At 36.1% G+C, this 67500-nt stretch overlaps 3 protein-coding genes across 7 annotated transcripts in view; 2 read left to right on the forward strand and 1 right to left on the reverse strand.

Annotated features, from left to right (window-relative positions):
- The window catches only part of tcof1 (treacle ribosome biogenesis factor 1), an 11399-nt gene extending 744 nt beyond the window's left edge, over positions 1-10655 (forward strand). Inside the window, exons 2-9 of one of the 4 annotated variants that reach the window (XM_081382285.1) lie at positions 29-90; positions 181-215; positions 1094-1183; positions 1567-1628; positions 1716-1878; positions 3231-4958; positions 5059-5138; positions 9944-10655. In XM_081382285.1, coding sequence (XP_081238411.1) covers positions 29-90; positions 181-215; positions 1094-1183; positions 1567-1628; positions 1716-1878; positions 3231-4958; positions 5059-5138; positions 9944-10018 — 2295 coding nt within the window. In that variant the 3' untranslated portion in view covers positions 10019-10655. The remainder of the gene's footprint in view (positions 1-28; positions 91-180; positions 216-1093; positions 1184-1566; positions 1629-1715; positions 1879-3230; positions 4959-5058; positions 5139-9943) is intronic. The other 3 variants (XM_081382287.1, XM_081382288.1, XM_081382286.1) reach the window with 3 other exon arrangements.
- Positions 10656-14480: 3825 nt separating this feature from the next.
- f8 (coagulation factor VIII, procoagulant component) lies at positions 14481-45595 on the forward strand. Of its 2 annotated transcripts, XM_081382567.1 has the most exons (25): positions 14481-14698; positions 15689-15786; positions 15872-15994; positions 17193-17405; positions 19614-19787; positions 21407-21631; positions 22792-23047; positions 23122-23302; positions 25380-25467; positions 25836-26053; positions 27206-27356; positions 27467-27676; positions 29047-30121; positions 30467-30632; positions 31502-31732; positions 32553-32781; positions 33221-33403; positions 33891-34007; positions 34128-34199; positions 35283-35368; positions 36100-36255; positions 38756-38900; positions 40469-40617; positions 41860-42042; positions 44720-45595. In XM_081382567.1, the coding sequence occupies exons 1-25, from the start codon at positions 14550-14552 to the stop codon at positions 44873-44875; spliced, it is 5034 nt and encodes a 1677-aa protein (XP_081238693.1). In that variant the 5' UTR covers positions 14481-14549; the 3' UTR covers positions 44876-45595. The 2 variants fall into 2 exon arrangements, with proteins under 2 accessions (XP_081238693.1, XP_081238694.1); XM_081382568.1 differs by lacking the exon at positions 41860-42042 and having other exon boundaries at positions 40469-40510; positions 44753-45582.
- Positions 45596-57395: 11800 nt separating this feature from the next.
- Positions 57396-67500, reverse strand: part of slc16a2 (solute carrier family 16 member 2) — a 41047-nt gene continuing 30942 nt past the window's right edge. The window contains exons 4-7 of the mRNA XM_081382417.1: positions 65040-65183; positions 64212-64440; positions 60120-60361; positions 57396-58666 (exon numbers count right to left, since the gene is read on the reverse strand). Of these exons, the coding sequence (XP_081238543.1) occupies positions 60141-60361; positions 64212-64440; positions 65040-65183 (594 nt within the window). The 3' untranslated portion in view covers positions 57396-58666; positions 60120-60140. The remainder of the gene's footprint in view (positions 58667-60119; positions 60362-64211; positions 64441-65039; positions 65184-67500) is intronic.

Below are 67500 nucleotides of genomic sequence, written 5' to 3' on the forward strand. Positions count from 1 at the left end.
GAATGCGTGTGTTAACTGTGTCTGTCAGTTGCAGGTTGAAACTGAAGAAGTGAAAGTGTCTTTGAGTGAGATCTTTCAGAAGTGGGCAAGGTAACACAGTTCATGCATGTCTCATATTATGGGCTCTATTGAAAAGCATTTAAACTAATTTATAATTTTTCCCCATCATGATGTTTTCAGCTCAGATGATGGAGATGTTCCACCGGTGCCTTCTGGTATGTACATCAGCAGCTTCACTATCTAGTGTTTGTTCGTCAGAAGGTTCATAGGGACACTGTGTGTTGTGCATCAGGGATTTTGAACAGGGGAGTGCTGGGGGTCTGTGGGAAAGTTGAGAGAAAAGCAGTGTAAAAAATGTAGAAATTAATAAATAAAAATGATTAAACTACCGTACAAAATAAATTTGATTAAAACAATTATTTAAGAAATATTACATCAATGCATTTTATTAAAATAACATATAAATAAATAAAAATTGATTAAATTAAATTAATACATTTGATTAAATTAACACTAAATTAATAAATAAAACTTTATTTAAATAAATACAAATCAAAGTAGTGTAAAATGTAAAAGATAAATTAAAAACATAAGGTAACTAAACTTAAATAAACAATAAATGAATAGTTGATTAAAATAATTTGATAAAAAAAAGAAATAGCATATATATATATATATATATATATATATATATATACACACACACACAATTATAAATAAAAATGCATCCTACAGTACTACAGTAAGTGGAAAAAATGCAATGTAATCGATATTTTACACATGATATTACATTTTCACAGTATTATTTGGGTCTATACAAGAAAATAAATTGTAAAGCTGCCTTTTTTATATTTTAAGATGGATTGGGGGGGGGGGGGTGTCCTGTGGATGATCATGTTTGGTGGTCCATGGGAAAGATTGAAAATCCCTGTCGATCATGAATGTTTGACAGCCTGTTTTGAAGGCAATCAAGCATGTTTACCACCATTTACTGATTTCTTCTGACTATCCTGCCTTCTAGATATTAGCATAAGCACTGATAATTCACAAGGGGTCACTAATATTGAGTAACCTAAAGTCCTCGCATCCGCAGGTGTTGAAACTCCTGAGCTCCAGAGTCCAGCAAAAAGACAGAAAGGTTCTTCAACTGGAACCAAGTCTAAGATCACAGCTCCCTCTGCTGGTAAACGAGCCGTCGCTTTTAATATCATCTTCATATTGTGTAACTTGTGTTTTATCTGACAGCTGTAAACATAATCTGACTACATTTTTCTGAATGTCATAATTATTTATTAACAAACAAGTATTCATGACTTCAATGAGCTCATTGTTTCTGCATTCAATTATTACATTGTTTAAATTAATTATTTTTTTGCTAACTGTGATTTTGTATATGTACATTTCTGAAATACATAACTTAGACAGTCACCTCTGATAACAGACTCTAAATTGTAATGTGGCATTTTCTGTAAAGCTGCTTTGAAATGATGTGTGTTTTGAAAAGCGCTATACAAATAAATGTGAATTGAATTGAACTATAGTTTGTTTCTGTGTGTGTGTGTACAGGACTTAATCCCAAAAAACCTGTCGGCAACATTAAAACTTCAGGAACAGCGGGAAAATCAACGGTATTTAATTTAAACATGACCGAAATGTTTTATTCATTCACCAAACATAAGTCTCCTGAAATATTCATCATTGACTCCACTGCACAGAAACAGAAGAAAAGTGAAACTGGGACTAAACCGAGGAAAAGAAAAAACTCCAGCTCAGAAGATGTTTTGGTTCCTCCATCGGCCGCTGATCCGGGGAATGAATCCGACTCGGACTCCAGTTTAGATGTGGATAAGTGGAGGAAACTGCTTTCTGAATTTTCAGGTGAGAAAAAACTAAATAATAGAAAGCATTGGAAGGCTTCAGTTTATAATGCCTTGTCCTGCCGATGGATGAATCTCACAAACCCCAAAATCAACATGTGAATTGTTTCATCTTATATATACTTTGCATAAAGACAATTGAGCTCTTTTTCATAAAAAGTAAGATTTTCTTAATGTCTTCTGCTCACCAAGGCTGATCAAAAATAACAGTAATATTGTGAAATATTAATACTATTTTTAATGCCGGTTTTCTATGTGAATATATAGTAAAGTGAATCTTCAGCATCATTACTTGAGTCTTCAGTGTCACATGATCCTTCAGAAATCATTCCAATATGATGATTTGCTGCTCGAGAAACATTTATTATTATTATTATCAATGTTGACAATATTTGTGGAAATTGATTAATTTTATTTCTCAGGATTCTATGATGAATATACAAAATTCAAAAGAAAACCATTTATTCGAAAATATAATCTTTTGTAACATTATAAAGAGGTCAGTTATGTGATATTTTATTTATTTATTTTTTATTTTATTTATTTTTTTGGCCAAAGAGATCAGAAATAGTCATTTTTCATGAATGGTTTTACAAAACCTTGAGTTCTATAACTTTTTGTTGGCATGGTCTGATTATGATCTGGTCAAACGTTCGTGAAAATCGGAGCAACAGCCTAAGAGGAGTTCGAAAATATACTTTTTTCCCAAAATTCAAAATTGCGGAAAACGATTCATGATGAGAATGACGTCATTGGGTTCAATCGAATCGTCTCGAGGCAATGAGGAAAAAGGAATTTTGTTTCTAGCCTTTATGGTTCAAAAGTTCAAAAAGCATATACATGAGTGCATCTTTGGACAGTTGGTGGCGCTAGAGGGATTGAGTTACAGACTCCAAATTTGCTATGATGACAGTTCTGACTGTCCTCTATCTTTGTGCCAAATTTCATAACTTTCCTGCAAGCGGTTCTATGGGCTGCCAATAGGACTTCCACAGCAGAAACGGAAAAATAATAAGAACGCCAACGGATAAAATAGTTTTTTTTTTTTTTCATACTTTTCCTATTTTATTTACTTTAATAAATGTTATTCCTTTTTGATCATTATCCAACGTGTTGTCTCCTTTGTCGCAGCTTGTGAGCCGGCCGTGACACTACAAACATAATAATCACTGCGATAATATTCCAATCATAGACACTTAAACATTTGTCTATTTAAATCCAAACAGCAACTTTCTTGTTTTTCTGGCTGGGCGGTGTATTTCCCATTCATTTGTGATGTGAGGGTGAAATGTGCTGTGTTTTCATAAGATTCAAACCGGAATATAATCATAAAAGTTTGTCTTTTGTTACCAGACGTCGACAGAGAGAAAATGGACGTTCTTTCAATTTTGGACGAATCTTTTGGGAAGGTCCCAGAAAGGAGCAGGGCGAGAAGGAAGCCGAGAACAAAAAAACAAAAAGAGGAAAGCCAAGCCAAGAAGGGAAAGTCCGATACGCCAGCAAATGAAGCGACGGACAAATCCGAGGACATTTCTGTAACAACCGATGCATCCAAGACTAGTTCAGAAAAGACGAAAGACGAGGATGCTGAAGTTTCTAAAGTCAAGAAAAAGACTAGAAATAAGAAAAATAGTAGCATCTCAGCATCTCTTGATGTGGTTGAGACCACCAAAAAAACTAAATCTAAAACTACACAGGATGAGGCCGATAAAGCGGAAGAACATCATGAAACTAACGGACCTTTGAAAGGAACTAAAGAGGTTGGTGTATCAGATTCAGAAGCCATTAGGACTCCTAAAAAAGTTCATTTTGAACCATGTAATAGTTTTTCACAGCAGGTTGGGGAAAATGCTCGTAAAGATAATGGTACCTCAGAAACCAGCAGCGCTGACACTCCATCGAAAAAGACAAAAAAAAAGAAAGGCCTTTCTGAGGCCAGTGATGTTGAAACTGACAACAGTCCCTCAAATGTTCAAGAAGTTAAGAAAGCTGCTGTGGAAACTCACTGTGAAGAAACCAGCCTTACGACGGACCAATCAGAGACAAAGAAAGTGAAAAACAAGAAGTCTAAAAGTGCTGCGGAGCCCGTTCCCAATGAAACGCCTTCTAAGAAGGGTAAAGCCAAGAAAACTGAAGTTCCTTCTGAGATTGACCAAGAAACACCTGAATCCGTTAACCCCGATTCTTCATCTAAAAAATCCAAATGTAAGACCAGTGAAAGCCTTTCAGAAACAATTGAGTCTGAAAAGTCATCTAAAAAAGCCAAAAGTAAGGCCATTGAAAGTATTTCAGAAACAATTGAGTCTGAAACGCCATCAAAAAAAGCCAAAAGTAAGGCCATTGAAAGTATTTCAGAAACAATTGAGTCTGAAACGCCATCAAAAAAAGCCAAAAGTAAGGCCATTGAAAGCCTTTCAGAAACAATTGAGTCTGAAACGCCATCAAAAAAAGTCAAACTTAAGACCAGTGAAAGCCTTTCAGAAACAATTGAGTCTGAAACACCATCTAAAAAAGTCAAACGTAAGACCATTGAAAGCATTTCAGAAACGCTTGAGCCTGAAACGCCTTCTAAAAAAGTCAAACGTAAGACCAGTGAAAGCCTTCCAGAAACAATTGAGTCTGAAACACCATCTAAAAAGGCTAAAGCCGTGAAAGAACCTGGTGAGGTCGACACTAGCAATAAAAAGCCCAAAACGGTCCCGTCGGATGCTGATCTCCTTCAGCTCGACTCTGCAAACAGCTCTTTGAAAAAAAAGAAAAGCAAGATGGCTGCTGATGGCGTGGAGATCCAGCATGACGTTCCTTCAGGAACGCCTTTGAAAAGTCGTCGATCTCAAAACGACGTTGCCAATGGTTTGGGAAATGAGGAAACCTCCAGTCAAGAGCTAAACACTCTGTCAAAAAAAAAAAAAAAACACAAAATGGAGGAAGCTTGTGACATTCCCGCTGCGCCAGAGGCCAAGAAAGACAAAGTCAAGAGCAAAAACAAGAAGGGTGAAAATGCAGATGCTCTTCAACCTCCTCCACCACCAGAGGAAGAAGAAGAAGAAGAAGAAGCTGCAATGAGCCTGAAGAAAAAAAGTGAGTCATTTAAAATATGCATGTGTTGACATGGCTTTTTTTTTACGGCATCCTTCAATTTCTTCTCCAATGTTCCCTCTCACGCTGAAATGATGTACAGAGAAGAAGAAGAGAGGAGAGGAAGCAGAGGGAATCGTCCCTGTATCTGCTCCAGTTGAGGAGCTGGTCGTGCACAAAAAGGTAAAACTGCTGGATTGATGGTTGGTTTTGTAAATTGCGTGTTCAGTATGATGCTGTTTTTAAAGAAAATGCTGTTCTTCCACAACAAAAACTAACAGAAAATACCTATAAAGCCTACCGTATCATATTTGAAAATCCTGTTGAACACAATCTACTACATGCCTTCTGTCATCTGATTGATCGGGTTTTTTTAAAGTCTTTTAGTGTAATTCTAAAAATGTCCTCCTTTAGCTTGTGATACATGTCTTTTTGTAAGTAAATGCAAGAATTACTTTTTTTATGTGCTGTTATATATTTGCCTCCCACAATTAAAACTACTTAGCACTTAAAGGATTATTTCCCCTCAAAATGAAAATTTCCTGATAATTTACTCACCCCAATGCCATCCAAGATGCTCATGTCTTTCTTTCTTCAGTGGAAAATAAATTAAGTTTTTTGAGGAAAACATTTCAGGATTTTTCTCCACACAATGGACTTCAATGGCAACCAAGATGTTGAAGTCCAAATCAATGCCGTTTCAAAGGGCTCTGAAGTGCTTTAAAGGGCTCTGCATGATCCCAGTCGAGAAATAAGGGTCTTATTTCGCGAAAAGATCGGTCATTTTCTAAAAATAAAATAAAAATGTATATACTTTTTAACCACAATTGTTCGTCTTGTGCTGGTCTGTGACGTGCCACGTATTGCGTCATCACTTTGGAAAGGTCACGAAAATTTTTTTTTAATAATAATAATATATTTTGAAGTTGGAAGAGAAAATGAGATGGTATTTTTCACCCTTCCCTACCTTTTTGAACCTACCTTTTCGCGATCGTTTCGCTAGATGAGACACTATTTCCTCAGCTGGGATCATGCAGAGCCCTTTAAAGCACTTCAGAGCCCTTTGAAACGGCACTGATTTGGACTTCAACATCTTGGTTGCCATTGAAGTCCATTGTGTGGAGAAAAATCCTGAAATGTTTTCCTCAAAAAACTTAATTTCTTTTCCACTGAAGAAAGAAAGACATGAACATCTTGGATGGCATTGGGGTGAGTAAATTATCAGGAAATTTTCATTTTGAGGTGAACTAATCCTTTAAAGAGATACTTTGCCGATTAGCACTTAGCTTTGTCTCAGTAGAAACCCGGTAGTATTTTCGAGTGACTGTGCTTCCCTCCCTCATGTCCCCCTGAGACGAAAGATTTCTGTATTGTGTGTCTGGAAAAAAAACTCAAATGACGCAAAAATCATCATTTAGCTCATCTGAGGCTCGTTTATCCAGAGGCGAGAGACTCCAGCCAGTAGGAGGAGCTCGTCCCGCATGTCTTCAACCCGCCCATAGGGGGATCTCACGATAAAACACCGTCTTTTCAGTGGAGGCCGACTAGTAGCCTAGCTGTATCATTTCTCCCGATACTGCCCTCTGTAACCGGTAGGCGTGGCTTGGGCGTGTCCTCGCAGGGCAGCGAAGCAAGTGCATTCTGGGAGTTGTAGTCTTTCATCCACATGAGCCAAAACTACATTTTCTGGCTTTTCTCAGTCTAGAAGGCACCAACTTCTAAAATAATTTCACATTTCTACTACATAAATGACCCAATTTAAATACACATTCATCTTCCCAGTGGTGAAATATCCCTTTAAGTATCATCTTACTAAAACACATCATTGGAAATATAACAATTGATATTTATATGCATTTTAGTTTTTTAGTTTTTTAAGTAGTCTGCTATACTGTTATGAAGATCTACAAGCATCAGAATTTATTCTTACTTTTTGAAATATCACTTTAAAGGGGGGGTGAAACACTCAGTCAATCAGTCAATCTCACGTTAATCTTGAGTACCTATAGAGTAGTATTGCATCCTTCATATCTCCAAAAAGTCTTTAGTTTTATTATATTTATAAAAGAAAGATAGGCTGTACCGAGTCTTTCCGGAAAAAAACGAGCGGCTGGAGGCGGGCCGTGTGGGCGGAGCTAAAGCTGTGCTTACGCGCCGAAAGCTAACAACACACAGACATTTGAAGCAGTTTTACTCACTGCCTGCGGTTCCAACGCACGACCGTGAACCTTTATCGTTGGGACTGCTCCATCCTAAAGCATTAGACGATCTGCAAAAGCGGCGTCGAACTGGGCCTTGTTTATAAAACAATCATCGTCGAAATGCAGGGAACAAACAAGAACACTTGCACAACTCCGTTGATGCTCTGGAAAAACAAACTCCATCCACTGGTCCCTTAACGCTGGGTTCTTTGGGAATCTGTGCAGGATTGTCTTGCCCTGGCAACCAAAAACACACTTCTTTGGTGACATTGACTTCCCTAAAGCCGAGCACAGCGCTTTGATGGGCATACTGCTTTCGCTCTCTTGCTCTGGTCTACGGGTGCGCGTGCGCCCTTCCGGGAGAAGTGCCCTTAGGACCCGTATAAGGAAATTCCGCTCCATCTGACGTCACACATGCCCATACTCGAAAAAAACTTTCCGAAACTTGTGACAAACCGGAAGGAGTATTTTTGGCACAGAAATACTCCTTGAAACGTACAATTTAATTTTTTAAACTTTGTCCATGTTTAGCATGGGAATCCAACTCTTTAACAGTGTAAAAAACTCAGTATGCATGAAATAGCATTTCACCCCCCCCCCCCTTTAAGGAAGGAATAGTTAAAACCGTAAAGGAGGATAATTAATTCCAGACTACACAATTAACTTTCACAGCATCGGGAAAACAGTTCCTGGAATGAATTCAAAGCATCATTATAGATTCCATTTGGAATTCGGGAATTCGTTTCGTAACACTGGAGATGCTAATAAATTCCAGGCGTGCATGTACATGTACATGTGATTTCCCTTTTGACAGTTGTATAAACCAACATATGGTAAGTCTGGGCTTACCCGGGAAAACGAAAGCAAAATGAAAGCAATTAATCCTTGCCCAGCCTTAAGTGTAATATCAATGAAACATTCACAGAAAGTCATTTGTGTCAACGCATATTGAAACATTCAAATGTGAAGTGTGTGAACGCATATTGCTGATTATTATTGCCTTTCATTTCATGACATGTTTGTGGTCAGATTCATTCGCAGATCCTTTATATTGGATACGACTGTCCTAAAAGTTTCGCATCTACAGCACACATTACACGCATGCATAAATGCGGATATGATCTACATGTCTAAAGTAGCCTATATAGAAAGCATAAACCAGTCTTATAAACTCCTTGATTTCGCTTAACAACTTAAAATGTAATCTGCATGCACAATAAACTATACTAAAACTCATTTACATCTCTCGACAGAAAGATTTCTGCAGTTTTTAATCAAATGTTATTAAATAACAGTAGTCATAAGCATATTTCCAGTACGTCCCATCAGAGCAATCGCTCATAGACGGCTGGTTGAACTGGTTCTTTCTGAGTCGGATGTGATACTTCGGCTGTGCGTTTTGCGTCATCAACCCCGAACTAAAGTTCGATTAGTGAACCAGCTCCTATACTTCCTATAAACCGACTCACAAGAACGATTCGTTCAAGAACCGAACATCACTAGATCACATGACTCGGGCTGCATCAAGTCCTCTCCTCTTTTGTTTTCTCAGCAATGCTTAGCTGACCTTTAAAGATGGTGCGGAAAGCAAAAGCTTGTATTATCATGTATTATCAGATTATAACGTCTACCTTGGGTTGTTTCAGCAAGTGAATGCAGATATCGGATATGGGTCACTTTTAAAACATGCAAAAGCTGGTCGTCATACTAGCAAACTAAACAATCGCAAATACTTTAGATATACAGTCAGATCTACAGTATATTAGTCAGATTATTCTTTTTTTGAATGGAACAATTTGGAACCTTTAGACAAAATCTAAACAAAAGTGTGTTTTTATAAAGTTTCATATTTGATACATCAGGCTTTTATGTCTCATATGTCGTCAAAAAAATCAGATATGTGACCATGGACCACAAAACCAGTCACATGGGTAAATTTTTCAAAATTGAGGTTTATACATAATCTGAAAGCTGAATAAATAAGCTTTCTATTGATGTGTGGTTTGTTATGATAGGACAATATTTGGTCGAGATACGACTATTTTAAGATCTGGAATCTGAGGGTGCAAAAAAATCGAAACATTGAGAAAATCTCCTTTAAAGTTGTTCATTTATGTTGGCGATTGTGCAGCATTCACTCACAGAAATACATGTTTTATATATTTACGGTAGGAAACTTAAAAAATATCTCCATGGAACATGATCTTTACTGAATATCCTGATGATTTTTGGCATAAAAGAAAAATCGATAATTTTGACCCGTACAATGTATTGTTGGCTATTGCCACAGATATACCCGTGCGACTCGAGACTGGTGACGTGATCCAGGGTCACATATAGTTAAAGAAATTGGGATTTGGCCGTGAAAATTCACCCTTTATCCACATAAATATCAGCATCTGCACTAAACTCAGTTTGTGCCTCTGAATAAAATTGAGCTGTTTTTCCTCGACGAGTTTGAGCTCCATATTCTCACTATATCATATGAGACATAAAAGCCTGATGTATCAAATATGAATCTAAATAAAACACACATAAACACACTTTTGTTTAGATTTTGTCTAAAGGTTCCAAAAATGTTCCATTTAAAATAAATAAAAATCGGACTAATAAACTGTATATCTGACTGTATATCTAAAGTATTTGCTATTATTATTTAATATGTCAGGCTTTACAGGGTTAATTATGCCTCTGCTATGATTCTGTAATTGACATTCTGTAATAAAACTCCCTCAGATTGATTGAGTTCTGTGAGTAAATGACTTTTACCCCTCTTTTATTGTCCAGAAAAAGAAGAAAGAGAAAGCGCTCATGGACTCAACCGCACATAATGTTGAAGACATCAGTTCTCAGTGTCACTGAGGAGAAACTTCTGACATAACGACTTGATCTCAATGCACGCTCCGTCCCGACTGTGAGGATCGTGTGTGTTCATGTGTGTGTGCAAGTCAGTGTTTGTATGTTTTATATTTTTATGGAGGTGAATTTTGAGAAATATTTAGGATTCTCTTTTTGTTGTTTTTCTATTTTTGCTAACTGGACTTTGTGATGAAGAAGAATTTTATGTCTTTTGTATTCTTTTAAATGTGTTTTTAAAAAACAAATCATGAGAGCCATGAAAAAAAACTAATCATGCTGTTTTATTTTCATTTTGGTCATGTGACAAGTTGTTGTCATTCTTTTTTTTTTTTTAAAGGTACATTTAAAAAGTAATAAGTACAATTGTTTAGGATGAACCAATACATTCTATAAATGTCATTTTGTGTTGATATTTGTGACCATTATTAGGGGAAAAAATTTATTTGTCTTATTATTATTTTTTTGTGGTTCAAAATACAGATGATTTTATTTATATTTGTCTCTCCTCATTCTTCACACTGACAGATGTACATATGTATTCATATTTCCTATTTAAAGTTTAGCTGGGACATATCGAAAGGTTTTTTAAGAGACATATTTTCTCCTTTTTACCCAGAAAATAAAGTCATTTTCAAATGTGTATTTCTGCTAAATGTTAATTATATAAATTATTAGTTCTTTAGAATATGAATGAACGTAACTGTCACCGTCCTAAGTTTACTTAACTATATTACAATTACATCCTAATCTTATTATGACAAACTATATATCATTGGAAAGGTCTAAGACTCCTAAATAGATATTTTAAGACTGTTTTTTTGTTACAAATTATGTAGGAACAGAGATAGATGAATTTATGACAATAGTGCACCTCAAAAAATCTACATCATAACAGGAGCTCTGACCTTTGTCACAAAAAGTCGACACACACACTTTTAGTAATTGAAACTTTGGTTTTCATGCTACAAGTTCATAATAAAACATATAATCTAGCATTTGTCAATACAAAATTAAAAAATATCTTCTAAAAAGTATAATATATATATATATGTATTATCCTCTAAAATATAATATAATCTTTTTTTTACGTCATATTTTATTAGTTAGCATAAATTAGGTATCATTTGAAAGCTTACGAACTCATCCTGTGAAACTGTTTTGAAATTGGATGTTGCTTTACCATAGAAACGGTACTCTAAATTCTTTTATCTGGCTCCTCCCCTTTTGGGCGTCGTCATGTTTCATCATTTATGATCAAAACCTTTTCTAATCTTGACAAAACACATATTGTCAGAAAGGTCCAAGTCTCAAGGTTCCATATTTTGTGACAGAAGTGATATTTGGACAGAAATGTATTAATTTGTTACGGCAGAATGCATACGATTAAATTCAATGGAATGTATATCACCCGGTGGCTATTTGTGGTATTATGCCTAAACAAAATCTCATAGGAACTTCAATTTTTGTGATATCAACTTCAAATTTGGAACACAACTTGGTTAGATATATGGCTTTGATTTTATAGTAATTTTATAGTAAATTTTTTTTGGAAAATATATATTTTATATAAAAGAATAAATATTAAGTACAGTATGTTTGATTTACTGTAAATTTAAACTTCCATAACTTTTTCATACTTTCATTTTTTGAAGTGCTTTCACTTCAGCAATAATCTGCTGAGTGTTTTCTTTAAACTTTAGGTCTATAATCCAAAGCATCCTTGAATTGCAACCATTTAAGGTTGAATAGTGCATTTTAATGTCTATTCTAAAAAAGGGGGGTGACAGAAATAGACGGGAAAAGTGGGGGTAAATAGACATGGACTAAAATCCACAAACCTCACATTTTAAATTGAGAATTTTAAGGCATGAACCTTTTTTTTTCATGCACTGGTAAATTTTGAGATTTTGGGCTATTTTGCTTCTCTAAAACATCTGAAATATACATTAAAGTTTATTTTATTACACTTTTCTATTTGCATTTTGCATCTGTAGATTTCACTGTCAATTACAATACATATCTTTGAAGGCTTTTCCCCATCAGAAATGTCCACTTCTGTCCATCAAACCTTCCTGTTTTTATCCTATCTATATTCTAAAGTTTTTTTGTTTTGTTTTTGTTTACTGTAGGGTTTGTATATATATATATAGCCTATATTCTGATTTATGGAGTGATAAAAGAGAAATGTCCAAAATCCCTTCTGTAAAATCTCTTAATAATTTCCAGCTTTCTGTTCAGGAAACATATACAAATTAGTGCATATTTAATTGTAGAATGCTTCATTTAAAACAAAACATTACAGAAAATGTGTAATACAAAACAACTGTCAAGGTGTACTGTGATTAACCAACTGGGAAAGTATGGTGATATATGTTAGTTAAATCCTTTTGTCTTTTCTTGCCTTAATATGCATTAGTTTTTAGGTGGATTTTCCCAATTTACTGTCATGACAAACCCCCAGTTTCACAGACCAGGCTTAAACCTATCCCAGACTAAAATACATGTTTGAGATCATTTTTACTAAAAAAGCAACTTTAACTGACATATCTAAAAATATGTCATTGCCATTGTTTTGTCTCAAGATGCACACCAGTATTATTATTATATATATATTTTTTATAACAGCTACTTAAAAGTCCTGAATTGAACTAAGGCCTAATCCTGGCTGAATCTAAGCCCTCTCTGTGAAACCACAGTGGCCAGTTGCATAAACTGTTAAGACTAGTCTTACAAGTTAGTCATCCAATTTTATTCTTTAAAACTGTTAATAACTTTTTTAAGTCAGTAACATAAAAACGTAGATTGGTCTAATTTGACAACGAACAGTAAGACTGATTACTCGTAAATAAACACTGATCATACTAGTTCTTAAGACATAGTCTTAACATAATGGTTATGTTTATGCAACTGGCCCAAGGCCTATATGTTTTTCAAGATTAAAATCGCGCACCGACGAGGATGGGATTCGAACCCACGCGTGCAGAGCACAATGGATTAGCAGTCCATCGCCTTAACCACTCGGCCACCTCGTCACAGCTGGCGCAATCCTCCTGAACAGGTGGACCTGGAGATTTCAAAAATAACCTCAACTCGGTTTATTGTTACAAGATAAATTGTAAAACAGAGGATTCTGTTCTATCTACGGGTTGATCAGGTGAGTGAGGACGTCCAATCACATTCACGTTTCTGTATCTGTGTGCTCGCTCCCGTCCCGTTACTGCAATGTCCACTAGGGGGCGCCGTAACCTTCTTTGCAAATAGTCCCTGTTCTGTATAATGTTCAATGTCAGGGAAAAAGTGTTAAAATAGAGAGAGATTGATAACGAAAGTCAGAAGAGGGAAATATGTCATATTTACCGTCAATCTCACACCCGCTGTATTAGAACCACACTCACAGCAGCGTTTACAAGTTTTCTTGTAATTAGTGTTATAAATGTACATAAACTTTTTTTAAATGAAAATATAAAAAACGTTGTATGATTACTGGTGCTGATGACCGTTAAAACCATAGGTTAAAAGAAGAATCGCGTTAATCCAGTCTGTGAAAAAGGTCCCATAATATCATTCCGCGATATCGTTTTGTGTGACGCGGTCAGCACTTGAGAAATAATATCTCTCCGCGCTTCCAGTTCCTCAGGTGATGCGTGCCACGGTTTAATTGACTGTCTGACACCAGTTAGCTCAGATCAAAAGAGGAAAATATCACAGAATGTGTTGTATGACGTGAAAAGTAATGAGAAATTATTTACCAATTAAATTAAAATAAAACCCAACGAAAGTTCTTTCAGAACTGGAGGAAAAGTAGTTCTTCAACACTGATTAAGTCATAAAGAGAACGGAATAGAAACTATTATTCACAAAAAGTATATAACCTATTAGTACTGTTTAGTCAGATGTTTTCTTTCTACAAAGCTTTACTTTACTATGGTTGTCATAGTTTATGCCACATAGGTCTAGCCTATAAGAAAACACATTCAATTTATGTGTCAATACCTAAAACAATTACTTTCAGAAACTTTCCTTGGAAAAACTTGATAATCAGCCACAACTAAGACTTCCATATTCTGTGGTTTCTGTAATAGTTTCATTCAATTTAAAATAGATATTTCATAATATCTGTATTTTCCAATGTTGGAGTTATTTTTAGCCAAAAAGCATGGATTTGTGGTTTTGTAAATGTGGGTTTCAGATAAAAACAAAATATTGTTGGTCCTGGGCGAAGAAAAATGAAGAACCTCTGCTTTAAAATTGTTTCCAGTGATAATGTAACTAAATATGAAGTAAATATGAAGACTATTTTGTAGTGCTATTTCTGCTTTTCATGCGGTAAAAATAGGAATTTACAAAACCCTACACACCGCAATCCATCATCCTTTCTTTCTCTTCTTACATCATTCTTCCTATGACTCAAAGCCTCATCATTACTCAGTCTCTCTCTTTCTAAGCTCCTCCCTAAACACTTCTCAGTTATATGAGTCCTGACAGCATCCCAGCATCACATTCAGTCAGCGTGTGTCTAACTTGAGCTCCAGTGATGAAGGTCGTGCCGTTCCTCCTCTTCCTCACAGCGTGTCTGAAGTCTTCCAGTGTCCTGGCGAAGACTCTAGACTTCTTCATCGCAGCAGTGGAAACCAAGTGGGAATATGTGTTTACAGACACAACAGATCCTTCTGCAAACCAGAGGTGGGCACTTTTACTATCATCATGCACACATAACAAATACATGCACTAGTTTGATCATAAACCATGCATCTTTTATGAACATTTTTACACAGTGTTCTCAAAAACACAACAGAGAGTGAACTGGAATGTGACCATAAAGCATAATGTCAGTATAATAAGGAAACAGCTTTGAAGAAAGAGTTTTATCTTTTCATTAGTTGACATGGACTCAGTCCAGAAACATTCAAAGGCAAAAAACTTTGAGGACTGTCCAAAATTCAATTACGCTCCCAGTTAAACAGAGCATAACCAAAAGTGAACAAAGTCTCTAATTATAAGTTAATAGCTTGATTGATCGTTTGAAGCCTACTTTTTATTTTTTATTTGATATATTCTAGTAGTGATTTTCAATCTATGAATAGTGCATGCGGTCTGAACAAACATCTTTGATTTGGTGTTTTTAGAACAGAGTGTGATAACAGTTCATTAGTGTGAAACCGCAGCGGATCATTCGCTGAATATGCATATCTCTTGCAATAGATAATCCTTTATGAGGCATAGAACATTCTGTTACTAGAAGTCAACACTGGAATATCAAAAGACCATATCTGGTATAATTACATTAGTTAAGCTTAGTTTATTCATTTATTTGAAAAGGGACCATGTACAATTTTTAACATAAATGTTTCCATTTCATGCATTTTGTACCAGATTTACCCAAAGGCTGATTTTCATCCATATTCCCTTCACGGGTCATCACTAACATAAATGATAAAATAACACAAACGGTTCCTACGTACGATAAAACATGCATGCATGCACACACACACACACACATATTCTTGTACATCTATCTTTATGAGGACTTTCATTGACTCAATGCAATCTCTAGCCGCTTACTCTAACCTTACCCATCACATCTAAGTGCCTAACCCTAACCCCTGTGTTGTATTGCATTGTATTGTGTTGTATTGTATAGATGGGTAGTTACAGTTTATTCATTTTTAACAGGAAATTTGCATCTGGTGTGCAGAAATACACCAAGGCTGTATATACAGAATACACCGATTCCACTTTTACAACACCAAAGTCAAAACCTCCATGGGCTGGTCAGTATAAACCCTTGCTTCTCATGAAAAACATTAAGATGTTTTGAATTAACTTGGACAGAATGTTAATTTATTTCTGTTCCAGGTATTCAAGGCCCGACCATCAGGACAGTGGTGAACGACAGGGTTGTGGTGCACTTCAAAAACTTCGCCTCACAGTCTTTCAGCATTTCTCCCATCGGCGTTCCGTACTGGAAACAATCGGAAGGTAAATCTGAATGAATGTGCTGCGGATTCGCATTCATCTTCTTGGAATTCAGTAGACATTTGCAGACACTTTTATCCAGAGCGACTTACAATTGAGGAATACAACAAGTGATTCATCTTAAAGAGGGAATAAACGTGAGAAGTGCTAGTGCTAGCCATCGTAAGAAGCTAGAACAGGGACAAATTAAAGGGATACTTCACTGATTAGCTTTGTATCGGTAGAAACCCGGTAGTATTCTCAAGTGACTGTGCTTCCCTCCCTCATGTGCCCCTGAGACGAGAGATTTCTGTATTGTGTGTCTGGAAAAAAACTCAGATGACGCAAAAATCGTCATTTAGCTCATCAGAGGCTCGTTTATCCAGAGGCGAGAGACTCCAGCCAGTAGGAGGAGCTCGTTCCACATGTGATCAACCCGCCCATAGGGGGATCTCACGATAAAACGCCGTCTTTTCAGTTTCGAGTCGACTAGTAGCCTAGCTGTGTCATTTCTCCCGATACTGCCTTCTGTAACCGGTAGGCGTGGCTTGGGCGTGTCCTCGTAGGGCAGTGAAGCAAGTGCATTCTGGGAGTTGTAGTCTTTCATCCACATGAGCCAAAACTACATTTTCAGGCTTTTCTCAGTCTAGAAGGCACCAACTTCTATAATAATTTCACATTTCTACTACATAAATGACCCAATTTAAAGACACATTCATCTTTCCAGCGGGGAAAAATCCCTTTCAGTATCATCTTACTAAAACATATTATTGGAGATATAGTGAGAATTGATATTTATATGCATTTTTTTTTGTTTTTTAAGTAGTCTGCTATACTGTTATGAAGATCTACAAGCATCAGAATTTATTCTTACTTTTTGAAATATCCCTTTAAGGAAGGAGTAGTTAAAAAGCATAAAGGAGGATAATTAATTCCAGACTGCACAATTAACTTTCACAGCATCGGGAAAACAGTGCCTGGAATGAATTCAAAGCATCATTATAGATTCCATTTGGAATTCTGGAATTTGTTTTGTAACACTGGAGATGCTAATAAATTCCAGGAGTGCTTAAAGAACATGTGATTTCCCTTTTGACAGTTGCATAAATATGGTAAGTCTGGGCTTACCCAGGAAAATGAAAGCAAAATGAAAGCAATATCCTGGCCGGTTTAAAAACCCATAGCGTGTCAAGATAAACCTCAACATCCTTCTGCTTTTCAGGCGCGGGGTACGAGGACTCCAGTTCTGTTCAGGAGAGAGCGGATGATGCAGTGCCTCCTGGCGGATACTATAAGTACGTTTGGGACATTTCCCCCAACTCCGGACCAACCACATCAGACCCGGAGTGCCTCACCTACATCTACTCCTCGCAGGTCGACATCGTGCGAGACTTCAACAGCGGACTCGTCGGGGCTCTGCTGATCTGTAAAACAGGTGCGACTATGTTCTGTTTGTGTGTGTCAAACATATCAATTTAGAAGTATAATATCAGTTTAAAGCTCCAGTATGCGACTTTGGTATTTGACCACAAGAGGGCGCAGTTTCAACAATAACAAAGGCGAAGCTTGATGACGCTATGAAGGAGGTGACGATGGGAGATGTCGTTTTTTTTTAATGCGTTTTCACCATCTAGCGATGTATCTAAATGGAATTAATGAATCATGATCACGGATGAGGTAATTTATTCGTTTTTGTATTACCTGTATGTCTGATCGTATTATTTTATTTCATCATAATTAATGAACTGCAAGGAACGTGAAATGTTATGCTATATTATCCCGTTACAACATACAGCTATTTGTCAAATGATTTGTTTGGTTAATGTTGTCCAGTTTTACGTTTTTATGGTTAATGCCGTGTTGTGTAACGTGTTCAAACCAATATCTAAAAGTAAATTTGAACGAACATTTGCAAGTAATGACTAAATATATTTTTTTAACATCATATCCGATTGTATTTAATTGTACTGCCATAAGCTCGGTCACCACACGTGATAAAAAGCCTTACCAAAGTACAAAGAGCAATATAACTTTGTTTATAAGTGCTTTTATTGACAGTTGCATGTCTTACCTGTCTATCAATACACTCGCGAGACCAGAGTCTCGGTCAAGTCCAAGATTGACGCGCAGCTCTCTCCATCTCGAAAACGCCTGCCGATATTTATCTGGGTTTTATTCCTCCGTTTGTCACACAGTCTGAGTGTATCCGAATATGGACACTTTCGTTTTGTTGGCACTTCCATACTCGCCAAACAGTTCGTGATCCATAACAGCTATAACCATACAGTCTATGGCTATAACGCTTTAACCACCACTTCCGCATTTGACCATGCGATATTCCGGTGTGTTGGGTCATATTTTTTATTTTATTCTTTTTTTATTCTTTGTCAGACGTCTTTATTGTTTATTGTGATAAGAAAAAAAAACCTCAATAAAGTTGTTGTAAAAAAAAAAAAAAAAAAAAAAAAATCCGGTGTGGTGGAATATCCTATCACATGGTCCACACCGGAAAAAAGGGATATTGCGTCACTGAGGCGCGACATTTCTTTTCCGGGACGGCCAGTTATTTAAAATCGGAATTTCTCTGAAATAAAAAATCTTTGGAGACTTTTGAGATATTGTGAGTACACAACTGGAGGAAATATATCACACTGTGCAAGTTATTTTTGGAAATTTTATTACAAAATTCCTACATATTGGAGCTTTAAATGCTTTTTTTTAAACAGGTGTGACTCTGTTCCTTCAATTCAATTGAATTCACATTTATTTATATAGCGCTTTTCACAATGGCATCGTTTCATCGTTTCAAAGCAGCTTTACAGAAAATGCATGAGTCCATATTACAATTTAGAGAACGATCTGTTATCAGAGGTGACTGTCTAATTATGTATTTCAGAAATGTACATATACAAAATCACAGTTAGCTTAAAATGTATTAATTTAAACAATGTAATAATTAAAGGCTGAAACAATGAGCTCATTGAAGTCATGAATATTTGTTTGTTAACAAATGATTATGACGTTCTCTGTTGAGATGTGTCAAACATATCTATTTTTTTAATAGTAAAATATCAGTTTAAAGGGGTCCAATTATGCTTTTTTACATGTTCAGCTTTCTTTAGTGTGAAAAAGCTCTGCAAAGTCACTCCAAAGTTTCTGAACTCCCTGAAACGCCTCCATTGTAGTCTTGAGTTTCTTCCGGGAACGAACACGTCACAATATTCCTCATTTAAATAATTAATGCGCAGAATAAAGGGGCGGGGCCTGGTTGAGTTAGTTAGTAGTGTGTTAAACTGGTGGTTATGGTAAAGGGCGGGACATTTCCCAAACACACTCGAAGCGCTCGACCAATCACAACACACTGATCCAGCCGACCAATCAGAGCACAGTGTGCTTTTCAGAAGGAGGGGCTTCATAGAGACAGGAAGTAAACAGAGCGTTACTGACAGACTGGGAAGAGAGGAGCCGCAACAATGGAGAATATGAGGAGAATAATCAACATTCAAGCAGGAAAACCTGTTCTAGAATAGCACAAAAACAACATGGCATAATAAAAATACATAAAAATAAAAGGGCATAATAGGTCCTCTTTAACCACTGAGGATTTGGACAGGACATGTCCTGTAACATTTGACTCTTTCAGAGGCTCTGACGGAGGAGAGACAGCGGAAGGCAAAAGAGTTTATTTTGTTTCTCGCTGTCTTCGATGAGAGTAAGAGCTGGTACCAGGAAGTGGGCAGAGCAGACAAACTGAAGAAAACACCCAGTCCAACCCAGTACCACACCATCAATGGATACATCAACTCTACATTACCAGGTGACAAATTACTTCTTACACTACTGGTCAAAAGTTTGGAATAATTAAGATTTTTTTTAAATGTTTTTGAATGAAGACTGTATTTATTCAAATAAAAAAACAAAATTTGTGAAATATATTTAAATGTTCCATGTGAATATGTAGTAAATTGTATTTATTCCTGTGATCAAAGCTGAATTTTCAGCATCATTACTCCAGTCTTCAGTGTCACATGATCCTTCAGCAATGTCGAAAACAGTTGTGTTCAGCGGTTTTGAATTGAAAAAATTGTGAGGTAAATAGAAAATTTTTTTAAACGAAATTAAATAATTGTATTCACCAAAAAGATGCATTCAGTTGATCAAAAGTGACAGTAGAGTAGATTTTTATAATGTTACAAAATATTTCTTTTGAACTTTCTATACATCAAAGAATGCTGAAAAAGTGCAGTATCCATAAAAACCGTAAGCAACAAAAACAGTTTACAATATCTGTAATAATAAGAACCATTATTAATAAATGAGCATCAATAAATGAGCACTATATTAGAGTGATTTCTGAAGGATCATGTGACACTGAAGACTGGAGTAATGATGCTGAAAATTCAGCTTTGATCACAGGAATATTAAAGTTTACTATAAATTCACATAGAAAACATTTCTTTTCATTTTTATGCATTCTTATTTTTGTTACTGGGGTGAACAAATTCTTAACAGGATAGATAATATTTAACTGTTTTGAGTTGACATGTTATACTTTAGAGGTCGACCGATTCATCGGTTTTGCCGATCAAAAATCAACACCGATAGTTTTTCCGGTGCTTTCTCAACAATATGTTCATGCAGCCGACAGAAACAAACAAATCAGAAACGCATTCGATTTCAGTTCTTTTTTTATCACTACAATACATATTATTTTGATTAGATAATCATCAAGTGCCCATAATATATAAGCAAATAAAGTGAAAGACTATACATGTAATATACGTCTACATTTATGTAATTGTAATGCTCTGGCCTTTGCAGATATTTAAATATGGCCATCTTTAAGCATGACTCTTTGGATTTATATGAAATGGTAAAAAATTTACAATAAGAATCCATTAACTAAGGTTAATAAATGTTGTAGAAGTATTATTCGTTTGTTAATTTTAACATTTAGTTATACATTTGAAATTCAAGGTACAATTGTATTGCTCAAATATTAATACATGCAGTAAAAACGTATATTGTATATTGCATAATGCATATAGTTCATGAAAGCTATAATACATCCTCATTAACAAATGGGATTTGCAAAGTGTTACCTATATGAAAATGTACATAGGTTTCTAGGTTATAGCTAAAGAGACACAAATTTGACCTGTAATATTTTAATGTTTAAATTATTTTCTGTAGAACTTCTCATTTTAATATATTCATATTAATATATTTAGCACATTTCAGTTCAGCACTGTTTTACTTGGAGTGTTATGTTAGTTTTTAATCCAGTATCCATTTAAAAAAATATCGGTTTAATAATTGGTTATCGGTCAAACCTAAATATTGGTATCGGTGAAATCCACTATCGGTCGACCTCTATTATACTTTACATGTTGTAATTCTCAAACGTATTCTGTATCTCTGCTCGTGTTTCATCAGGTCTAACCGTGTGCCAGAAGAGCCCGCCGGTGTCCTGGCATCTTATTGGTCTCGGCTCCACCCCAGAGATCCACAGCATCCAGTTTGAAGGACACACCCTGAAGGTGTTCGACCACAAGCGAGTAACCGTGGAGATGACCCCCATGACCTTCACTACGGCCCTGATGAAGCCGTCCGCTATCGGGAAGTTTCTGATCTCTTGCAAGATCCACTCTCATCAGACCGGTAAGACTCTTTCAATAACATGATGTACAAGGTTTTGAATATGCACAGTTTTGAATTTTACTGTAATAATTCTCATCCGAATATCATCAGTACTTTGTAGGATAAAATAAAGGCAATGTCGATGAGGTGAAGTGGGTGATGTACATTACATTTTCCACAGAAATATGAAGCAAGCAGCACAATTGTTTTCAACATTGATAATAATCATAAATTTGTCTTGAGCATCAAATCATCATATTAGAGTGATTTGTGAAGGATCATGTGACACAGAAGACTGGAGTAATGATGCTGAAAATTCAGCTTTGATCACAGGAATAAAATTATATTTTACAATATATTCACATAGAAACAAATTATTTTGAATTGTAATAATTTTTCACAATTTTACTGATTTTATTGTATTTTTGATCAAATTAATGCAGCCTTGGTGAGCAGAAAAGACTTTGAAAAGCATTAAGAAATCTTAATCTAATGGTATAGTGTAACTTTTGCAACATGTTCGGCTAGAGAGAGCTTCAAAAGTTAAAAGACAATAAAAGAGATAAAGTAAACTACATCTTAGTGATTATGCACAAAAAGCTTCATTAGGAATAGGAGGCATGCTGGGTTATCGTTACTGATGAGACATGTGACGTCTTCAGAAGAATAAAAGATCATACTTGTGGCCAGTTACGTTATACATTGTCTGGATGTTTAAGTGAAAGAGCGAAATTTGATGTTTCATAATTCCCTGAAACGCCTCCACTGTAGTCTTGAGTTTCTTCCGGGAACGAACACGTCACAATATTCCTCATTATAATAATTAATGCGCAGAATAAAGGGGCGGGGCCTGGTTGAGTTAGTTAGTAGTGTGTTAAACTGGCGGTTATGGTAAGGGGCGGGACATTTCCCAAACACACTCGAAGCGCTCGACCAATCACAACACACTGCTCCAGCTGACCAATCAGAGCACAGTGTGCTTTTCAGAAGGAGGGGCTTCATAGAGACAGGAAGTAAACAGAGCGTTACTGACAGACTGGGAAGAGAGGAGCCGCAACAATGGAGAATATGAGGAAAATAATCAACATTCAAACAGGAAAACCTGTTCTAGTAGAGCCTGAAACAACATCAAGACTTTGTTTGAATTTTTCTCTAATGTTCAATTTAATCCTCCTCTCCAGCTGGTATGAATGCATTCTTCACTGTTGAGGACTGCCCTGAACCTTTGGCGGTCCCAATCCCAGACAAACGATATGTCGTACATTCTGATGAGAATGAGCCGGAGGAGGATGAAGACAACATGTTCTCCATAGTGTTCAAGCAAGGAGGCCCTGTATCCGTGCTTCGCTCGAGCGCCAAGGGAAGACCTAAAGTGTGGGTCCATTACATCGCTGCGGAGGAGATAGACTGGGACTACTCATCTAAAAGCGGCAACCGGTACGACTGTGAGCATGTCCTGAGACGAGTGAATGTGAAACTCACTGAAACTAATGGTGATTTGCATGTTTCAGGCCTTTAAAGGCATCAGCAGCAGAATCTGAGTGGTTCAGGAAAGGTCCTCAGCGCTTGGGTGCGGTTTATAAGAAGGTGGCTTTCGTCGAGTACACAGACAAGACCTTCACTGAGAAGAAAACCACCGGCAAAATGCTGATGGGTCCAGAGCTCAGAGGGGAAGTGGGAGATAAGTTTCAGGTACGAAACGGTTACATCACAACAGCTGCGATTTGATGATCGTGTGTATATGTGACCCTGGATCACGTCTCCAGTCTCGAGTCGCACGGGTATATCTGTGGCAATAGCCAACAATACATTGTATGGGTCAAAATTATCGATTTTTCTTTTATGCCAAAAATCATTAGGATATTAAGTAAAGATCATGTTCCATGAAGATATTTAGTAAATTTCCTACCGTAAATATATAAAACATGTATTTTTGTGAGTGAATGCAGCACAATCGCCAACATAAATGAACAACTTTAAAGGAGATTTTCTCAATGTTTCAATTTTTTGCACCCTCAGATTCCAGATTTACAATAGTCGTATCTCGACCAAATATTGTCCTATCCTAACAAACCATACATCAATGGAAAGATTATTTATTCCGCTTTCAGATGTGCAAAGAAAATAAATGTACAAAAAAATGACCCATGTGACTGATTTTGTGGTCCACATGTCACAATCTCTAATATTAATTCATTAAAAAAAGTTATTACATGGTTTTGTGGAATACTTGATTCTGATTGGTCAATCGCGCCCCGATATAAACCGCTTAAAGCAGATAACGCAGGCTCATCCGGGTCACTGAAGTCAGCAGCGCTATACACTCGCTAGGAACGGTTTTTCATTGTGGAAGTTTTGCGTTTGGTGAGCTAATAAAATATAAAAATTCAGTCGAATCAATATTTTGTGTAGTTATTTAATTATGCCATCCAGTATCGTGGACTCGCTCTCTCGTTTCATACAAACGCTGCCGCCATTTTGCGACGATTGTTTTTTACACTTTTGGATTACAAGATAACAAACAGGTACGATTTTAAAACAGTTTAATCTCAAATCAATATCTCTAATCCCCATAATTATTAATGTGGCGAATGCTGTGTAATAAGTGTCATGACTGTATACCGTATCTCTTAAATGTCCGTCTAGTTTAAACTTGCTCTCTCCGTGGAAGTTTTGCCTTTAAAGACCTAATAATATTTAGATTTGGATCAATATTTCGTGTTTAATTATTTACTTATGTGGAATAACTGTGTAATAAGCAGGATAAGGTACATCTACCCGGTTGTTATCTCAGAATAAACCCCCTTCGCGTTGGGGTCCTGATCACCCTGTCATTGTTTATTCTGAGATAACAACCGGCTGGATGTACATTATCCTTTACTTACGGGCAACTGGCGAGCAACACCGTTTCAATTTCAATACATTTTTGGGGCTTTGTTTGGCGCCGTGCTGCCAGAAGCAGTCCGTGCATGAAATAAATGTATTAGAAAACATAATATTTAGCAGTTTATTTAGTAAGTATTTATTAATCATCAAGTAACCAGAGTGGGCAATTCTTTTCAGGTGGGAAAATACCAAAATCCATATAAATATTATCCCATAAACGTTCTCATAACAGTAGAGCATGGCACTAGCAATGCAAGGTTCATGGGTTCGATTCCCAGGGAAAGCAAGAAAAATGAAATGTAAGTCACTTTGGGTATAAGCGTCTGCCAAATGTATAAATGTAAATCTCTTCACCTTTATGTTGTTCCAAACCTGTATTTCTTTCATGGAGCAGAAAAAGAGAAAGAATATGTTGGTTACTCTTTTGCATTTCAATAAAGAGAGTTGGAAATTACTATTCGGTGAGAGATAACTGACAGTTCATCTTGATATTCAAAATCGTGGATCTTTTCATCTATATTGTGACAAATTTGTGTGAACAAATGATTCAAGATTCAAATTCAATTCAATGCTGACTTTAAAGTGTTGAACTTATTGTTAAACAATTAAATTTGGGTTACACTTTATTTTAAGGTGATGTGGTTACAGTGAACTTACTCAAATAGTCAGTACTTAAGTACTGAGTAAAATTAATTAACTACATGAACTTAGGGTTAGGGTTTGGTTTAGTTACTTGTAATTATGCATAATTTACCGTTATTACTATAGCAAGTACATGTTGTAACGTGCAACTACATCACGTTAAAATAAAGTGTTACCTAAATTTGAGGTAATGATTTTTTCAAAGCTTTCTGAAATACACTCTTTTGTATATCTCTATTAGATTGTTTTTAAAAATAAGGCCAGTCGACCATTCAACATTTATCCAAATGGCCTGACCAGCGTTCAGCCTTTGAAGACAACAAACCAAGGTACGAGACGTTATATTCTTACAATTTATTTTTCATATTTTCCATTTACATATTGTTTTAGATTTTGATAAAAGTTTTTAAAATAAAATTAGTTAAAAACTATTTTTAAATGTCTTAATTATATTTCAGTTTTAGTTATTTTAGTACTTCAAGTTAAACAGAACATTTGAGATATTTTGCCTCGACAATTAAAATATGTTTACATTTGATTTTATTTCTGTTAATGTTTATTTTATTTCAACGAACAAATAAAAAACTAAAAATATGGTTTTATTTTTTGTTAAAGATAATTACTCTGGTGTCCAATTGAGTGGATGCAAATGACTTTTAATGGGATTAACGCATTTTTCTCTGTTTGTGGGTTGAAGTTAACCAGGTGGATCTTCGCTCTCTGGCCGTTCCACCAGGTGAGATAATGATGTACCTCTGGAAGCTGACCGCAGAAGACGGACCCACAGATGCCGACCCACGATGCCTCACACGCTTATACCAGAGTACGGTGGATCCCGTTCGGGACGTGGCGTCTGGGTTGGTGGGACCCCTTATCATTTGCAAATCCCTATCTCTGGACAAAAGAGGCAGAGTGGTGAGCAGAAACCCTGATGTAGATCTGATCATCTCAACACGGGCTCATTTGAAACACGTGATTTCATGTGGCGTTATTTCTGCAAAATTATATTGCGTTGGGGGTGTAACGAGACCCTCATGTCACGATTCGATGCATATCACGATACTGAACTCACGATACGATATTATTGCGATACTCCAAGACATATGATAAAAGATTAACTAAACATTTACTGTTGATTAAAATGCTAAATTTGATATTACAAGATGAAGATGAAAACACAGAATTATTTTAGATGAATTGATCTTGAAACGTGATAAAAAAATAAAAAAACAAGTGCGATGCTGTACCGAGTTTAGTATGCCAGAAAAGCCAAACATATGGAGATGGTGATGTGATTATGGAAGTAAAATAATGACAAATGTTTTTGAAACAAAAAAGCTTGTTACTACTAATTGCATTAACCCTGCTTGCATTTTTATGCATTGTATTTTCAGGGCTTGCATTTTTATGGGCTGAAATACAACATGGTTGTATTTTTAAGCTGTGAATATTTCAATTCAAAACATTTCACACACTTTTTCATTAATAAAAAATTCAATAATCCATATTCACCTTTCAGATTTCACTTCCAAAATATTCATTCTGTTTAAAAATACAACCTATAATATTCGACAGGCAATTTTCGGTCCATTTTATTCCGCTTTACAAATTCATTGGTTCAGATTCGACAGAAAATTCAACATTTGACTTCTTGGAACGGCAGGAATATCAGTAGATTGCCGATCGCTAATGTATGGGTTTATGCAATGCATATTTTTTCAAGTAGTGCAATTCAACAAGCTTTTTTTCAAATGTTTCGAAAACATTTGTCATTATTTTACTTCCATATGTGATGCAAACGTGAAAATGTATTGCTTTACAAATCATGCACTTATGGTAAAAGTGTTTTGAGTCCATAACAGTTTTTGAGCAAGGAGCCATGAATAAATAAGTCGTAGCTATAGATGATCTGACCCTGTTATCATAACTTTTGTGAAAATGTTTATGTTTTTCCAATGAGCCTATGTTGATTTATCAGATGGATGGAAATTATAATTAATAAATGCTACCTATAAGTATAAAGACGGATGGTTGATGATAGTTAATGTTCTCCTAATGTTTTCACAGGTAACTTCAGATAAAGAGAAGAAGCTCCTGTTTACGGTGTTTGATGAAAACAGAAGCTGGTACTTTGAGGAAAACATTAAAAAGAATATTGAAGATCCAACTAGGATTAATCGCAATGATCCGAATTTCTACAATTCAAACGTCATGCACAGTGGGTGTTATTTTTTAGGCTCTAGATGTGCAAAATGGGATTATCTATAGTAGTTTGTATTGTTATAACAAACTTTGGATTAACCTTCATTTTTTTTTATTGTGTTTCAGCTGTTAACGGTTTCATGTTCGACCACCTACAATTCAAGATGTGTGTTGGTGATGTGATACTCTGGCATGTGGCGAGCGTTGGCATGCAGAGCAACTTTCTGTCAGTTTACTTCACGGGAAATACGTTTGAGAAGGATAAAACATACGGCACTGTCCTCACACTCTTCCCAATGACTGGAGACACAGTGACCACTGAAGTGGAGATGCTAGGTAAGGGTCAGAGGTCAAGGAACCCCTGAATGATACAAAGTTTTTACTGTATTTTTGATTCAATTTAATTATTCCAAACTTTTGACTAGTATATAAATAAAAATGCCTAAAACACTAAGGGCCCTATTTTAACAATCTAAGCGCATGGTCTAAAACGCAGGGCGCAAGTTCACTTAGGGCGTGTCCGAATCCACTTTTGCTAGTTTAACGACGGGACAAATGGTCGGCGCTCCCGGTGCATGGTCTAAAAGGGTTGTCCCTATTCTCATAATGAGTAATGGGTGTGTTTTGGGATTTATGTGTGTTAAACCAATCAGAGTCTCATCTCACATTCCCTTTAAATGCCAGTTGCGCTCGTGCCATGGCGGATTCGCTATTTACATGACGGAATTTGATAGTGGAAAGACCGAACGCGTCTCCAGAGCGCAAACAGATCCGCTCGTGCGCGAGGTAAAAGAGCGCAGGCAGAACATCTACTGGACAAGCCGGATTCACCATATATTTATGTGCACAATAATAATCTTTTACACTGTAATCCTTTTCATTTTAATATTTGGCATGTTTGTGTGCTCTGCTGTGCGTCCCTGTGTGTGTAATAAGCAGAGTGTACGCGCGTTGTGGACCCGCCTATAGGCGCACATTACTAACGCGCTCTTTAAATAACAAAACAAATATTGCGCCATTGACTTTAGAGCAGGGTTCAGTCGGTCAATGGCGCAGTCTATTTCTGTTGCCAGCCCAGAAAAGTTAGTAAAGACATCGTTAAAATAGTCCAAGTGACTACAGTGGCTCAACCTTAAGTTTATCAAGTGACGAGAATACTTTTGTGCGCAAAACCCCCCCAAAATAACGACTTTATTCAACTATTGATTTTCTTCTGTGTTCCTCTGAGTGAGTTCACGTAGTGTAACAGCGCAGCGCTTCTGGGTTGTACGTCAGAACGGAGGCTCATTATTGGCCAGCATCACACACATACACACGACCAGCGTTGGCCAATAGTGAGCCTCCGTTCTGATGTACAACCCAGAAGCGCTGTGAAAATGAATAGTTGAATAAAATCATTATTTTTGGGGGGGTTGCGCACAAAAAGTATTCTCGTCACTTGAGAAACTTAAGGCTGAGCCACTGTAGTCACTTGGACTATTTTAACGATGTCTTTACTAACTTTTCTGGGATGGCAGATCTCGATTACCTAGAAGCCTATGGAGGAGTGAGACAGCTCTCAGATTTCATCAAAAATATCTTCATTTGTGTTCTAAAGATGAACGAAAGTCTTACGGGGTTGGAACAACATGAGGGAGAGTAATTACTGACAGAATCTTCATTTTTGGGTGAACTAACCCTATAAGTCTGATGTTTGATCCTTGTAGGTGAATGGGAGGTCAGCGCATTTGACCCCTCTCTGAAAGAGCGAGGCATGACCGTTCGCTACACGGTTGTTAACTGTGAAAGAGTGCTTCCTTTGGTGGACAAAGACGACTACGATGATGACTTCATTGAATTCATTGAGCAGAACTTCCCGATTCCACGGGGAACAATGGAAAAGAACCGCACTATCGCTATTCGTGTTTGCCGAAACAGAACTGTGACGGAGTCTGCGCCTGGACGAGTAAACATGAGCCGAGCTCCAGACAATGAGAGACAAAACAGAACCCGTGTATGTGAGATAAGATATGTTCCGTTGAAGCGGGAAAAAGATCTGGAAGCGTTATCGCAGGGTGGGATTCCACAGGATATTTTGGATCAACTGGAAGAGGAGATGGGTGGAAATTCTTTGGAACGCCAGAAAAGGTCCCACCACAAATCTTACAGAAGTAGACCGGAGTTACCAAAAAAGATTGATCCTAAAGCCATATTAAGTTCCTCAGAAAACAGGGAATTAACAGGAGACCAACATGTTGCAAACATTCAGTCGGATCACAACAAAACACATCCAAGCGGTCAAAACATGTTTAGAAAATTCCTTCTTAAAGATGCAAACATGTCGACTAACCTCAGTCAACTTCTGAACGACTCTCAGGAGGTCCAATCAGAGAAAGTGAGGAATCGACGGGAGCTGGGGAGCGTCAGCAAAGACAAAAAAGTGGATGTGAAAGTTCACAGCAACAATGAAGTTCTGGAAGAATCTGGAAGTTCTGGTCTAAAGAAGGACAAGATGGAAGAAAGTTTGAATCCATTTAACTACAATTACAAAGATTCAAAGAAGTTCCAACCGGATCTGGAACCAGTTTCAAATTCATCAGATAATCAGACATATGGCAGGAAATCATTGGCAAGTGACTATGATGATTATAGCGATGAGGGAAGCGTTGGTTTCGATCATCATGTTGAAGATAATGTTGGCATTAGGTCGACAGAGTCAAAGTTTCGTAGTTACTACATCGCGGCAGAGGAAATCTTCTGGGATTATGGGATTAATAAACCAGCGCAGCTCATCAAACAAAGGTAACAGTGCATATAATCATATTGAACAGCCACAACAACAGTTTTGATCATTTTAGCAGACAAGAATTTCAGTTTGGAAATATACAAACAAGCCTTAGTGAGCATAAGAGACAAAAACATGACACAATTTATGAACTTTAGACCAATAGTGTGTGTTTATATGTATGTTTTATATAGCATAAAATACATTTAAGGTATCAGATTGAATCAAATCCATTTAGTTTAGTTGTTTATTTGTATATAGGTAGTTATAGTGCAAAAATGAAATGCACTTTTAGATGGCGATATCAATATTGCTTTTCATATGAAGGAATTAAGGACACTAAATGTTTGATGTGTCCACAGGGAGATGCGAAGGGGAATGAGAAAATATTTCCCATCCTATAAAAAGGTGGTTTTCAGAGCCTATCAGGACAGAGATTTCAAGCATCCAATCAAACGAGGAGAACTGGACGAGCACCTCGGCATTATGGGTCCTGTGTTGAAGGCAGAAATCAATGATGTTCTAACTGTAAGTTTCTTCATGAAAAGGAGGTCCTAAAAGCATAACATTGCTTTCTTAAGGTCTAGTCTTACCGTTGTTCGTGGGCAAATATTCACAGGCGAAATCTAGTCTTTTCAATAGAAATACACGCAATTGGGAATTTCTCGTATAAAGGCGAAAGTGAAGACGCTCAAATCTCACCACACTATTTTATGGAAACTTGTTTATGCCACAGAATGACAAATAAAAAGGTAATTGAGACTTTTTTTCTCACAATTGCGAGTTTACATCTCGCAATTCTGACTTTTTATCTCAGAATTGTGTGATATAAAGTCGCAATTGCGAGTTATAAATTCAGAAATGCGTGATATAAGGTTGCAATTGTTTGTTATAAAGTCAGAATTGTGTGATATAAAGTCGCAATTGCGAGAAATAAACTCGAAATTCAGACTTTTTATCTCAGAATTGCGTGATATAAATTCGCAATTGCGAGTTATAAATTCAGAAATGCGTGATATAAAGTCGCAATTGTTTGTTATGAAGTCAGAATTGCGTGATATAGTCGCAATTGCGAGAAATAAACTCGAAATTCTGACTTTTCTTCTCAGAATTGCACGTTTATATCTTGCAATTCTGACTTTATAACAAACAATTGCGACTTTATATCACGCAATTCTGACTTTTATATCTCGCAATTCTGAGAAATAAAGCCAGAATTGTGAGATGTAAACTCGCAATTTTGAGATAAAAAGTCGCAATTATCTTTTAAAATGTTTTATTCTGTGGAGGAAACAAGCTTCCATAATTCAAAAATGCATCATCACAAAAGTATTTATTAATGAGCAATGTTTCGGTTAATCGCCCACTCTAAATTCTTGCTTTTCTCTTCCCATAAGGTGGTTTTCAAGAACCTGGCATCCAGGCCGTACTCTTTCCACTTGCATGGGGTGTACGATAAGACGCAGGGGAGTTTCGGTCCTGAAGGCTCCAAGGCTGAGGAAGTGCCAGGTGATCCCGTTCCCGCGGGCGAGGAGAGGGTGTACAACTGGAGAATCTCCAAACGACAAGGTCCCACAGCGTCAGAGTTTGACTGCAAGGCTGGGGCCTACTACTCCAACGTCAACATGGTAATTCAATGTGCAACACAGGAATCAAAATTGGGTTGCTTTTGTTGAATTTGAGGAATCTTTCATGTCTGAAGCACCAAGGTTGTACATATTTATGTTGTTTTTACCACCTCCCGTTGTGTTGGGTCAGATTGACCCGCATTTTACTTTCAAACGGCTTGAAACAATGACATTGAAACTTTTGGAATATTTCCCATTTTGGCATGCAAAGTTAATTAAAGGGAATGCAAGGTTTTGACACAGTTTTGTGTTTTGGAAAGGCTGTGTTGGGGGTCATTCTGACTCCCTGTTGGTTTCCATGCAATTAACCAAAAATCATCACTTATAGTAGCTTTACCAGACACTAAAATATGAAATGCATGAGAACCAATGAGCGTTTACTCAAAATTGAGGACTCTTCTTCTGAATCATCTGTTTCGTTATCTAGTCACAGTTCAGTCCAAAAAGGGTTTTGGCTGTTATTTTATTTTTATTTTTGGAAAGGTGTGAGAAACACAAATTATACATTAATCTTTTAATGTTGATTTTTGTCAAATTGCATTGAAACCAATGCAGGTCTATTTGTAAAGTTGTAGCACAACAGGAGGGTTAAATTGAATAGAATAAAAAAATTTAAAATAAACAGGTTAAAATATAATGGATAATGTTCCTCAAACAGAAGAGCATAGCACTTGCAACTCCAAGGTCATGGGTTTGACTTCTAGGGAATGCATGAATTGATAAAATGCATTGCTTGAATGCAATGCAAGTTGTTTTGGATAAAAGAATCTGCCAAATGCATGAATGTAAATATCTTCTATATTCCTCCTGCGTCCACCAGGAGAAGGACATAAACTCTGGTCTAATCGGTCCGATGCTGATATGTAGTCCTGGTACCCTCCGTTCACGCGTAAAGCTTCAACCTGACGTGACAGACTTCTTCCTTCTCTTCACCACCTTTGATGAACGAAAAAGCTGGTACCTCGACTACAACATCGGGAAGTTTTGCACCCCACCCTGCCAGGCCAAAGTAGACGATCCGTGGTTCGAGATGAGCAACAAGTTTGCAGGTACATTATGCCATAATTTGTGAATCTGCATGCATGTTGTGTTGAAAATTACAAGATAACCAGTCTGATCTGTTCACATCCTCTGTCTCAATAAATATTTGGATCCAACAAATGGATCCATGTGTTTATGCTTGTTATTGTGTAATTAAGTTGTTAAATAGCCTTTTCTTTAGTACAAGAACAGTAAAGAGGCTCCATGTACCCAGTTTTTCTAAATATAAAGAAACATTTTGGAAATGCATTGATTCAAGGTGACACATGCACATGAACATTTATGCATTTGGCAGATGATTTTACATTGCTTTCAGGGTATTAGTTCATGCATTCCTTGGGAATCGAACCCATAACCTTGGAAATGCTAGTGCCATGCTTTCCTATTAGGAACTATAATAATAGCCACAATATAATGTTGCGTGTTGTGTTTTATTGGTACTTGTAGCTATTAACGGCTACGTGTCAGAAACTCTTCCTGGCCTGATAGTTGAACAGTACCAGACGACTCGGTGGCATCTTCTCAACGTCGGGAGTCAAGGCGAGTTTCACGCTGTACACTTCCACGGACTGCCATTCAGAGTCGGAACAGATCAGGATCACCGCATGGGAATTTTCAATCTCTATCCCGGTAAACTATACACAAATCCTGCACACGGCACCTTGCATGCCTGTTAGGATTACAAATCACAATTCATTAAGCATAATTTGGGCAATCTCACAGCATAGCCCTACACTACCGTTCAAAAGTTTGGAATAATCAAGATTTAATAATGTTTTTGAAAGTCTCTTCTGCTCACCAAGGCTGTATTCATTTGTTTTAAAATACAGTAAAATCAGTAAAATTGTGAAATATTATTACAATTTAAAATAGCAGTTTTCTATGTGAATATATTGTAAAATGTAATTTTATTCCTGTGATCAAAGCTGAATTTTCAGCATCATTTCTCCAGTCTTCAGTGTCACATGATCCTTCAGAAATCACTCTAATATGATGATTTGCTGCTTAAGAAACATTCCTGATTATTATCAATGTTGAAAACGGCTTCATATGTTTGTGGAATCTGTGATACATCTTTTCTCTCTATCAATATAACTTATTCTGTCTGCTTTGGCAGGTGTTTTTGGGACGGTGGAGATAAGGCCAGCTATCGCAGGCACCTGGTTAATAGAGTGCACTATAGGGGAACATCAGCTGGCCGGCATGAGAGCCAAGATGCTCGTCTACAACCCACGTAAGAGCTTTTCTCGATAGGAGATTGTTGAGGATCGTTCTTGACCTCCTGTTTCTGCAGTCGTGTTGTGAATCACTAAATAGTTAGAGGCGCCTGAAACTGATTGATTTTGTTCAACAGGATGCATTCGGCCATTAGGAATACAGCTAGGGTGGATTAACAACAACCAAATAACAGCCTCGGATCACTATGGTAAGAGCAACAAAATGCAACATAAAAGCAACAACATAATAGTACGACGAAAGTATTCAAACGTCTGACGTGTGCGATGGATTTGGTCAAACTTTTAAGTAATTTGTCCTGCAACTTTTGTGCTCCACACATGAATAATTCCTCAAATCATGTGTTTTTTTGGGGAGAGATATGCCAGGAATAGGACTTAAAGGAATAGTTCAATTAAAATGTTTAATTCTGTCATCATTTACTCTCCCTTAAGTTGTTTTGATATATAAAGATATTTTGAAGAATATGGGTAACCAATCAGTTGATGGACCCCATTGACTTCCATAGTATTGTTTTTCCCCTATTACTATGGAAGTCAATGGGGTCCATCAACTGATTGGTTACCCATATTCTTCAAAATATCTTTTAAGTGAACTGTTCCTTTAAGATTTTCGCCTGGAAGATGATAAAACTGGTGCAAGTCCCATAGAAATTTGGGAGTTGGCTCTTTTGACTACCTAGGGTCCTTTGCACCATGACCTCGAGCCAAACAGCCCCCCAGAAGCTTTTTTTCCCTTGGTTGAACATTATTAAAGTTAGAGCTTATTTAGAGATATCAGCCGGATGGTTTAGTGCAGGCGCTAATGGATCCAAGGCTGTATCTTGTAAATTATCCCACTAATAATGCCCAGAATGGTACCAAACTTCTACAGTAGTACAAATAGGTTCTGTACTCATAAAACGAGGCATTGGAAAGTTTGTAAGTACATCAGGAGTTTATTTAAATAACACTTGCCTGATGGCTAATGCTACCGCTAACCCGGACGTCGAAGTCACTTCAGTGATTTGGGAAAAGCACGTAAAAGTCCTGGCAGAAAGCGATGCATAAGGATGTAGAGTTGTACGGCTGATATCCATACGGCTGATATCTCTAATACGGCCATCCGGCTGATATCTCTAAATAGGCTCTAACTTTAATAATGTTCAACCGAGGGAAAAAAGGCTTTTGGGGGGTGTTTGGCTCGAGGTCATGGTGCAAAGGAACCTAGGTTGATTTTACACCAAACCATCCCTTTAATACAATTATTTATTGAAATGCCATTTCTCTTAAAGGTGCTTGGAAGCCCGATTTAGCCAGACTTGAGTTATCCGGATCGATTAATGCCTGGATGGGCAAAGGCACAGACTCCTGGCTCCAGGTAAAAGAAACCTTGTGTTTGCAGAGATAACATGCTGTGCTTTGGCTCATTTGTAAGGAAAACATGTTATGATTTATTTGTGGCTCATATCACAGACAATAGTGACTCTTTGCACCGCAGTCAGTCAGTCATTCTTGACACATTTTTCTTTCATTCTCAGCAAAAACAAAGTGGGAAATACTTTTGAAATCCTATAAATAGTTTTGCACAGTAGATTGTATTTAACCTTTGATTCAATATTGTTTGGAAGAGCAAGAGAGAGAGAGAAAGCGTGTAGGATACACAACAATTGACTATTTTTAGCAGGATTCCTATGATCATGCAAAACTATAGGATATATTTCCTGAAAAAGTCTAGAAATTAATAAAATCTTAATTTTGGCATTGAAAATTATGGAGGTTTGTTTCCGCCACAGAATAAAAAAATAAAAAAGGTAATTACAACTTTTTATCTTGCAATTCTGACTTTTTATCTCAGAATTGCGTGATATAAAGTCACAGTTGCGAGCTTTAAAGTCAGAATATAAAGTCAGAGAGATATAAAGTCGGAATTGCGAGATAAAAAGTTGCAATTATCTTTTAAAATGTTTTATTCTGTGGCGGAAACAAGCTTCCACGTTTGTAGTGAAGTATTTATTCAATCGCTTGAAATTGTTCTAGTAATCAAACGCAACCAGAATCCACATCTAACCCTCCATATCTCTCCTGTTTATCTTTGTATGTGTGTTTTAGGTGGATTTGTTAAAGCCCATGCTCCTCCATGGTATTCAAACTCAGGGTGCAAAGTCGAGTTTTAGCGATTATTCCACCGTTACGTACAGCATCAGTTACAGCACAGACCAGGAGAACTGGACCGTCTACAGAGGAAACAGCAGCAAGCCATCTTACGTCAGTACCAACATCTGCATTTACATAAAAATAGTCTGATTTAAAGGGGGCATATTGCATGCTTTGTTTTGTAGCACTTTATTTTTTCCACTACAGTCCTCTTATAATGTTTCTTTCACCAAAAACAGTCCATAACCATTGCCAGCCTCACCCTGTTTTTACAACTGTATCTTTAGGGCGAATCTGTATGGAAGCTTGTTTCTCCCACAGAATAAAAAATAAAAAGGTAATTGCGACTTTTTATCTCACAATTGCGAGGTTACATTTTTATCTCAGAATTGCAGGATATAAAGTTGCAATTTTCGAGTTTTAAAGTCAGAATTGTGAGATATAAAGTCGCAATTATGTTATAGAGTCAGAATTGTGTGATATAAAGTCACAATTGCGTGTTATAAGGTCAGAATTGTGTGATATAAAGTCACAATTGCGTGTTATAAGGTCAGAATTGTGTGATATAAAGTCGCAATTGAGTTATAAAGTCAGAATTGCATGATATAAAGTCACAATTGAGTTATAAAGTCAGAATTGCGTGATATAAAGTCGCTATTGTGTTATAAAGTCAGCATTGCATGATATAAAGTCACAATTGTGTTATAAAGTCAGAATTGCGTGATATAAAGTCGCTATTGTGTTATAAAGTCAGCATTGCATGATATAAAGTCACAATTGTGTTATAAAGTCAGAATTGCGTGATATAAAGTCACAATTGAGTTATAAAGTCAGCATTGCATGATATAAAGTCGCTATTGTGTTATAAAGTCAGCATTGCATGATATAAAGTCACAATTGTGTTATAAAGTCAGAATTGCGTGATATAAAGTCGCTATTGTGTTATAAAGTCAGCATTGCATGATATAAAGTCACAATTGTGTTATAAAGTCAGCATTGCATGATATAAAGTCACAATTGAGTTATAAAGTCAGCATTGCATGATATAAAGTCGCTATTGTGTTATAAAGTCAGCATTGCATGATATAAAGTCACAATTGTGTTATAAAGTCAGAATTGCGTGATATAAAGTCGCTATTGTGTTATAAAGTCAGCATTGCATGATATAAAGTCACAATTGTGTTATAAAGTCAGAATTGCGTGATATAAAGTCGCTATTGTGTTATAAAGTCAGAATTGCGTGATATAAAGTCGCAATTGAGTTATAAAGTCAGAATTGCGTGATATAAAGTCGCAATTGAGTTATAAAGTCAGAATTGCATGATATGAAGTCACAATTGAGTTATAAAGTCAGAATTGCGTGATATAGTCGCTATTGTGTTATAAAGTCAGAATTGCATGATATAAAGTCACAATTGTGTTATAAAGTCAGAATTGTGTGATATAAAGTCACAATTGTGTTATAAAGTCAGAATTGCATGATATAAAGTCACTATTGTGTTATAAAGTCAGAATTGCGTGATATAAAGTCGCAATTGAGTTATAAAGTCAGAATTGCATGATATGAAGTCACAATTGAGTTATAAAGTCAGAATTGCGTGATATAGTCGCTATTGTGTTATAAAGTCAGAATTGCATGATATAAAGTCACAATTGTGTTATAAAGTCAGAATTGTGTGATATAAAGTCACAATTGTGTTATAAAGTCAGAATTGCGTGATATAAAGTCGCAATTGTGTGTTATAAAGTCAGACTTTTGCAATTCTGACTTTTTTTCTCAGAATTGCATGTTTATATAGAGTCAGAATTGCAAGATATACTCACAATTGTGAGATAAAAAGTCACAATTATCTTTTAAAATGTTTTATTCTGTGGGAAAAATATGAGATCGGAGGAAAAAAAAATATTTTAAAACTTTTGTTTGCTCCCAAATCATTCGCGTTCCCCCAAGAAACTGTGCGTTCGCTCGCAAATAACTCAAAAGTTGGACATTTAATTTTTCCTCCCATCTCATATTTTTTTCCATCACCATGATCACTTCAGAGGCTCTCTCACAACATGTGCACATCAAAGTCAAAAGAAAAAATTATATTTAACTCAAATAAAATTAAGCCTATTTTAGCACTATTGTAGCACAACAAAAAATGTCGGGGCACATTATGAGGAGCAAAATGAAATATAATGGAAATTAATATAATGAATATTGGCAATGCACAAAATCATAATTAACTAATAGATTTAATTCACAAATTTCACATATTGACATATTATATCAGACTCTTATTTGATCTTCAAGAAAGTTCCTAGTTTATCCCTACCACCGTGTTGGTGATAGCTCATTATATTTTAAGATCTATTTTTTAGAAAAGAATTCTAGCTGGCCACTTAAAACACAAAACCTCCCTAAATCTCCCACCCCTTAAACATCACAATCGTAAAAAAAAAAAAAAATGCATGATGAAACTCACACCAACATATTTTTTCCAGTGAAACTGCTTTGCTTTGATTTCAAAATAAGCGCTTCCCTGATCATAAATTAGACTATTTATACTGTATATCCTTCCTACTTTCAGTATTATTCACATCTGTTTTCTTGTTTATCTGATATCAGACCTTCACTGGAAACATGGATGGTTCCAGAGTAAAAGAGAACTTATTTTCTCCACCCATCGTGGGTCGCTACATCAGGATTCACCCTTTGACCTTCCAGAAGCTGCCCACACTGAGGATAGAACTACTGGGATGTGACCTCAATAGTGAGTGAACACACACACACACACACACACACACACACACACACACACACACACACACACAACACACACAACACAATGATGAGATCACTGCATTATCTAACGATGAAGAACTCAAACAATGCATCAACTAGAAAACAAGTGAATTGTGAGAGTCATTATTGGTAACACTTTACAATAAGGTTTGTTAGTTAACATTAACCTAATAATGAACTGCACTTATACAGCATTTGTTCATCTTTGTTAATGTTAATTTCAACATTTACTAATACTTTATTAAAATCTTGTAAACATTAGTTAATGCACTGTGAACTAACAATGAACATCTAACATTAACAAACATTAACAAAAACAGTAACGAATGGATTGCTCATGGTTAGTTCATGTTAGTTAATACATTAACTAATATTTAACAAATGAACCTTATTGTAAAGTGTTACCTAATTATTCAGTGACTTTGCAAAGCACATTTCTTGTTTGCCTTTGTACGCCATTTTGATCCGCATGAAGCGATTTAAACATGAACATCTGAAAGCTCTTGATGTGTTTGTCATCTTGCTACTTTCATTCAAGCTTCAAGGCGTTCCTTATGTCTGCTCTCTTTTACTTTGAAACACTTTTTCTCCCTTCAAGCATCAATGACAACATCCAAAGCTTCATCATTATAAGAGAAAAGTTTGAGTAAATAAAGTCTTGAGAATAAAAAAAAAAAATAAAGTAAACTTGAGAGAGCTGAATAATGCACACGTTTCCACACACGTCCAAAAACACGTCTCCAAATCAAGACCCTTGTTCACTGGTTTTGGAACTAGAGATCTTGACTTTATCTTAAAGGGGTGGTTGATTATGATTTGACTTTTCTAACTTTAGTTAGTGTGTAATGTTGCTGTCTGATCATAAACAATATCTGCAAAGTTACGACGCTCAAAGTTCAAAGCAAAGGGAGATATTTGCTTTTACAGAAATCTCTTTTTAAGGACTACAACAAACGGCTGGTAGAGACTACACCACATTCCTCCCGGGTTAGTGACATCACCAACCCTAGAATTTACATAAACCCCGCCCCCTGAACACAATATATAGATTATCAAGACTGAATATGCTAATCAATGACTAGAAGATAACCACATCAGCTGCATAAATTCATCAACTAACCATTCAGAAATGTTGTCTATGTCATCACTTCTTCTTAAGTCTCTCCATCATTGTCTAACTTCGGTTTGAACATAAGAGCATGTGTGTGTGAGGTAAAAGGACACAAGCTCTTGAAGCTCCACCCCCGTGCCAGGAGCAGCAGCTCATTTGCATTTAAAGGAACAGACACAAAACTGTGTGTTTTTGCTCACCCTCAAAAAGTGACAACTTTAACATGCTATATAAAAATATCTGTGGGGTATTTTGAGCTAAAACTTACACTCACACTCTGTACCACCCCTTTAAAGAACCCAAAAAGGTTCTATATTCGGAGAAATATGTATGGCTGTTGTATATGCAGGCTGTTGTATGATGTGTGTTTGTGTGTGTGTTCCTCAGGCTGTTGTATGATGTGTGTTTGTGTGTGTGTTCCTCAGGCTGTTGTATGCCGTTGGGAATGGAGCGCCGGCTGATTCCCAGCACTAGCATCAGCGCCTCCTCGTTCTTAGACAAGTGGATAGGGTCCTGGACTCCCGACCTCGCTCGACTCCACCAGGAGGGACGAGCAAATGCGTGGAGACCCAAGGTATCTATCTATCTATCTATCTATCTATCTATCTATCTATCTATCTATCTATCTATCTATCTATCTATCTATCTATCTATCTATCTATCTATCTATGTATCCATCCATCCATCCATCTATCCATGCATCCATGCATCCATCCATCCATCCATCCATCGTTCTAACCATCCATCCATCTATCTATCTATCTATCTATCTATCTATCTATCTATCTATCTATCTATCTATCTATCTATCTATCTATCTATCTATCTATCTATCTATCTATCTATCCATCCTTCCATCCATCCATCCATCCATCGCATGTTTTCCTAGAGTGAAAGTGAATTTTCTCTCTACCTTGTGTGTGTTTTCTAAGCCCATTGTGAGTGTTTCCTCTGCCCTGTCTGTCTGTGTGAAACACCCCTCCATTGTCTTAATCTCTTTATGGGTTTAAAGTTATTGCTATTTCTATTTCCCCTTTGGACACGATTGCACACAAAGAGCCAAGCACTGTCATCGAGGTGGATTTATGAGTTATTCAGAGCTATTATATAGTGTGCCGCTCTGCTTCACATGCAGTTCTGTTCTGCATTATAACTTAAGTCCTGACCGGACGTGCTCAATACAAAAAAAAAAAAGAGTTAAAAGCATATTGAGCTGCGAAAGAGACGCTGTTCCCCAGGCGGTTCTGGCGTGAGCTCAAACAGACAAATACACACAAAAATAGGTCATAATGCCCGTCTCGTCGAGTTTTCACTTAAACACAGTCGGTTATGTCTTAAGTGAACATAAACAGTTGGGAAAGCAATCAAATGCTTGTCAGTATATTAGATTTGTGCATTAGGTCCTAAAGTGACAGCAGCCTAATAAACCTGCTAACAAGGTCTCATGTGACCTTGTTATTTGTACACGCTGTGACTTTATTTCATTTGTATCTTTTTTCTAATGTATTCGTCCTTATTTTATTTTTGTTATAGTATTGCTGACTGTTTCAACTTGTTTGTTAACATTGAAACTGCACTGAAAGAATAGATTATGGGGTTGGGGGCCATTTTGTGGGTTTTATGAAAGCATTGACAGGGGCTCCTTTACAAAGTTGTGCTTAGGGCCCCCAGAAGTCTAGGATTTCTCATGGGTGTTTGTTTCTCTGAGTGTGAACATTCAAACGTTCATCTGCATAGAAAATAAATAAATTGTTAAACTGATCATCTTATATTTTGTCTCTTCCTGTCTTCCTCCTCTTCTTCTCTCTCTCTACAGGCTAATAGCCCTCACGAGTGGTTACAGGTGGACTTTCTCTCTACGAAGCGAGTGACTGGGTTGATCACGCAGGGGGCTCGATCTGTCCTGAAACTGATGATGGTCACTGAATTTACCATCTCCACTAGCAATGACGGTCACAGCTGGACCAGTGTGAAGGAGCAGGGCACAGATAGGGAACAGGTATGGCTATATTTGAGTGTACTAGCTTCTATTAATAATCTGTTTTATATGCATTATTATAAGAATTTATTTTAGTTAAATTATGGCAAGAAATTAAGCATGTGTTCCTTCCCATGACTTATTAATTTCCTTGTTTTGATTGACCTAAAACAAGGTAATGAACAGTGTTGGGGAAAGTTATTTTTAAAAGTAATGGGTTACAATATTGTGTTGCTTCCTAAAAAGTAACTAATCATGTCACTTAACAACTTTTTATGGAAAGTAATGTGTTATTTTTTCTCACCTAGTCTGGGCTTGCTTGTTTGTTTTTTAATAACAAAAAAAGTTATATTTTTTGCAAATGTAACGGCCCTTTCACACTATTGGGCCCTATTTTAACGATCTGAAACGCAAGTATCAAACGCAAAACGCAAGTAACTTTGTGGGCGGGTCTCGGTTGGTTGATCTCGGTCGCAAATCTAAAATGTGTTGGTCTGAAGTAGCTTCATTATTCATAGGTGTGGTTTGGGCGTAACGTGAAATAAACCAATCAGAGCGTCATCTCACATTCCCTTTAAGAGCAGGAGCGCTTGTTCCATGGCGGATTGCTATTATAACGGCGGATTTGCCAGGAGCGATTCACAGCCGAGGAGACCGACGTTCTCGTCAGGGCCAATAATTTGGGTACCCAATAATTTGGGTAATTTAATTAATTAATTAATTTAATATAGCTATTTTTCACATCTTCATGGACACCACAATGATTTCCCTTGTGTGGAATATTTTTCCTTGTAATTATGTATGGTTTGCAAAAATGGGAACTGCTGCGTCTGTGTAGATGAGAGAAGCAAAGTGTATGCGCGTTGTTATGGCCATACATTATAGCCAAGCAAGCGCCCTTAAAATAGCATCTGAACGCGCCACTGAAAACGCGCCACTGACTTTAGACGAGGTTTCTCCTGGTCTGTGGCGGAATTGTTTTCTGAAACTGCAAAATAGCACCAGGGAACGTTTGCGCCGGAACACGCCTCCTCTTAAAGCTGAAACGCCCCCGGGAGCGCAAGTTCATTCCCTAATTTACCGACGTGCGTCTGTGGAGGGAAAAGTCTGCTGTGCGTCGGGTGCAAAATAGGAATGATACATGCGTCGGTGTACAAAGTCAGTTGCGCTGGGTGCAAGATAGGGCCCTATAAGTGAAATGAATAAGCCACAGGCTGAAGGAAATGCAAATCCACACCTGTACAGTAGAGGGCGCCGCTCAAACAAACCTTACAGCTGTGCTGCCGTTCACACTAAGCAATAAAAAAATGAAACACAAATGTGATGTTTATCTAACGTAATTTTAGCTTATAAGTACAGTTAAGTTGGATCACCGAAGGCCAGCAGCAAAGGCATTGGTTAATAAAGTGACATTAAATACATAAAGTATATTTGTGTTATTTAACACATTGCATGTTTGCATAATATTCTGAGTATTCATTCACCGTTTGTATTCATTTTGAGGAATAATGAATGCTGTGCAAGTGAGACAAGTAAATGCTCACATTTAAACAGTCAATAAATGGGAGAACAAAGTAACTTGAGTTAATTATTTGAAAAAATAAATACATTTAAAAGTAAAGCATTACTTTAATCTAAGGTAATCTAATTACGTAACGTGTAACTTATTGCGTTACTACCCTCAACACTGGTCACAAATTATCACAACAATTTAACTTAAATGAGGGAATTAATTAGTAAATCATAGCCACGATTTTACTAAAATGAGGGAATTGGTTAATAAAACAAGGGAATAAATTCTTAAATCGTGACCAGGATGTATACATATTTTATTTCCCATGTCATGTGCAAAAGGCTCCATAAAAATGTCATGAAATACAAAGACAGTACAAGAATACTGCTATGGTGTGTACCGTGTTGACCTGATTCTAGATCAGTGTGAGTAGCACTATCAGATCATGAGTGTTTGATTGGCTGGAGACCAACTCGAGCTCCAATTTCTTTAGTCCCGCCCCCTCTGCCTATGCACCAATCAGATGGCTGCAGTAATGATGATGAGCAGCTGTTGGTGTGGAGGTCGAGTTTACAGGGGAACGTAATGTGTGTGAGACATTCATTTAGCAAAATAATTAGAATGGTTCTAAGATTTGTTTTATTTTCTCTTAAGAATTAATATACGTAACCCTGGACCACAAAACCAGTCACACGGGTAATTTTTTTTAAATTGAGATTTATACATAATCGGAAAGCTTAATAAATAAGCTTTCTATTGATGTATGGTTTGTTATGATAGGACAATATTTGGTCGAGATACGACTATTGTAAATCTGGAATCTGAGGGTGCAAAAGAATCGAAACATTGAGAAAATCTCCTTTAAAGTTGTTCATTTATGTTGGCGATTGTGCTGCATTCACTCACAAAAATACATGCTTTATATATTTACGGTAGGAAATTTACAAAATATCTTCATGGAACATGATCTTTACTGAATATCCTCATGATTTTTGGCATAAAAGAAAAATTGATAATTTTGACCCAAACAATGTATTGTTGGCTATTGCCACAGATAAACCCGTGCGACATGTGACTGGTTTTGTCACCCAGGGTCACATATTCATTCAATATGGTTCATTGTGTTTCTTTTGGGGTGACCTGTATATGTTCTTGATGTTTTGTCTCTTTGTCTCCCTGATGTAGATCTATGAAGGGAACAGTGAGCACGACGAGGAGGCGCTGAACATGTTTGATCCGCCTCTGTTCGCACGATTCGTACGGATTCACCCGAAAGGCTGGTTCAATGATATTGCCCTGCGGGTGGAGTTTTTGGGCTGTAATACTCAACAAACACTTTGAGTAAAAAAATAAAAATAAAGTATGATCGATACAGTGCGGTTGAATGAATTATATAACGTCTAAAACACACGGCTCCGTTCCAAACCCAAGGAAAGCTATCTAATGCCTGCATAAGTTTGCATTGTTACTGTAATGGAACCTCATAAATGACTGATCTGAAACATTTTTCATGGGTAGCACACAAATAGTGCACAAAAGATAGATATTTATCACAAATTAATAATCAACACTGCACTTGACACCACCTACTAGGCTGGTTTGCATTAGTTAGACTGGTCTAGTGGTTTTAGAGTGGTTTTGTGCAATTGTCTAGTTAGAAAGCTCACATAAACACTACATAAGTTGATCTCTAGAACAGGTTTTTTTCATGCGATGTGATCATTTATGTGTTTTAAAATTGTAAGTTATAAGTGTTGTTCAGATCAGTACGCTGCTCATTTTACCGTCTGCTTTTTGAGACATTATTCTGCTGAGAAATTAACTACATATATCTCTATTTTTCTAGCAAGTGTACTCATGCATATCAGAAACTCATGGAAGATTATTTTTATGGTTATTAGATGTTTGTATATTCTGGTCTTGAATAACTACTGAATCCCAACATATGCTGTACTTTTTGTATTTTGCACTGTGAAACAGGAGTGAGATTATTATTTTGTAAAATATTTAATGTTTAATTGTGGAAATAAAAAGACTATGAAAACGCCATGATTTCCCCAGCGTGCTTTGCGTTTCGTTTGACAAATATTATTCTTTCACGGTCTGTTTTCCTCCCTTTCCTCTCATAAATCTGTTTTCAATATCTGTCATCACACATTATTATTAATTTTTACTATATAACATGCACACAATTAATAGACACACACATACAGACTTTATGAGTCTCTATAAAACGTGTGAATTTAATGGAAATGCAGAGAGACAGACAGACTTGCAGGCAAAGGGTGGATGAAGAGTCCCACAGGAATACGATAACATTTCCATGTTCTGGCCCAGATAAAAATGGAGCGTACTATCAGTTCCTGTTTGACAGGAAGTGCTCTGGGGATGTGTTTAGCTTGGAGGGAAAATGAAGGCCTGAGTCTGAAAGAAGTTGCTGACCTTTTGTGTCACCTGTTATCTCATCAGAGACAAACACTGCTGCTGAGGAACAAACACACACGATCGGAAGCAACACGGCTAAACTTCGTTACAAAACATTACTGCATTATCATATAATGCTTAACAGATCAATAATAATGTGCATGCAAACCTGTGATGCAACATCAATTTCACTGTTCATATACAAAATAGGAATATTAGGACCAAGCATGACCATGCAAAAGCCTGTCATCTGAAATTTTCTTCTATAATGATCATTTTTATCAAGCTTTTATGTTTATGTTCAGTTATTTCACATTAATGACAATGAAAATTACCTATTAATTGTCATTAAAGTGAAATTACTGAATCTAAATATACGAGCTTGATAGAAATTATCATTCTAAAAGAAAATTTCAGATGGCACTTAGAGGCTTTTTCATCTGAAGTCTTCATATTTATAAATATATATAATATTCCTATTTTGTATATAAACAGTCATCATATTATCATATTATTATTATGTTATCATATTATTATGTTAAGCATTACAAGATGTCTTCTTTTATTATTGCATGGCATTTTATTCACTATAATGACTGAAGATTCACGAACATTTGTAGAATGTCTGGTAAAGTTATTTTTACTGTTGTTTCTCTTTTATAATAATAATACTTAATTATCATATTAATTAATATAATTGTTAGTCTTAATAAAAGTGATGCTTTTGCATTGTATCCTCCAACTTTGGCATGTTCTTGACAAATTAAATAAACCATCCATCCAGGTAAATTGTAAAGCTTATAAGATTCTCTCTATTATTTTATTTTTAGAGTACCGGTATATCTATATTTTGAGACTTTTAATATCTAATTCGTTTTTTTCCAAAGTTCACTTAAATCTAGGCTACAGTAGTCAACATGTGAAGTGGATCAAAACCTTTTCATCAAAGTCATACATGAATTTTGAACAATACCCGTTCTTGTCTTAGGACAACTTTGATGAACTTCTCTGATCCACTTCACATGTATATTAGGCCTACCTTGAGCTCGTCCGTGGAGATCTGAGCATGTCTGGTTTACTCTTCAGCACAGAAGGAGACCACACTGACCCCGCAGGGATCGCACATGTTGAGCTCATTTTGACAGCATGACTCAGCATGTCATTCCTCATGTCTCACCAGCCTCACTGGAATGGAAGAGAACATGACTCAATTCTTTGATTGTGAGCAAAACTGCCCTCAGAAATGGATTAAATAACGCTGTTACTACTTTCCCCCAGACCCACTCAAACATAGGCATGTAAAAGTGAAGTTTTTCTTTTCTTCTTGGTGCCATTTCAGTGGTTAACAGTGACTAACACAGGTGAATCAGTCACTCTGAGTAACACACTTGAAAAGGCAGACGGTGATTTGATGTCTTACACACATCATCTCTTCATTCTTTCCATCTCTTTCGAGCTGAAATCCCCTCATCTGTGTTACCTGTTTTATGCCTGCGACAGACTGTACGATTTCGGAATCATACTGTACGACATGTAAGGGATAATGAAGAGCAAATACAAATGTGTAACCCTCCGCTTCGCGTCGGGGTCGTGATCAGCCTTATAGCTTATAAGTTATAACAACCGCCTCGCTCTACATTATCCCGCTTATTACATTGCTACCTACCAAATAAATCAATAATTTGACACAAAATATAGATTTAAAAAGGAGTTTATTGATTTAAAAACGATTGTATTGCTTCCGCTAAAGAAAATAGTCCGTTCCGCGTCCATAGCAACGCGCTGTTTTTCATGGCAACGGTGTACTTCGCAGCGGTCTGTTATCAAGAATTATTACATGGCTTGGCTGAATTCCAATGTAGAATGCGGTCTGTTATTTCTTGATAACAGACCGCTGCGAAGTATAACACTAGTATAATAGTACGCAGAACGGACTATTTTCTTTGGCGGAAGCAATACAATCGTTTTTAAATCAATGAACTCCTTTTTAAATCAATAATTCGTGTCAAATTATTTATTTGTTTTGTAGGTAGCCATGTAATAAGCGGGATAATGTATAGAGAGGCGGTCGTTATAGCGAATAACAACCCCTTCAGGCTGATTCAAGACCCCTCCGCTTCGTGTCGGGGTCCTGTTCAGCCTGTCGGGGTTGTTATTCGCTATAACGACCGCCTCTCTATACATTATCCCTTACATAACAGACCGCATTCTACATTAGAATTCAACCAATCCATATATAAGGATCTAATAAACTCGGGAAAGACATGTTCAGTATGTAGACTGTATGATGATCACACAGTGAATCGTAAGCTACGACGCAAGTTAGTATAGAGGAATAAAACATCATCAGCATGAGCATAATAGTGTAAACAAACAGAGCGAGATGAATCACACTTGAGAAATTGTGGTGTTTATGTGCGAACGAGGAGAATATGGATGGATACAGTCATGTAGGGCTGCACAATTAATCGAATTTGGAATCGCGATTACAATTACGGCCCGTGCCACAATTATGTAATCGTTCAAAGGGCAATTACCACAGAAAAAAATCCACTAAAATTATTCTGTGCGATATGTTTTTATCTCTACAGCTTATCTTAAGTTTTTTTTACCCCACTGTTATAATTTAAGCTTTATTATAACATTAAAATACCATGCATATTTTTTTAACTTTGGTTTCTTTAAATAAAAAATATTATATTTGACATTTGAGAAAAAAGTGTTTTTCTTTTTACATATTTAACAATATGGCTTGCAGTCACTTCAAACAATGGTATAAAGCTATTCAAAACATCATTCAATGTAAATTGTGATAATCGTAATTAATAATCGCAATGACAAATTTAAGGGAATAATCGACAATTATTTTTGTCATAATCGTACAGCCCTACAGTCATGAAAATATTCGTAGACTAGGCTATCTTTGGTAGCAAGACTGTGACAACGGCCATCTTTGAACCTGTATCTTTCATCCGGAACAGACCAAAATCATACAATGTGTACCGGCATTACAAGTAATGAGTTATAGGTGATGCTCTTCTCATTCCTGTCTGTATACGTAAAGTCCTCTAAAGGCCAAACACACACAAGACATCATCTTCGTGACCATATATTTCCACACAGGTTGGAACTGCTTATTATTTACGAGAAATTCATCATCAGCCTCTTAAAGCACTAAAAGCAGATCTGGAAATAATATCCTGAACTTCAGTGTATAAATAGCTTTTTGGGGCTTCTGTGATGGATTTAGACTGAGATTTTGTGTTTCTCTGGAATTGCTGTGAAGAAATGCTGAAGATCATCTAACTATTTGCATTTAGTTTTAAACAGGTATTATTATTATTATTATTATTTCAGATTAGAGATAAACAAGTCAGTAAATGACAAAGCAATGCCAGTTAAATGTGTCACATGTTATGATATAAATGGACATTTACTTGGAAACTTACTTGAAAAAGCTTATTTTTTTCTTGACAGGGTGTGAGAATTTCAAGGGACGAAGAAAAATAAGAAGAACTGAAAGATAATAATTTTAGCTTGTTTCCACCATGAAATAAAACCTTTTTTTATTCATATATTTGTTGAACATTAATAGAAAGTCATAACCGAAAGAAAGATTTACAAAGACTGAGATTACATTCAATTTTCACATCACATTCTACACAACATAAGTAAAGGCCCTTTCACACCGGATGCGTAACGAAAAAGCGAAACGAAAAAGCGAATAGTTCGTGTGCGAATAGTTCGCATCAAAACCATTCACATCAGCCGCGACGCGAATTTGCGACGTCTGTGACGTTCAGAGAGCTTCAACATTCCAAAACTTTCGCGCGAATCGCGCCGACAGCTGAGAAAACATGGACACATCATCATCATCATCATCATCATCCAGTCATAGTCATAGCATCCAGTGAAGACGAGCTTTTCATTTTATTTAAAAGACAGAAAAGAAGGTTTTGGGTGCACCCAATCTTACAGAACAGAAAGTCTGAAGGGGAGTATGCTTATGTGCAGTTTTTTTTTTTTGCGTCTTCAACAGTGCGTTTTGTAATGTAACTACACATTACATGTAACACACGAAGTAAGTTAAAAATCATTCGACTAGAAATATCACACAAATATTCGACTAGAAATATCACACAAAGAATGTATAGTATAGCCTACTAAAAGCAGCCCTAAATAGTCTCACTGCATTTTGTTACGTGTTCAAAGTAAACACGGTCTCTGTCTCTATCTTTGACGATAATAGTGTTAGCTTTCTATCCCAAATGTAGTTTGGCCTGCTAGCCTACACAGCACAGGACTATCACACAACACACTCACAGTCGTGAAAACCGGTTGGTTGGCAATGCTACGCCACACATTGTCTTTCAAATCGTTGTCCTTGTAGTATGTGAATTAGCTGAAGCCTATTCTGTCGCCGCAAAGTAAAAAAAAAAATCGACATCGAAGCGAAAAAAATAAAAGTCGTTTTTTCGCCTCAGCACATTCGCGTTCGGTGTGGAAGCGCTCATTACACAAACAGCTGATCAAAAAATAAACCCATCGCGCGAATTATTCGTGCGTCAAAATCGCGTCCAGTGTGAAAGGGCCTTAAGTTAAAGAAAGGAAAGAAAAACTAAATAAGTAAAGGAATAAAAGAAGTAGAGGAGTATATATATATATATATATATATATATATATATATATATATATATATATATATATATATATCCCTCTCAATGTCTCCAAATATAGGCTATTAGAAATTCCTCTTTAAAAACCAATAAACGAAAATGTAAGCAAAATGTCAAATTTCAGCAAAAGCAACAAGATACATTTTTACCAAAAAATAAAAACTAATAAATACAAAAATGGCTTTTCTCTCATTTTTTAGAACTATAATTTGGACATTACAACCTGCAATTGCAAGTTATATCTTGCTCATAATTCTAAGGAAAAAACATGTCAGAACTGAGAGGTCACAATAAATAACCTTTTTTTTATTCTGTGGCGGAAACAAGCTTTCATTAAAGAGAGAATGACACAGAGGCACGTAAGAGTGAATATCATCTAGTAAGTAGCCTAATGCAGTTTGGACTTCATGAGGAAATCTACTCAACATTATAGCCTAATGCTGACTATATGTGCCTGGAATGAATTCATTATGTCATTTCACTCTGTCAGCACGTGACTCTCATGAACTCCGTCTGAATGCAAGCAGGAGACTCCATTGCATGTGTCATTCTGGTATATATAGACCTAATTATAATTTATTCAAAGTAAGGAGAATTTAATTTGAAACTGCACCAAAATCGTGTCTGATTGCATACGGCTTTGATATGATATAGTTGATATGGTAGCAGTGGTAAGTGTTTCTGTGAGGTTCATGTTGCTTTACCGGTCCAAGACAAAACTTTTATTTAAAAAACAGTCTTAGATTTCGTCGTGTAAAGTCCTTTTGACCAGGGGCAAAAACGGAGACCACAGCTGGCTGGTGAATGATTTTGAATTAGACAGACAATGAGCGCCACCTGTTGGTGCAAAGGTGTCACTACAGTTCTCCGCCTTTTACATAATTTCATTTTAAAGATTAATTTCTAGATTATTTTAGTTTAATATGTCAGACAAGATCATGTATGTCAGTTATGCTAGTGAGTACCTTTGTTTCTAGGTCAGATGTTCATGAAAGCGAGGCTGTTGAGGGATAGACTTGACGTGTTTTCAATGGCATCTGCAGTAAACAGCTGTATAAAGCTCCTTCATCACTTATAATTGTCCACAGCTCATGTTGTCAGGAGATTTTTTATCTACTGACATTTCTTAGAAATACATTTTTGCAGCGGTTTGACTGTTAATTGACTAGTTAATTTAGACATAATGGAAACTCGTCGCCTTTCGACATTGATTAAAATAGGCCTTTTATGTGATTTGTGCGAATCTGAGGAGTTTTTATCTTGAGGGGGATTTATATGAACCTGTATCTGAAGGAAATTGACTGTCTTCATGACAAATTCGCTACCATTTTCCCCATCTTACCATGTGCACAGGAGTAGCCTAATCACTCTTCTTTTCCATAAAATGCCAGCCGTTTTTTTGTTCAGACCAACGCATAGTTGGTTCTGATTGGTTGGGTCGCATTCGAAAGTCCCCGAAATCAAAATTGAAGTTTTTGGCTTTTAGTATGAATATGTTGAATATGAATATGTCACTTGTCATCAGATTTTCTGTCCAATCAAATGCTCTCTAGAATCTGAAGCCCCGCCCCCTACATTTTAAAGGAACGCAAAATGGCTGCGACTTTCAATGGACTTCAAACATACACCTGTAACCTCATTGCATAAAAATTAAAATAAATATTTTAACTGCCTAACCGTTTTATAAAAGCAATAAGCCCTGTGAAGCCGTGGTTTACAGTGAATTTCGAACAGCTAAGGGCATTGTCAAAACTTGTATTATTTGAAATGTAAAGTTGATCAAATCGTCATTTTACCTGATGTTGTTTCAGAAGTACGTCACTGCTACCTAAACAACAGAGGCTAAAGTTTTATTCTAACATCAGAATATTCCGGAAAGGTTTCACCTGCTGATTCCAAGACTTTTTTTTCAAAGAAAAACATTTGCAATATTATGTAGGCATACCCAGTTGATTATTATGAACCAGGATAAAAAGAGGAGTAATAATGCTACATTTTTTTAGATCAAGTCTTGCACAAAAGGCTTAACCAACATCTCAAATATTTCCTGTAAGTTCATGGAAGTTTTCCATTTTTTTTTCTCGCTAAACTTAACATTGCACACACACACACACACACACACACACACATGCCCTTCCAAACACTTTAAACAGCTCTGAGTATAGGTTAGTTTACTCTGCAGCTCTCAGAGCAGAAAGGACTGTACAGAATAAACACGTATAATGAAAAGTCATAATTTCTCTTGACTTTAGGACATAAACAGAGGCCTTTTTTCATCCATTTTGTTTGCAGTGGGGCCTGGTTTCCTGCAAAATGCAGTTTAAAATATTAAAGTCCCCCTGTAGTCAATCATGTTATCCCTTAAAACTCATCTTTAATCACCAAAATGAGACATTTAAACGTTTTGTCCTTCAAAAAAAAAAATCATGTCTTAAAATATCTTGAATGTAACTCGACACCCTTGCCTCATTTAATATATGCGATTCTATGAATATGCAAATGAGCCCCGCCTCCACTCACTCACTCAGCTCAGAGATCCACTGGTTGACGATCACACGTTGATCTGATTGGTTACAAGGTACTTTGTGACGTCAGAAACACCAGCGATTTCAAAGCGTGTTTTTGAGACTGTCTTTGGTTCACAGCAGTTTTAAAGAGAAAATACTCAGCAATGGTGTCGACTTATGAATTTACACATGATTTGCATGATTAGCATATTAAAAACACCACATAGACATATAAACAACATTAAAAACTAGATTTTTTTAGACTTTAACAATCATGTTGTCAATGAATTGAGAGCAAATACTGTTACAATTGGTGTGTATTAAGTTTATTGTTGGTTGAATAGAAAACAAAAAAAAATTACAGGAGCAAAAAAATTTTTTCACATGAACACAAAATTACATTTCTAGCAGCTCAGCTTCAATAATCCTATAAAATCCCTAATTTTTCATGATGATGAGGATGATGATGATGATTGAGGTTCAGAAAACAAGTGCTGCAGTTGTGTGAAGTGAGAACAGTTGAGTGAGAAAGAGAAAAACAATGCGAGGCGTTTTACTGCACTTTACTGACCTGTCATGGTAGTTCAGAATGAGAAATGGCTGTTAATTGAAGCCCTATATCGCCTGTATCAGGCTTTATAGCATGTGTCGCTATAGTACACGTAAGCACCGGGTGGGACAGACACTCTCAGACACAATATGTACAAGAGGTCACTGTGTTTGACCTCTCCCCGACCCCTAGAGGTCAACTCTGGTTTATCTATGTATGCATATATGAGAAATGTACTTAAATGTAAGTACAGTTTTTGTTGTGTTGACAACTGTAAACGATATAATTGAGACGCCTGGTGGAAATACAGTTTAGAGTATTTGTAGACACATCAGAAAGTGCAGAAAGCAGTCAAAAGTATCGATCCCAAAGCTAAAGAGACCTTTACTGTGTTTGCGCATCAGTTCAACATTTACAGAAAAATGAAGATTATTGCGTCCCCTAGATTAGATTCCTTTTGCAATATGCAGGAAAACAAACAGATGAATAAAAGTTGGATATAAACTGGCCTTGAAAAACAGCATATATTGAAATGCATCAAGTGGACGGGATAAAAAGGCAGTTTTGTGCGGTAAGAAAAAACAGAAATTGTTGTTTTTATTGGTCGTCATGTAACAGTATTTACAACCTTTTGTACTCGAGTGAGATGAAACAGGATAAAAAAAAAATTTGATAATGCAAAAAAAAAAAAAAAAAATGTTGCACAATAATTTACTGGATCATATAAAGTTGAACATTACATACCAGAAAGAAGTTGGGTGGTTGGAGGTTAAAAAATAAAAGATTTCTCACAAAAGCCTTAATCTTTAAATGTCTAGACGGTTCAAATGAACTAATAAAAGACAAGAGAGAGAGAGAGACAGACAAAACACATTCCCTACATACAAGTTTGGCTGAAACCGGACAAAAGCGTTAATGGAAGACATAAGCGGCGTGAAGGCAAGAGCATCTGAAATTAACGTGAGCGGAAATGTCGCTCAATTATCATTTGTTTAAGGAACACTTACTTTAGGACCATCAATATTTGACATTATTTTCATTTTCATAAATGAAGCATTTTCCTGCCCTATTATTATTACTGTAATGCAAAAAAAAACATTTCAGTCTTGTTACTGTAAGGTGAAAATGATTGTCAGATTAGTTGTATTGCCAATTATATATATATATATATATCATTATATTTATTGTTTTTTCAATATGAACTAGATGTGTTTTTTCTTGAGGTCCACCCAAATATTCATGCTCTAAATTCCATTATTGATAACAAGTGTTGCATAACAGAGATTTATGAATCCAGCGTGCAATAATACGCAGGCGGGTGATGAAAAATGAAAAACGTCTGCACTCCCTGAGTTTCTGAACGTGTCTGTCTGTCTCTCTCGTTCTTTGTCTCCGTCTCTCACGCATATAAAAACACACCCATCAGTAAAAAAAATGGCACGAACAAAACTCTAAGGAGAGATTTTACCGTTTGGATGATCAGGTAGAGAGAGAGACACAGGAATCATGGCTTTCAGATCCATGAATCCGCACAAACAAACCCACTGCAGGAGACTAATCAACACAGACTAAACGCACCAGGGTCCGACAGGTGTCATTACGTAACCATAAAACAGACTTCTGAGGTATGCACGATTACTTCTCTTTCCAATAAAGACATTAACGCTGCTTGTCTGGTTTCCAGTCCAAATATCTACAAATTCTTAAATCAAGATGCATTTACTAGATAGGTAAAATTAGATCAAATTAGATAAGATATTATGTCTTGTTTTCCGGGGGAATTAATCAAAATGAATTGAGTTTTTGCTTAAAACAAGCTAAATTATCTGCCAATGGGGTGAGAAATATAGGCTAGTTAATTCAAACAGAAACAAGATTATTTTTCTTACCACATGGACAGATCATTTTGCTTGTTTTAAACAGAAACTCACTTCATTTTGATTTATTTCCCCAGAAAACAAGACATAATATCTTATGGCATTACTACTTTAGTAAATACATCTTGATTTAAGATTTTTTGGGATATTTGGACTGGAAACAAGACAAAAATACTAAGTAAGAAAAGCATTTTTTGCAGTGAATCAATCAGTTCAGCTAAACAAGCATCTTTAGTCACCAGAAAACATGATCACACAGTACTAAAATCTGAAGAGGTGTCTAGTGGTCTGGTGAAACCTGCAGGATTGAGGCAGTTTGGTTAAGATCGTGACCATATCGTTTGCTTTTTAAACAGGCCATCTAATGAGTTCTGAGAAAAATGTACCCGAAACGAGGTTAATTAGCTCATACGGACAGAAACCGCTGGGGCTTCTGGGAAATAACCGACAAAAGTACAGCATACGTGCAAAAGAGAGGAACTACAGCTCTGTTCCAAATACTAGCGAGACCGAGACAAAATCCTAACCATCATACAACTGCACAAAAGACTGATGGGAAATGCTCTGAATAGGCAAACGGCACAGTTTTACAGTTTGATATCAGCATGTTTCTAAAGCCAAATGTATACTTCAGTCTGATTTTTTTGTCTGTGCACAACAGCGCATGCGCAAGGTGAGTGTGGAGACAGAAGAGTCCACTAGGTGGCAATACGCAGCTGTGATGTATTGTGCAATAGTCGAAGAAGAGATACAAAACAACACACTGGTCCAAGAACCGTAAACAAAGCATTCAAAAATGTTCGATACCGATACCGGTTCCTGAACGATACTTTTTTTTATACCAATTTTATGAAATCCGTTTTTATCAAGATTACATTAAAGGAACACGCCGACTTTTTGGGACTTTAGCTTATTCACCGTATCCACCAGAGTTAGATAAGTCCACACACACCCTTCTCATCTCCGTGCGTGCCGTAACTCTGTCTGACGCACCCACCGCTAGCCTAGCTTAGCACAAAAACTGGAGGTAAATGGCTCCAGCTAGCATACTGCTCCGACAAAATAACGCCAACATTCTCCTATTTACATGTTGTGATGTATATAGTCACAGTAGTAGCAGTGCTTCACCTTCTGAGAATATAGTTCCCAGTATGTATACGGTTAGAAGATGGCTGTGTCTCATGTGAACTTGTTATTTTGTCACTTATTGGGAGCGGTATGCTAGCTGGAGCCATTTACCTCCAGTCTTTGTGCTAAGCTAGGCTAGCGGTGGGTGCGTCAGACAGAGTTACGGCACGCACGGAGATGAGAAGGGTATGTGTGGACTTATCTAACTCTGGGGGATACGGTGAACAAGCTAAAGTCACAAAAAGTCGGCGTGTTCCTTTAAATATTACCCCCCAAAAAACTTTTTTTTAAGATTGACCTTTTTTTTTACAGACTCGGCGGAATATATGCCTCATCTAAAACAATCTATTTCTCTTAGATGAATTGTTATATCTCACTGGTTTTTGGAACAGAGATTGAGAAAAAGCTAATGACTGCTCTCACCAAACACGTCAGACATGTTTAAGTTATCGACCAAAACAAAGACACAATCAAAAGAAAAAAACAGCTTCAAATGTCATGTTCTTCACATAATAATTCACTGATACTCATAAACATGGCCCACTTTGTATAATACTACTTTGTTTTGCTTAGAGCAATCTGTTCTTTCCATTCTTAAACAGAATCACAGATATGACAGTTTTACAGTTCAGATCACGCTTTGATTGTCTTCATAAGAGCCTCAAAGTCCATTCAATTCAAATGCCAGATTTTTTTTTTCAATGTAACAAACGAGACACAATACATATAACCAAAATATAAATTCTTAAAAAAATACAATAAATGGGAGTCAAATGTGGAAAAAAGACACATATTTAGATTTTTAAAAACATAGTTCTAGCAAATGTAGTGATTCTGTCCTTGAGTGGATCTCACAAAAAAAAAAAAAAAAAAAAGTCGATATATGTCTGGGTCATATTTTACCCTAAAAATAAGAAATTATATTTTGCATAAACGGTGGTATAGGATTTGCATCAAAACAATTTTCACTCAGAAATGACAAGTAGCACATTGGATTAAACATGACGTTTTTAAGTAAAAAATAATATAAAAAAGTATTTTCTCCTATAATCTGTTTAATTTACAACTTCACAAAATATTTTTTTATAGTCTGGTATTCGTTGTACTGATTTAATTTATTCATCCGGATTTGATGTCTTTGTTTGCTGTATTGTGATGATGAAAATAAGATTGTTTTCGCATTATATCAATTTGGTGGAAATTGTCACAAAGCAAAACAAAACAAAAATTATGCAAAATATAATTTCGAATTATTTTCTTTATTGATTCCTAACTCTACGGATGCTTTAGTTTTCATCTGGCTCAAGGCTCATGGCACAGTTTGTGAACTCCTTAGTGCATAGCTGATCACTGAACTAAATCTAGGAGATATAACTAAGGACAGAAGATTATTAAAAAAAAAAAAATACATAAAAATGATTCCTCGTTTAATGTGCATTTCTACATAATTCATAAGCGATACGCTAACAGCTTCGGTACGGTATGCTAAAATAAATCACGGCTGAGGTTATCAATGTCGATAGCAGAAAGTGCACGAAGAAAGACGGATTTTTCTCATAAAATCTTACGCTAAAAAAAACTAAAGCATACAAATCTGATTTGCATAATCTAGAAAATAAACGGAAATAAAGATCTACAGTATCAAGCTCTTTTTTTCTCTGTAAAACACGTCAAATTGATGAAGGTTTTGTTTTCCTTTTTAAAGGTCCAAATTGAAGCGATGGCTCCCGCACTACCTGAGCTCTCCATTCAGTTTCCGCTCGAAAACGAGCCGGTGATTTCGGCACGGATCCGCATTGGGAAGTCGTTCAGTCGCTTCGGGAGCTGGTGGAAACGGCAGCGTGGGATTGGACGATCACATCTCCTCTCCGGCACAGAAGAAGAGCAAGGGGGAAAGCCTTGAGACCTCGAGTTTGATTAGAGACAAGCAAAGAGGAGATACACCATCTCTGACACACACTGATGAATCCCTGCAGAGAGAGAGAGGAACAACAGACGTCACACACACACAAGCTGGGGTTCCAGTTTTTCATGTCACACATCAAATATTAAGCTTGAGCAGCCCTTTATCTATCTCAGATGTAAAGAGTCAGAGTCCAAAATTAACTTTTTTGGCAATCGCAAGCCATTACGGTAACACTTTATTTTACAATGTCCTCGTTACATATGTTACATGTACTTACCATAGTAATAACAGTCAATTATGCATAATAACATGCAATTAACACTCAACCTAATCCTACCCTAACCCTACAGTAAGTACATGTAGTTGCTTAATATTACTCAGTGTTTAAATATATAATTACACTGTAACAATGCCACCTTAAAATAAAGTGTAACCCATTTCTAAGCAATTCTGCAATTTATTTATTTTCGTATATAGTGGACCGCATTGAAAACCAGCTATTAAATAAAAAACAGGAATACGTTTTTGAATTTTTTAACAATTTAAAAGGAAGAAATGCATATTGAGTTTTTTTTATACTGTAAAACAAATCTGAAATTTACGGTAAAAAAAAAAACAGCAGCATTTTAAGTTTGACTGATTTAACTTAAATTGACAGTTTTAAAAAAAATTAAGTGATATATGATGTTAAAATACCAACCTTCTGAAATACAATATATATATATATATATATTTTTTTTTTTTTTTTAAATTAAGTGATATATGATGTTAAAATACCAACCTTCTGAAATACTAAACTATTTTTTTTTACCTTTATAATACACTGACAATCATCAAAAATACACATGTGGTAGAGAGAAAGCCACATGATAAATCGAAGGCCACATACACATTACAGTTCAATTTGGGAAATTTTCACCTTTTAGTGTTTTAGTGTTTAATCCTGTTCTGTACACATATAGCAATATATATATATATATATATATATATATATATATATATATATATAAACTACATAACATACTACATACTATATAAAAATTAAACTACAATTAACATGAAAACTAAAACTATAAAAGCTCATTAAAAAAACTTTAATAAAACTAAAATAACACTGCTAGCAATTCGTGTTTTTTCCTGCTGTAAATTGTGGTTACACTTTATTTTAAGGTGTCATTGTTTCAGTGTAATTATATATTTAAGCACTGAGTAGGCTAATATTAATCAACTACATGTACTTACTGTAGGGTTAGGGTAGGATTAGGGTTTGGTTGAGGGTTAGTTGCATGTAATTATGCATAATTTACTGTTATTACTACGGTAAGTACATGTAACATATGTAACAAGGACACTGTAAAATTTGTGTTACCTACATTTTATATATATATATATACATTGTATTGTATGTCCCCTTACATTTATTACAGTTTGTAAGCGTATGGAATATAAGGAAGCTAATCCGTAGCCAATTAGCATCTTTTTAATGCATTTTTCCAGTCTTTTACAGTAGCTGCTACCTTTGTGTGTGTGTGTGGGCTTCATATGTGCGTCTCCATGTCGGTGTATCCTGGCAGCATGTCTCCGTTGGAGCAGTTCTTCAACATCTTGTCCATGCTGGGGTCGTTGACCTCTTTCTGCCGCCTCTGCGCGCGACGGTGCACCAGAGGCACGAAGAACATCACGATTCCCCCCACTATTGGAGGAATCCCAGCCAGATAAAACGCCACGTCGTAGTTTTTAAAATGGTCGTGAAGAAGGCCTTAGAAAGAAGATGTGATGTAGAAAAAACAACATTATCACAAAATGTTCGATGAGGTAAAGGTCTAGTTCAGGCTAAAGAGCCTCTCATATAACCCCAGGAGAATATATTTAGATATAAAGGAAATGTTGTTACTATTATTGTTGCAAGCTTTAAATAACTGTTTATTAAATAATTCCAGAGGTCAAGCAAATATATATATTTGTATTTACTTTACCTCTGGAACAGGATGAATATATATATATATATATATATATATATATATATATATATATATATATATATATATATATATATATATATATATATATATATATATATATTAGGGCTGTCAAAAGATTAATCGTGATTAATCGCATCCAAAATAAAAGTTTGTGTTTACATAATATATGTGTGCGTACTGTGTATAATTATTTTGTATATATAAATACACACACATGTATGTATATATTTAAGAAATATTTGCATACATATACTGTATATATGTATATATAATTTATATTATATATAAATATATATTTTTTATATATAAATTACACATTTTTCTTAAATATATACAAGCATGTATTTATATATTCAAATTTAATTATACACAGTACACACACATATATTATGTAAACACAAACTTTTATTTTGGATGCGATTAATCGCGATTAATCTTTTGACAGCCCTAATATATATATATATATATATATATATATATATATATTTACACATACTACATCCAGATGTGGAGAATATATTTCTATTTTTTTGTAAATGTTTAATATTTTCCTCATATATTTATATGATTTATATGATGGAAATATTAAAAAACACAAACAAATTGAAACATTGTCCATTGTCTATGTGTAAAAAATATATATATGTATAGATATATATATAGATGTGTTTTTGTGACATTTGTGCACTGTTAAAAGCGCAAACTTGTTTTCTTTCTTTTTGTTACATGATTTATATTTTATATATTTCTTGGACATTCTTGTCATACCACTAGTAAAATTATTTGTGTGTGTGTGTGTGTGTGTGTGTGTGTGTGTGTGTGTGTGTGTGTGTGTGTGTGTGTGTGTGTGTGTGTGTGTGTGTGTGTGTGTGTGTGTGTGTGTGTGTGTGTGTGTGTGTGTGTGTGTGTGTGTGTGTGTGTGTGTGTGTGAAAATGAAAAATCAAAAGAAAAGTTAAAAGAAAATAAAGATCTCCTTTAGAATAACATAAGACAGAGATGAAAGTAAATGATGAAAATTTCATGTTGACTTTAAATAAAAAGACAGCTAAAGAATGGAACTAATGCGATTCAAATTCAACTGAGACTTCCCACTATGACCGCCACATTAAAATGCTCTCGATTTCAATATCCTTCTCCAGGGGTTTCAATGAGGCTTGAGGTCTGGAACGAATCTCAAGCAAAACAACTACACCAGCGGTTCAGACTCTGGTAAGATTCTCCCCAAAAGATATAAGACCACTTGAAACTTAAATAAATAGACATTTAGAAGTCCGATCACGGTTCCAAGTGTGTGAAATAACAGCATGTGACGGCCAATCCAAACCTATATTCGTAATGCTCCTGCCGGGAAGGCCAACGCTTTGAAACGAGATCCTGTGAATGATGCTTCAGGTTCTCAGCGTTCCTGAATCTGACCCGGAGTTCTGACAGGTAACGTCAGTATTTTACAAATGAACCTTGAGACCTGCAAATATAAGGTCCATTTACTGGAGTACAAGTAGATGTTATAATGTCTAATGCTTCAAAATGAAAGCTTAGATTTGGATTGGGAACTGAAAACATATGGAGACCGTCGCTGAACAAGAGCATTTATGTCAACAGTCCAAAATAAATATGCTCATGGGGAGACCTTGGAATTTACCCTCCAAAATAAATCTTATTCCTGTCCACCGGACGCATAAACTGGGAAAACACTTAGCCTGTTGTGTGTGTGTGTGTGTGTGTGTGTGTGTGTGTGTGTGTCTTATCTGGGAAACGCAGCCAAGATCAGCATGCTGGCTGATTAAATCACATATTCATTATTTATCTACAAGTTTTATATAAAGATTTTATTGTGGCTTTGGATGGAAATTAGTTACGCTGCATGGAAGAGAGGAATTCCCTTGCAGCACAAAGACCATTGAGCAAAAAATAAATTAATTATATATATATATATATATATATACACACTACCATTCAAAAGTTTGGGGTCAGTAAGATTTTTTTATGTTTTTGATACAAGTCTATGGAAGCTTGTTTCCACCACAGAATAAAAAATAAAAAAGGTAATTGCGACTTTTTTATCTCACAATTCTGACTTTTTATCTCATTATTGCGTGATATAAAGTCGCAATTGTGTTATAAAGTCCATTTCTAAGGAAAAAAAGACTGACTTTTTTCTCAGAATCGCATTTTCATATCTTGCAATTCTGACTATAACACACAATTGCGACTTTATATCACACAATTCTGTCTTTATAACACAATTGTGACTTTATATCACACAATTCTGACTTCATAACACACAATTGCGACTTTATATGGCACAATTCTGTCTTTATAACACAATTGCGACTTTATATCACACAATTCTGTCTTTATAACACAATTGTGACTTTATATCACACAATTCTGTCTTTATATCACACAATTCTGACTTTATATCACACAATTGCGACTTTATATCACACAATTCTGACTTTATAACACAATTGTGACTATATCACACAATTCTGACTTTATAACACACAATTGCGACTTTATATCACACAATTCCGTCTTTATAACACAATTGTGACTTTATATCACACAATTCTGTCTTTATATCACACAATTCTGACTTTATAACACACAATTGCGACTTTATATCACACAATTCTGACTTTATAACACACAATTGTGACTATATCACACAATTCTGACTTTATAACACACAATTGTGACTTTATATCACACAATTCTGACTTTATAACACACAATTGCGACTTTATATGGCACAATTCTGTCTTTATAACACAATTGCGACTTTATATCACACAATTCTGTCTTTATAACACAATTGTGACTTTATATCACACAATTCTGTCTTTATATCACACAATTCTGACTTTATAACACACAATTGCGACTTTATATCACACAATTCTGACTTTATAACACAATTGTGACTATATCACACAATTCTGACTTTATAACACACAATTGCGACTTTATATCACACAATTCCGTCTTTATAACACAATTGTGACTTTATATCACACAATTCTGACTTTATAACACACAATTGCGACTTTATATCACACAATTCTGTCTTTATAACACAATTGCGACTTTATATCACACAATTCTGTCTTTATAACACACAATTGCGACTTTATATCACACAATTCTGTCTTTATAACACAATTGCGACTTTATATCACACAATTCTGACTTTATAACACACAATTGCGACTTTATATCACACAATTCTGTCTTTATAACTCACAATTGCGACTTTATATCACACAATTCTGTCTTTATAACACAATTGCGACTTTATATCACACAACTCTGACTTTATAACACACAATTGCGACTTTATATCACACAATTCTGTCTTTATAACAGCGTGTTATAAAGTCAGAATTGTGTGATAGTGAATAGTGAGATGTAAAATCGCAATTGTGAGATAAAAGTCTCAATTGTCTTTTAAAATGTTTTATTCTGTGGCTGCACGTTAGCACTTGTTTATTGCCAAAAGTTCACCCAAAAATAAAAAATCATCATTATTTGCTCACCCTCATATTATATCACATTTTTACTGCAACGCATTCGCAGGACTTCTAAATAATCAGGTCATATGGTTATGAAATATGGCCCCTCACCTGCGAGTGGTGGTCCGGCTGTCATCGGTATGGCCATGAGGCCGAGGAGGTATCCGATGGCTTGAGACGCCTGCATCGGCCCGACCAGCTCGAAGGCGATGGGGGCCATGATGGTGATGAAACAGCCGTCACAGAAACCCATCAATACGAAAACCACAATCAGACCCTCGAACGTGGCGCACTGAGGTATCATCATCGACATCAGACCCAGCAATATGAACGAAGCCACCTACACACACATAAACACACACACTCGTCTAAGAACGTAGAAAGTTTGATCCATCAAACCTTAATTTAATCTAATACATTTAAGTAGAAAAATACCATAGAAAAGGGCTTTTATATATATATATAGGGCTATTATATACTGTATCAGGGCTGCTAACTTTTGAATTGAGCTTGGAGTGAGAATTATGGGGGGGGGGGTATATCAGCTGGTATTATTATTAAAGGTTATTTTTAAAATAACAACTCAAATATAATGTGGTTTTATTATAATAACAATGTTATAATATTTCAATGATATAAGTAAAAAATATAATAAATATGTAGCCTAATATAGTGCACATATTTAGCTAAATACTCCTCTCTATAGCTAGCCGTGTATATATTGAGATCATATGAAAAAGATTCTCATCACTAATGAGAAAAACTGATTCAACATTTGTTCCACTTCTAGAACATGCATATAGACCTTGAGAAACACTGACGCCACTGATGACCTTGTGACCTCGAGTGTCTCTGATTTCATTTCATGCTCTGGCGGCATCGCATCAGCGTTGCTGAATTCTTCCGGTTATGGAAATATTCATCACAAACATTCCGTACCTGCAAGTAGATTTTATTTACTCCGGGAATGAGGTCTCCGATCTTCCCAAACATCAGTCGACCAACTCCAGACGACGCTCCGATACACACGAGCAGAAGCCATTCCCTCTGAGTGTCTACAAACCGCTCCTTCACATGGCTCATCTGTACCGACACAGGAGATTAACATTACACATGCAGAATTATCTGTCTGTCTATCTACAGTATCTATAACTATCTATGATGTCTGTCTGTCTGTCTGTCTGTCTGTCTATCTATCTATCTATCTATCTATCATGCCTGTCTATCTATCTATCTATCTATCTATCTATCTATCTATCTATCTATCTATCTATCTATCTATCTATCTATCTATCTATCTATCTATCTATCTATCTATCTATCTATCTATCTATCTATCTGTCTATCTATCTATAATGTATATCTGTCTGTCTGTCTGTCTGTCTGTCTGTCTGTCTATCTATCTATCTATAATGTCTGTCTATCTATCTATCTATCTATAATGTCTGTCTATCTATCTATCTATCTATAATGTCTGTCTATCTATCTATCTATCTATCTATCTATCTATCTATCTATCTATCTATCTATCTATCTATCTATCTATCTATCTATCTATCTATCTATCTATCTATCTATCTATCTATCTATCTATCTATGTCTGTCTGTCTATCCAATATAAAAACAAAAATATGAATCAGCACAGCTGTTTTCAACACTGATAATAATCAGAAATGCTTCTTGAGCAGAAAATCAGCAAATTAGAACGATTTCTGAAGAAACAAAATGTTACTGAATCTGAAACAGAATTTCAGGAGATCCCACAGACAACATGGAACAATGTTAAAACCGAAACTCAATAACGTGACACCAGGAGTTAATGACGCTGAAAATTAAGCTTCCCATCACAGGAATAAGTTACGCCGTAAAAAGTATTAAAATAGAAAAAAGTTATTTTAAATTCCACAATATGTTTTGGTCAGCCTTGTTGAGCAGAGAAATAAAACAAAACAAAACGTACAAACCCCGAACTTTTGAACGATAGTCTGTCTGTCTGTTTGTCTAACATCAAATGATCTTTTTATAGCTCCACTCCACAGTATCTTGTCCAAACACATAAACATTAATCTCTGCTTGACACAGAAGTGCTAGTTAAGTGTGATTCCCATGACTTGGTAACCACCGCTGGACTGAACGGTTGGCTTTGTGTGGCCATCGTCTTTATCAAAGCCCCTTTTCTTCAGCCTCATCAACCACGCCATTAATGCAGCTCTGTGCTGGGAACACAGGAAAGCCAGCTATAAGTTGAATATTTCCGCTCATAGAAGCCCTTGTTGAGGTCATGGGGTTAAAAATAAAAAAAATCCTTTAGAAGCGTTTCCTGACCCTAGAGATCACAGCCTTTTGAAACCGGCTTGAATGAGAAAACCTTAGGGGCACTTCAAAAGCCATGAGATTTCACATTAAGGTTTAATGCGAAGGAAGGGCTTTCCTATTTCACCACAGAGCGGCGAGGGTCACACACACACACACACACACACACACACACACACACACACACACGTACAACAAAAGCCGGGACAAAGTGTTTACTTCTGTTCCGAAGCCTGAAAAAACACAACTGAAGGTGGAAGAGTGAGACTGAGGCGAGGGGGGAAAGGTCTCTCTCATTAACTTTATACACACACACACACACACACACACACACTCAGAAACACATCTGAAACACACACACACACATGTTGGCTAACTCGCACCTACCCAAATAAACACTTGCTTCAAACACATACCAACGTTTCGACATATAATCAACACAACACAATTGCAACAAATGCTCACATAAACACACACACTTCCAGTTTCCTTACATCTGTCTAAACCCTGCACTACATTTCACCACCGCTCAAAAGTCTGGGGTTGGTCAGATTTTTTATGCTTTTGAAAGTCTCTTCTGCTTACTAAGGCTGCATTTAATTGATCAAAAATACAGTAAAAACAGTAAAAATCTAAATATTATTATAATTTAAAATCCCTTTTTTCTATTTGAATATACAGTAAAGTGTAATTTATTCCTGTGATCAAAGCTGAATTTTCAGCATCATTACTCCAGTCTTCAGAGTCACATGACCCTTCAGAAATCACTCTAATATGATGATTTGATGCTCAAGAAACACTTATGATTATTAATACATATTTTTCAGGATATCTTGATGAATGGAAAGTTAAAACAAACAGCATTTATTTGAAGTAAGAATATTTTTTAAGAATGTAAATGTCTACCGACATTTTTTCCAGTAAAATAATAATTTTTACTGTAAAAAAAAAACTGTAAACATTTAGAAAAAAAATCTGTAAGTTTGCTACAGCACACGGATAATTTGAGCACATCCTCATAAACCACACTGAATTACTGTGTTTTAATGCGAAAGAGAAGGATCCATTTGCGTCACACTTTTCTTTC

This window comes from Scardinius erythrophthalmus (assembly GCF_964197995.2).
Source record: "Scardinius erythrophthalmus genome assembly, chromosome: 13".
NCBI lineage: Eukaryota > Metazoa > Chordata > Actinopteri > Cypriniformes > Leuciscidae > Scardinius > Scardinius erythrophthalmus.

What these genes read in the sequence shown, in the direction of transcription:
- f8 (XM_081382567.1), top strand. Translation starts at nt 14,550, where the DNA reads ATGAAGGTCGTGCCGTTCCTCCTCTTCCTCACAGCGTGTCTGAAGTCT. An exon ending in TGGACAAAAGAGGCAGAGTG is followed by an intron (nt 26,054 to 27,205) that starts GTGAGCAGAAAC and finishes ATGTTTTCACAG; the next exon opens with GTAACTTCAGATAAAGAGAA. An exon ending in GCGCAGCTCATCAAACAAAG is followed by an intron (nt 30,122 to 30,466) that starts GTAACAGTGCAT and finishes ATGTGTCCACAG; the next exon opens with GGAGATGCGAAGGGGAATGA.